At 39.8% G+C, this 72089-nt stretch overlaps 3 protein-coding genes and 1 long non-coding RNA gene across 5 annotated transcripts; 1 reads left to right on the forward strand and 3 right to left on the reverse strand.

The window, feature by feature from the left end:
* Positions 1–7100: 7100 nt before the first annotated feature.
* On the reverse strand, positions 7101–32564 carry vstm4b (V-set and transmembrane domain containing 4b). The gene is made up of 8 exons (XM_084740816.1): positions 32417–32564; positions 28379–28786; positions 11993–12046; positions 11643–11750; positions 11044–11077; positions 10811–10935; positions 9446–9510; positions 7101–7888 (listed from the first exon to the last, which is right to left on the reverse strand). Exons 1-8 carry the CDS (start codon positions 32466–32468, stop codon positions 7763–7765), a joined length of 972 nt encoding a protein of 323 aa, XP_084596942.1. The 5' UTR covers positions 32469–32564; the 3' UTR covers positions 7101–7762.
* Positions 32565–40307: 7743 nt separating this feature from the next.
* Positions 40308–48021, reverse strand: LOC146311651 (uncharacterized). The gene is made up of 3 exons (XR_014772187.1): positions 46926–48021; positions 42300–42353; positions 40308–40519 (listed from the first exon to the last, which is right to left on the reverse strand). It is a non-coding gene; the product is annotated as an uncharacterized LOC146311651 (long non-coding RNA).
* Positions 48022–53506: 5485 nt separating this feature from the next.
* On the forward strand, positions 53507–63004 carry LOC146311652 (uncharacterized). 2 transcript variants are annotated; one of them, XM_084741173.1, is made up of 3 exons: positions 53507–53733; positions 53820–53928; positions 55311–63004. In XM_084741173.1, exon 3 carries the CDS (start codon positions 55429–55431, stop codon positions 61762–61764), a length of 6336 nt encoding a protein of 2111 aa, XP_084597299.1. In that variant the 5' UTR covers positions 53507–53733; positions 53820–53928; positions 55311–55428; the 3' UTR covers positions 61765–63004. The 2 variants fall into 2 exon arrangements, with proteins under 2 accessions (XP_084597299.1, XP_084597300.1); XM_084741174.1 differs by having other exon boundaries at positions 53823–53928.
* Positions 63005–65070: 2066 nt separating this feature from the next.
* Positions 65071–69054, reverse strand: LOC146311653 (bone morphogenetic protein 2). Its single transcript, XM_084741079.1, has 5 exons — positions 68621–69054; positions 68212–68351; positions 67795–67911; positions 67477–67636; positions 65071–65885 (listed from the first exon to the last, which is right to left on the reverse strand). The coding sequence occupies exons 1-5, from the start codon at positions 68943–68945 to the stop codon at positions 65470–65472; spliced, it is 1158 nt and encodes a 385-aa protein (XP_084597205.1). The 5' UTR covers positions 68946–69054; the 3' UTR covers positions 65071–65469.
* Positions 69055–72089: the final 3035 nt, after the last annotated feature.

Raw genomic sequence — 72089 nt, forward strand, 5'->3', positions numbered from 1 at the left:
AAACTTCCTGGACCAAGCACCATCCAAGTACCTAGTACGTCACCCACCAGCTCCACACTCTTGTTAGTACTGTGCATGCTCTGGTTGCAAAAAAAACCCCAAGATGGCAACCACCATAATTCAAAACTCAAGGCTTCCAAACGGAAGTCCATAAACCAATGGGTGACGTCACAGTTGGGCCACACTTGGTTGTAATAAGCTTCTTGCACAGACAACCTATACAGTTGTTTTTCTGGTGAAAATGCCCCGGTTATTTCCCAGTCTTCTTCTAAGAAGTTGAAAAACAAGTTCTCTTCAAAATTTATGACCGGAACAACACAATGCATATTTTTAAACTCACTGGACTTTTTTGTGTTCTGTAAATAGTTGCACTTAGACAGCCACACGGTTTGTTTCTCAGCAGGAGTCCTACACTCTGCCTGTGTACTCGGTTGTGTTTTGAAGAAGCCCAAACAGCTGGAAACATCCGTTGGATTTAGAGGCCCGTGGGCAATGTCCAAGTGGGCCTGGTTGAAATCTGGTTTGTGTGGACATGACCTTAAGAGTAGCGCTGTACACTTAAGGGATCATCGAGGTCACTTGTCCACCATGTCCTGACCGTTCAACACTGGACACTGGATCCGAGCTGCTTACAGGACATCCAGTCCTGAGCCTTAATCTTATTCCTACTTCCTGCGATTTCCACTTGCTCAAGTCTTTCATTATAAGCTCCTTTTTGCCTCTGGGCCTGTGCAGCTATGCATTACTGTAACCACACAGGATATGTCGGTTGTAGACTGTGTTTACTATGCATTGTATTCCTACGGACTGAGATGGTGGCGTGCATGGGACAGAACGAGCGCAGACACACGCGAGGGATTGAGCTTTAACAATAGGTTGTGTTTGGCTGCTTCACTGGTGACATCAGTTGTTTCTTTTTAAGGGAGCGTCCGCAAAGCCTGCTGTTTTGTGCTCACACAGGAAGCTAGCATCAGTCTTTCCTACACCTCCAACTCCATCTTTTCCCTTACAATTTCTTCCACCTCTCTCTTTTGAATCCCTCCAATCCTCTTCATACCTCCTCCCCTTCACTTTTCAACAATCCCACCCACTTATACAACTTTATTTACCTTACTGATCATGTTTTACTGCTATTGAACCACTTCCCTTCAAACTAAGTCATTCACTGACCTGTCTTTTTTGTCAGCTCCGTATGTTTTCTTTGTGGGTGTGACATTTTTATAGGACCTCTGGGGTTCCTTTTGTCCCACGCACACAGCGAGCTTCCTCTCTTTTCCTTTCGAAAATAATTTGGAGGTTGCAAGTAAACTAAACCCAACATTTAAACCTCCCCCTCTCTCATTACAGCAGCGCCTCCACCACCACAAGAGGAGCTGACACCCATCCAGGCCGCTATAACGGCTGCACCCCTCTCATGTCTCCTCTTTATGTCAACATGGAGGTGAAATATAACTGGAGCGGGGGAGTCTGAGCTGTGATCATGGTATAGATACTGCTGATGACTAACAGTGAGTTCTTATTAATAGCATGCGAAAACTTGAAGATCACAGTTTAGTTGCTGTAGAGTTCAGTTCAGGGCAACATGCTTTAATGCAGCACATTAGATAAATTAAAATATTCCCAGTGGTTACAGGACCATACATCTTTCATGGAGTTAATAGGAAATCATACAAGCAGGACCAAGACCATCTAACTTTAAAAACAATCATAGTGTATATGCATATGAGAGCCAAGCTTCTGCTACAGGAGACAAACTTGATGTCAATTAAATTAAGGTTTTGAACATCTCTACAAAGAAAAATAGTTCCATGTTTGTCATGGTAAATCATTCCCATATAGAATGCTGATATAACCTGCAGGCTAAATATACAAATCCACCTGAGGTTATCATGTAAGGGTGTAAGACCTGAAATAAATACCTCAGGGAAGCTCAGCATTAAAATCAGAGAGGGGGAATTCCCCCCTGCAACTTACGCCTAGGTTAGCATGCTAATATTAGCAGATATTATGTTTACCATGATGTCAGGGATGCAAATACATGTACGGTGAAAAAAAGAGAGAGCTATGTGACAAAAACCTGTGCTCTATTCTTCTTATTTTCTGAATTTAAAAAGTAACATAACTGTTGTATTGGGGAGCAGTTACTAAATGTTGTTCAGTCTAAGCCATTATTTTTGTTTTTCAGTCTATTCACAAATTACTCCCCGGTCTGTTTTCAAAATGTTTTCCACTACCATTCCCAAATCCATCATTCCAAAAAAGGGTCAGCCAGTAATCTTAATCCTGCAACCTTTTCCCAATTTTCCATTAGATTCAGAGGACCTCATTGTTGGAACAGTTTGCCAAGTCATATTGGAAAATGCACTAGAAACACACTCCAACCACCCCCCATCCATTTTTTGTTGGTCCAATTAAGCATATTCATATTATTCATATTTTGAACAGTTTAGTAATTAAGTTTTGCCATGAAAGCCCAGATTTATTGGCCTCTGGCACAATCTAATGCTGACGTTATGTTAACGAGTTTGCTTAACAGATTTTAACATGCAGTAATTTCTTTTTATACCACCAGGTCTTGAACAGTTTCTTTAAAGTGACTAATTGCACCCTAATGTGTAATGTCATTTTCTTTCAGTGAAAATGGATTCGATATAGAAAGTATCCTTCAGGAACCAGTGTTGAGGCCAGTCTTTAATGGTACGGTAGTATTATTGTAATAGTACACACCCTGTTGCCCAAATTTATGTGAAAAAAGTGAGTTGTTTGCATCTCTGTGATGTTCAACATCTTAATTTAGCAGTTAATTAGAAGTTGGCAGTAGTTTTGCAGGTATTTGAAAGTTTGGGCAACATTAAAATAATAATTCTAGATGAGGAAAAGTCAAGGGATCATTGAAGACAGCTTCATCATATGGGGGCCATGAATGTCTCTACAAAGTGTTATATTATCCATCCAGTAGTTGTGAATATGTTTCAGTCAGGGCCAAAGTGGTGGACAGACAGACCAGAATCCAAAGAACAACGCGACTAGCATGGCTAAAAACATCTCACTGGCAGGAAACTGCTCACATCCACTTTTATATTTATTTCACTTACTGATACACAGTGTACAGATGAAATAAACTAGTAGAAGTAGAAATGGTGGAATGTTGATGAATGCAGAGGTCAGTCGTGGGCAGAAAGAGGGAAACGGAGAGAGCAGAGAGGCACAATTCACACATATGGTTCGAGTTAGTGGAGTCCCATTAAGGACAATGTGGTCTGGAGCAAACTTTACATTTCACAGTTTAAGGGCATTTTTAAGACACTTCTGCCCGCCACTGAAAGGTCACTTTCAGTCATTTCATATATGGATAATACACATTTAACTGCAACTGAAATATACATACAAAAGAGAACGACAATGGAAAATTGGAATGGTGACAAATGGAGGCTGATAGTGGTTTGAATTGTAACGTAATATACAAGCAGGGGAATGAAGAATGTCCACAACCACCAGCTTGATGTACAAATAGGTTATAAATCTGTGGTGATCACACAACTTGACTGTCTCAACATTTTCCAACCAGCAGAAGGAGAACTTCTGTCTTTTTGTCAGTGGAGACGGACTCTTTCATCACACCAATCCAATAAATGTCAGTAAATGCACATCAGCTGTTAGCTAGCTAACCATAGTTGCTACATAGCTTTTCAAAGTCATTACGTAACTAAAACTACAGCAAATACCACAAAAGTAAATTTAAACTTTACAGAAGAGGAGTTGCTAAATACAGATAACTAGTTAAATAATTTAACTAACTTGGACTTTAGCAGGCGTGCAGCGGAGAGTAAGACTTTGTGTTTGTGAAGGACACCATCTCTGTGGTGGAAGTACATTCCATTATAATTGAGAAAAGGCAGACATTTCTATGGCCAGTATCTCTAAAACATCGTAACTCTGACCAAAACAGTACAGGTTAGAGGGTAAATGTGTATATTTCATTTGGGGTGAACTTTTTTTTTAGAATTCTGACATACTTGTACTTTGAGTATTTCAATTTTCTGCGATTACAATTAACATCAGAGCTACACTTCATTGGGAATTATTGTACTTTTCACTCCACCGTATATATCTGATAATTACAGTTACTCTTTAACGGATTTTACATAAGATACACTTAATAAACTCACAAAGTACAACACATTATTAAAGAATACATCAGTGGTTTCCAAACCTTTGGTGATCCCTCAGAAAAAAAAATCAGATTATAATGAGGGCCTCTTGTTATGTTTCAGATTTGTTTCAGTTGGTAGCAGGTCTACAAAAGCAAGATATCTTTCTAAACTTGGTTCAGATGAAAATCTGGAGAACTTTTTGAGGCCTAAATAGGTCAAATTAAAAAAAGAAGATTTGTGTGTGAGAAAATTGTATTTGATTCTCTTCTCTCCTATTAATCATCACAGGACCCCTTGGATTTATTGGGTGACCCTTTGGAGGGCCCCAGCCCTTACATTGGAAATCAATGAATCAACCAAAGTAGCATTAACTGATAATATAATATATAATAATAAACACTCATGTGGACCTTTTTTTTCTGTTGAATGAGTCCTTTTAGTTTAAGACTGTAATTACATGAGCTGATAATATAATTTTATTTCAACAGGGTTTGGAATACAGGACTTTTATGTGTTATGAGGTACCTTAACATTGTTTGGTACTTTTGCTTATAGTAGAAATATGTATGAATCTAGCATTCAAAAATTAGTACTGCTGTCCAAATAGAGAATTAGAGCCATAAATGATATATTAAATTGGTTGAATCCCTATGGTTGAAGCAAGTTGTTTGTCCCCACCCTGTTGTCATGTGCAACACTATTTTGACAAGACTTGTCCTACACTGTAGGTTGATCAGTTGTTTTCTAACTAATTGCCTGTCAATGTAAATCTAAGCCCATTATCCTGAAAACAAAAGCCCACTGCTCGGGAAATACACACTCTAGAGTTTGAGTTCAGCGACTGCCTGCCAAACTCCATTATCATTTTGCTCAATTTAATCATTTTAAACAAATACTCCATTTTTGTACACCTCATAGACAGACACTTGCTCATTTGGCGAATATTTGGCATTAATTCTTAACTCTAATAAATGTGAAACTGGCAAACAAAAGCAGTTACTCCGACCCGGAATGGAAATATCAAAGGAGGCTCGAGTATTGAAGCCAGCAGTTCAATTTAGCACACTTTCTTAATCTCAGATGACATCGATGATGTTGTGTACATATTACATATTTCTCCTTTAAGTAAAAAAAATTGAGTCCTTCTTTCAGCACTGCTCTATCTTCATGGATAACTCCACATATGATAGTGGAAGTTTTTGGGGGAGGGGAGGGATCCGGTGCCTTTGTGTCTGGGTTTCAAGTTCACTTTTTTGAAAAACTCTCCTTTGCTTTTCCATGCATGAATCCAGAGGATCATTAAATGGAAAAAAGAGGCCTAAGCACTTTCACACTCAGTTGCATGGAAAGTGAGGAAGCAAGGAGATGTGGGCTGATATGAATTCTGGCTCTTATCTTATCCCAAAATGCAATCACCTGAAGATTTTCAGCAAATGTAAAATAATGTGAAATACTCCAAACACAGATCATAGTTTGTTTCCATTTGTAGATCTGCTGTCACAGTTTGGATTTGTAGTATGTGCCTTTGTATACTTAAGGGTGTTTAGTGTGCATGTAACTCCACCCTTGTATGTATGTATATGTGTCACTAACAGCCTGTGAAGTTGATGTTGGCGCCAGATGAAAGAGCTCACATACTTGCCCATGGGGTGAGGTCGGGGGGCTAATCGCTACTTTAATATCAACTCTGTGGGGCTGTGGTCATTGCAAAATGCAGCCTGACAAAAAAAAAACAAAAAACAAAAAAAAAACCTACTGAACACAGATGTTGTGAGGCAGATAATGCTGGGAACGCACTAGAGGTAAATCACATTTGAAAATGCATTCATTCACATCCAATAACAACGGATGTCTTTAATTTACTTTGTCTCGGCTTCATAAATCTGCTTACTCTTGATGGGGTTTCCCACAATTCACTGTGTGAGTGAGTTCAACTGGCTGATTTAAGAAATGCTGAAACACATAATGTTCTCACTGGAACCAGTGCTTATATCACATGACATTTTGTTGCCTTGTTGACTTAAATTTATTAAGACGTCAGCATCAAACTTTTAGGGCAATTGCCTTCACTGGATTTTTGAGTTCTGAATCAAACTCTTTTTGAGTTTAGTTTTGAACTAACTGGACAAAGTTTGCCTACATGTAATCTTTTGTTGAGATAACTTACTTTTCTTCTTTGGATAAATTTGGATAAATCTTCGAGTTTTAGAAACCCCTAAAAATTTGCATTTCAAAAATTTCATTCACAGTGTGCAGTGATTTGTCTTTATTTGAGTGTTTGAAATTAAATAGTTGCAACTGAAAGTATTAAATCATTAACCATTATTCACTTTCATTTTAATGAGTTTACTCAGTAATTTTTGAAATACAATATTTGGGGGGTTGAAAAACTCAGAGATTTAAGTTTATCTAAAGACGAAAAGTAAGTTATCTCAACAAAAGAGTTTGAGTTATCTCATCATAACATTAGTAGTTAGTAAAACTTTTTCAAAACTTAAGAACTTACACAGAATCTACTGAATTAAGTTAACTTGAAATTTTGAGTTTTCTCAACTTTTTCATTTTTACAGTGTAATGTGTATTAATGAATTTAAAGGTACTATCTGAAATCTTCGGAAAACCCTTGTTATTAAGGATACAGGTGGGACTTAACTGCAGTCAGTGTCATGTTGCTCACTATTGTAGTTTGCAAGTGTCCTAGGCAGGGGCCAGAAAAGTGACATGACATACACATAAATGAGTGAGACTGATTGGCATCATTTTGATAAATGAGGTAAGTAATGTAAGACTTATGTTGTGGTGGATGCTGGTCATTTGTTGACGTTTGTAGACTCTATTTCTAGGCTAATGCTAGCTAGTTAACACACTGTTGGCAAGCAGAAGAGCTGAAGCATGGCAAGGCACTTGGCAGCGCTTAAAAATGTCACATCGTTTGTATTTTCCCAAGAATTTTCCCAAGAAAATCAGTGAAGGTCTTTGCGTTACATTGCAATTTGTTCATGGCAAACAAAAACCAGTAGAGGTTTGTCAAGAAACAGTTAGCCATGTTAGCCAGCTAGCTAGCTAGAGCTAGACTAGCTGTTTTCCTATGCCTTTTCTCTTTATGCTAAGCTAAAGTAAGCTAGGCTAATCACCTTGTGTTTCTAGTTTTATACTTAACTCTCAATGGCTGCTGTAACCACACACCGCAGGACATTAACCTGCTTATACTGGATTGCAAATATTTTAAAAAATTAAACCTGTTTTTTTGATATTAGTGGACAGATTAGCCTGTTCAAACATCAAATCTCCCGTCCGATTGTCATGATCGACAAATCTGGTCTATACTGGCACCATAATCTTCTATTGTGTTCCCAGTTTAAGCACAGAATTCAAACATGGGCGCAAAAGAAAAAATCCATCAGAAATACTTCAGTATACAAAACATTTCCTTTTGCATCTTGGTCTCATAACAGGAAGTTATATCAAATAATATAAAAAAATCATATGTACAATAATTGCGAGACTTTACGCATTTTCCCTTCATAAATCATCAGAATAAAAAATAATACAGACTATAAATAGACAATACTTTTTACATAGACACAGTTACTAGTGGTGTGTTTCTCTCATAGCTGCTGCTCCCCAAACAGTATCTGAGCATACACAGTGCCGCTACTTGACGCCTTGGTTTCCGGAATTGGCTTCACCAGATCTAGCTCTGCGTAGGTCAGATTCTCCTCCACTATCTTCGGCTGGAGACGAGGAGATGGAGGAGAAAGAGGGAAGAGGAAAATAATGATGGAGGAGAGGGAGGTGGCAAGGGAGGGAAGTGGTATCGGTGGTTAGAAAATGAGCAGGGAGGTTGAGCAAGATTTTTATGTCAAACTCCATCATTAATCTTAAGCTTAAGTTTTCAGGTCAGTATATGAATACAGTCAAAAAATCTTCTAAACTGAGTTAAAACAGAACCCTAAACAGACGTTAGCACACTGTAAAAAGACGAAAAGCTGAGAAAACTTTAAAAAGTAAAGCAAGCAGCTGCAGAGCCTTTTTGAGTTTACTCAACTAAGAGTATTTGTTGTATCAATGCAGATTAACTTAACATTACTAATCAGATCTACTCACGTAGTTAAGAGAACTTAAATGATTATGATGATGATTGATCATTGATTTGATGAACTAAAAAGTGTGTTCTTTGACTTATTGTGCATTATAAGTCAAGAAACGCAAGCCAGTTATACCACTTGTATTTCAAAATATATCCAGTTGTCCTTGCAGTTAATGCCCTAAAATACAGATTTTTTTTGAAGTGCAGTGCTGTTGTATATGTGTATCCTTTCAGTCCATAATAACACATAGTTCCCAGTTCATCATAAAGTTTTCTTAACCAAAGTACATGAGTACATCTGAATAGTAATGTCAGGTTTGGCAAACTTAAGATCCCACTTTGCATGACCAATAATGACAAACTTAAGAAAGCATGTTGAGTGAGCTTAAGTTCATGCTTACATCTCAGTGCCAGTTCTAAACGTAGGATAGTACTTTGAGTCATACTGCATACAGGCAAAAATCTGAATAGTAATGTTAAGTTTGACAACCTTAAAATCACACTGTAAGTGAAATTCTTAACCTAAGTTGATGCAACAAATTAGCCCTTAGTTGAGTAAAGTAAAAACATTCTTTGCAGCTGTTTTTTTTTTTTTTTTTTAAGTTTTCTCAACTTATTTATTTCTTATTTTTTTTTATTATTATTATTTTTTTTTTACTGTGGCTTAATGTAGAGAATGCAATAGTTCCACAAGTGACACGTTTTCCTTGCATGTCTCCTTGGTGTCCCTCTGCTTTACAGCATTGGTCTGGTAAATGTGAGCGGGCTGTATGCAGACATCACCTCACAGGATCCATGGGTTGAAGATGCCAAAATGCAATTACCTCTTGCAGCATTCTGTGCCATTAAGATGCCAAGCTGCCACCGAGCCACTTCATTCCAGTGACAATTATACAATTAAACTTGGGTCATGTGGCACGTTTTATGACATTTTCTGGTAAGTTTGGTTACAGACATTCCTGTCACATGCTGGTTGCTCTTCATTGTACTTGGCACAGTAACAATAGTAGGCTGTAATTGTGAATGCCTTTTCGGCATGGTAAATTTTAGGCAAACCGTACCAGTGCATGTGTGTTGGTAGAAGCTGTTTCTATAAAGATGTTACACAGCTGAAATGATTACAAGGTAGATTCCTGATTATGAATTTTAAGGAATGCTAATTACAGTAAACAATGTACAAAAGGGCATGTACGGAACTCACCAACACTATTTTCCTTGGTTGTGGTTTTAAAAGTTTGGGTTTCCGTGTTTTGTCTCCAATGGGTGCTGCAAGGACAAAACAAATGTTAGTGGTTTTTGCAGAGATCTGTTATCTATGTTTATGTGCATAATAAGAACCAGACCTCTCCATCATAACCACAAGCTTGACATGTGCTTACCTTCAAATACTGTTTGGACAGACGGATCTGTTTACAGTTGGAAATGTTCAAGGCCCTTACTGGTTCTAATATTTAAAATCCAATCCCACATCTAAAGTGAAGGGTCTTCTGAGTGGGGCTCTGGATAATACACAATAATACGTCCCAAAACTTTAGTCTCTTCAGCATTTTTTCAGCTCAATGTTTTGTTTTTATGGCCCTCAATTGACAGGAACAGTTTGATGTTTTGGGAAGTCGATCACTTTCTTTCTGCAAGTTAGACAAGAAGATTGATACCACTCTCAAGCCTGTGCAGTGTACTATACGAGGCTAAAGCCATCATCCATTTAGCTTAGCTTAGCATGATGAGAACCAGCTAGCTGCTGATCAGCAACTCCAAAACAACTCAAGATGACTTGTTCTCTGCTGGTTGCCTGGCAACAATCTGGCACATAACCATCCATAAAACGGTGAATCAGTTGACACGTTTAGACAGATTTTTCTCCTGATTAGACAAACAAGATAAAACATGATAATTGGTGAGCTTTTAATGATAATGCATGCTAATGATGCTTGGCGCTCACTGTAGCTGTAATCAGGGAATTGTTTGCTAACACATTCCCCAAACTGATTTAAAATTTAACACCTGTTGTACAAAACAGCAACAAATAGCAAGATTGGCTCTAAAAAGCTTCAAAACACTCAAACAGCAGTATTTCCTTCTCAACACAGTTCCCACTCAAATATTTAAGCATCAGCCGTGGGAGGAAACATGGGGACTTGGGAGTTCTACCACATCATGATGATCATGAAGACTATACTGAACTCAAAATAATAATGAATAATAATATTTTTTGTGGCTCACTTGCGATTGGACAGTTTACATAAGAAACAAAAATGAAGCAAAGTCCATTTTTGTGCCTCTGCACTGGTGAGAGTTGGCTGGAGACATTATGTATTTGGGTTGTCGGTTGTTCCGTCCTTCCGATTCATGTGAACACGATATCTCAAGAGCGCCAGCAATGTCCACTATTAGATTTTGTCGGTCAAAAGTCACTGTGACCTCACCCAATGTGTTTTTGGCCATAACTGGAATCAAAAAGGAATCGATTTTTGGAGAAATACAGCCACAAGAGGGTAACTCTACTTTTTAAAACATGTTTTAGAGAGAACTGTAGATGTGAATGCAACCAGACACTCTTGTTTACCTTTTGCTGGTATCTCTGGTGGTATCTCCTCTTGGTAGTCTCTGCTCCTTTTCTTCCTGTACCTCCTCTCCTTCTTAGGCAGAGCAGGAGACACACTGACCACACTGGTGACTGTCTCCCCTGAGCTGTATTGAGACCAGATTTCCAGTGTTTCATTGCAGTTAAGAACATTTGATTGTATTTGTTAACTTTTTTGGCTGTATATGTGAGGCTGTGTGGCCCTAAATTCTTACCTGTTCTGGGGACTTTTGACCAAGTGGTAATTATCTGCAGAGATAGAAAGTTAGAAATGTAATTTGTATGCACTAATTCTATACAAAGTTGAGTTCATTTAGAAGGGAGTGTATCTAAGTACCAGTGTCCTAGGTTCCCAGGGTACTATGTTCCTAGGTCCTACATTTCCCAGGGTCCTATGTTCACAGGGTCCTAAGTTCCTAGGGTACTAAGTTTCCTTGGTCCTATGTTCCCTGGCCCCTTGGTTACAAGGGCCCTATGTCCTATGTTCCCAGGGTCCTACAATCATTGAATCCTAAGTTCTCTAAGTTCTATGTTCTCAGGATCCAATGTTCCTTGGGTCCTATGTTCTCAGGGTTTTAGGTTCACAGGTTCCTAAGTTCCCTAGATCCTATATTCCCTGGGCCCTACATTCTACGCTAACCTTACCTGCTATATAGATCTGGGGAACAAATGACCCAATGAACATAGGGATGACCCAGTTTAGAGTTTTTGGAAGAAACAAAAGGAACGAGATGGAGAACACAATAGAAACATGATAACGGAGGAAGGTCAAGGTCAAAGGTCGGTGGAGAGTTATCTTAGTGTTGAGACTAACCTTTTAACCTCTGCTTCCTCTGTATGTACTGGCAGGTTACCGTCACTGTGAACATGCACATACACAGCAGCCCCACTGAGCAGATCAACACTGCACACAGGTACACATCTGAAACACAACAACACACACATTATCCCAACAGTGCCTCATGCCTACTGTTTGACTCTGCACAAAAATCTGAAGGAAAAAAAGAAGTACATGTTTTGCTGAGTTATTTAAGGCGCTGTACTATATCCTTTGGGTTGGGCTATTTTTGTCTGCCAAGGACGATACAGTGCCAGTCCACCACACACACACACACACACACACACACACACACACTCAAACACACTAAAAATATGAGGACTTACCTTCAAACAAGCTCCACAGGCTTTCTTTGGCCTTGGTGGCCGGTAGAACATGAACTACATGAAGAGAGAGAGAAGAGAGCCATGTAAGTTCCATAGTCATCGCTGTGGCCTCCCTGCCGCCTGATTACACGCTGGCTGGGGTTTAAATAAAGCTAATTGTAGGAAGACAACGAGCCGAGGCTGGTCTCCTCCCTGCCTGTCCTGTCTCTGAATCACTGTCTCAACCTTAACCTTTACTGGATGAAAAGGACAAATAGCTTATGAACTTATACATTAATGTAAATAGTGGGTTTAGAGTTATGCATCATCATAAACTTTTACCTCATAATCGTCCATGCTCTGCTCTGTTAGCCTCTCTTTCACCTTCATAACAAACTGTTGTGGTAAAATAAGGCAACCTGGCTAATTTACTGCTTATTCAGAATTTTTTAGAGTACTTTTTTGCTTTTATTTTATTGTCATAGCATGGACAGAGCAAAAAACAAGGTCAGAGAGAGGTACAACATGCAATGAAAGTCCCTGGCCTGGAATCAAACTGTCAACATTGCGGTTAAAGGATGGATCCATTGTTTTGTTTTTTTATGTCCTTTTGCAGGTTCTCAGCAGTGTTGCTTTTTATTTTGGAAGTTCAAACTTAAAGAGAGGTAGCTCAAATTTCAGTTCACAGTCCTAAAAATGAATTGGTTCACATAAATTTCTTCCATTTTTTGACCTGCACTTGGATACTGAGGGAGACGAGGCAGTGGAGAAGAGTGACTATAACGTGGATCTGTGCTGAGTCCAGTCTGCAGTGTAGTTCATACACATCCTAATGCATGATCGTGCAATGAATGCAGCTCTTTAAGTGTGTTCATGTACAACACTGGTCCCACATGTACTCAAATCTGAACAATCAAACTGTGGTCGATGTACATATGTTTTAGTGTCAAAATGCTGTTTGCCTTCTAAAAATGTTTTCCCATGTCACCTGACGTAGATTTCTGCATGATGATGTTGCTACATATGTAAACACTCTAGGTTATGGGAGGGGAGGGTGTCATGGCTGAGTTTTCAAGTGAAAAATGGCGAAAAGAATACAGATGGAGCTGCTATTTAGGTTGTAACAATAGCTGCGAGCGAGAACAACTGTTTCCACTATCATACCAACAGCCCTGCAGTACTGCCCTAAAACCTGCTCATCATGTACCACCTCAGCGTCAACAGAAGCTCATGTTGAGCTATCATGTGATGTAAAGTCTGCAAGACAGCCAGGCACCGACGACCTACTGCAGAAGCTGTGAGGAAAAGGAACATAACGGAGCCTGAAGTGGCTCTTTGTTTGCAGACAGATCTCTATTTTTTTTGTTGCTGATGCGTTGGAACCCAAACACTGCTAGTTGTCCAACCATACATTTTAATATTTAATTGCATTATCATTTTGGCAGACACGTTGATTTGTCATTTGACAGCAGAGCGCTAATGTCCTTGTTTCACCAGTACTGTTGCTTGTTGTCCATTTTTCGTTTTTCCATTATTCTTCAGTGACATAGACACTCCGAGGCCAGAAGTGACAATGGAAGGAAAACTGTCTGTGCCATACACAAGCTTGTTCATGTTTGGCATGATAGTGGAAAGCGAAAATTTGAGTTTATGACTTAAGATAGAGGAAGACAAAAGGAGGTCTCTCATTTTCAGCTGGCGACCATTGACGTAGCCACTTTAGACGACCGACGTTGGCTGGAAACTCTTTTTAATGCATTAGCTGCCTCAAAAAAAAAAAAAACCCTCCAGAAGGTCATAAATATACATTAGGTGGTTGCATACATGATATTTCATAACCCAGTTGTTATGCTGCAGCAGACTTAAGCTAAAGCTTGCAGCAAAAAGTTTGCATCCTCATCAGTTAATGACTGCTGCATATGTCACGGGCATAGAGAGAGGATTGTTTTTGTACTTAAATTAAGTTAAATTAATTAGCCCAAGTATTATAGTATTATTAGAAAAAACTTAATTTCACATGCCATGCTTAATTATAGTTGTTAAGCTCTGATTAGACAATTGATGGGTAGGATTTAGTGAACACTCAGCTCAGACAAAACTTTAAAGTGCACATAATTATGAGAATGAAAAAGAGCTCATTAAAGTGGGTGTGACTTAAATAGTTTTTTAAGAAAATGAGGTGGTAGAAGTAAAACTTATATCTCCATAGAATAGAATAGAATAGAATAGAATATTAGTGTCACCATGTCTTAGATAAGTATTACTTACTGGACATTGCTCCATAGACATAAATAAATGTTACACCCCAAATAAAATGTGGAAGCAGCTTTAATCTGTGTGATGAGAATCCCAGCTATGTGCTGCCTGTGTCCAAAACAGCTGAGAAAATATGTTTCCCATACTCGACCTGAAATCTCGCCCCGCGCACTCACTCATTTCTCCACCCCATCTAACCACAGTATTCTTAACACCGCTGTTCTCTTGCTGAGCTGGTGGCAGGAAGCTCGTGAAGTGACACCCACCAGGGCATCTTGAAATACCCCAAACCGCCAGCAGCTGACGACAGGCGGGCTCGCCGCGCTGGCTGGAGACTTTCCCACAGCCAGACAGGCCGCGCTGCGTGCTGACTGCTGACTGGCTGACTCGCTATAAGCGTGCTTTAGACGGCTCCGGAACATATTATCTACACAGTAGGAGCTATAACATGAAGCCTTCCTGCATGCACTGATCCTGCATCAGACAAATGTGTCCCCCATTTTTGCGTGTTTTTTGATTTTTACTCTTAAATGTGGCTGGAAAAATATATTTTAAAAGATCAAACTCTTGGCTATTAAAGGGCATCTACATTCATTTTTGGATTTTTGTTTTTATGCATGATGCCATTAAACCTCAGAGACTGAAGGAGCAGCATCTAAAATATGTGTTGCCAGATGCAAAATTTAACAATACTGAAAATACATACAGGCTTAACATGGGAAGGGGCCAGGATACTACACCCAATGACAAAAGCCTGTCATGTGCACCATACAACATGGAGGTTCCCTCAACTGAACAACACAGCAACAGTTTATCACTTTACACAGAATCACTCACAGCTCACCACACAATCACTGCTTCTGTTCTTACAAAATAAAAGCCTTGCTCTATCAGCTGCTTGATCAGCACGGTGCTGATGTGTTTGGTTGCTGTCCAACAAGGTTTTGTTTTGGGTTTATGGAAATTTTAAAATGACAGTACAAATATGAGAGTCATTGTACATCTAGCAACACTGAGGGAGAGTATCAGCACCGTAACCCACAGCACTGCTTTTTGTAATGGCTGAGCAGGAATTTCCATCTGAAAAGCCCAGACAAGAACAGCGATGGAGTCGCTCTTTAAACCTCGTAAAGGGGCCAACCCCCTTGACAAAATGTTAGTTTTTTTTTTCATTTCACAGCATAGTCTTAGTGAGAACCATTTTATTTTTTAAAGTTGCTCAGACGTCTTTTAATGATAATCAAAATACACATTTCTCAACCATAATCCTCACTTAACTTTGATTTAGAAGAGCTACAGAGTTGACATGTTGTCGATTATACACATTTGACAACAAAAAATAGAAAGCTTTCCTGTGCGCTCTCAACTTTCATTTTGGGAAAAGTGAGATTAAATTCACAGCCTCTGTCATAAAGCTGTGTGGAACAGCCTAAATATGAATTAAACAGCCAGACATTGTGTAAAAAAAAGTGGATGTTTACTGCAAAGCCTGCACTTCTGAGAAGATTAAACCCTAGAGAAGACTTTCTACAAAATGCTGCATCATGCTAACGGTACAGTCAAACTACTCATTCTGTTACGACTAAATGTCACTACAAGGACAGCAATGAGAGGGCACCTTCAGGCAACAGCCGGCCACACACGTATTTCACCAGTTCACAGGACGCTGCGTGAAGCAGTGACATATCCCTGTTGACATCAACATCAGGAGAGGTAAATACTTTCCTTAAGACCGGTGGTTTAAAGGCTTTTATGGACCCGACAGTCCTCAGACTGTCCTCTGTGGGAAACATACCTTTGGATTTGGTCCCCATCTGTGAAACCACTAACCCTACACTGACCATATGTGACCTACATTCTGCTGTTTTGGAAACAGTGCCCTTAATCATTTTTAAAGGGAGGATAGACAGGGTTCGAAATATAGGGGAGCTGCAGGAGACATGAGCTCCTCAGAAAGCCTCATGTGAGAAATTTAGGAGGAGCTGTAAAATATCCAAAATTTTGGCGCCACCGCTGTTTCATCTGTATGAATTTATATTTTCCTGTACATTTAGGTTCCTGTAATAAATAACAGCCTATTAGTAAAGTATTTCAACATGTGTGATTGTTGTGTGTGCAAGCAGGTACTGGTGAACGTATGTGGTATGACGGTGTGCTTGCATTGCTCTGAGAGTTGCTGTGGAGTTCACTGCATCACCAATAAAGCCAAAAATCTCTGATTTATGCCGCTGCCATTTTCAAAAAAAACATCCCAACAGAGGAGCTTTACGGCTCCAAGCCATAAGATGGGAAGACGACAGGAAGGTATGGTCTGATCCCTCAGGTTTCAAATCATAGATCATTTGCAGCCATCCAGCCGAGAAAAATCTGCGCACTTCCAGGGATTTGTAATTTTTCATCTTGCTTGCCTTGCTGTGCAAATTTCTATATGATTGAAATAAAGGAAACACTTCGCTCATCTACTAGATAAGACATTGGAGAGTAGACTCCTGCGCACTTTCTAACTTGCACTATATCATTTATTTGCAATGTTTCAGTACTAGATGGGCGAGCTCATGCACGGCACAGGTCCAGTACTGAAACGCTGCAAATAAATGATATATTACAAGTTAGACAGTGTGCGGAAGGCCTTTTTGCAAGTTTTACGATAAAAATAAAATGGCAACATCACTTCACAACACAAGAAATTTCACATAGGCAGCACTAGAGGTGTCTGTCTTATAGAGAGAGGGACACAGTCATTCATATAATTCGGTTGGGGCTCAGGCTAGTCTTACATGCGAGCTAACATACCAACATTGCTAGATCAGTTGTCAGAACAAGGTGCTGTTGTTAGCTAGCATGCTATTTGTAGAGCAGGACTGAGAGGTACAATATTTTATTGGAGACCCAATAAGGTAAAAATAGAGTTTAAGTTAGGACGCCTCATAGTGCGTTCTGTGGCAGGCAGGTCGGACATTTATGTACTTGACATGGTGTCTTTGGGTCAGTAATTTATTTCTGCTGGTTTTCTATTTGTTTTGTTTCATGCTGCTGTTTTACATTAAAGTCTATGGTGAGTACAGTTTGTTTTCCCCCAGAAGGAGGCAGGGATCTGTTGAAAGCTGAAGTGACATATGTGCCAGTCTGATGCATCGTTGATACAGATATTTTTTTTATAAAGAATATCAAAGGATACTGGAGTAAAGTTTCTCTTTTGTATTAGATTCCAGCAGGGGTCTTCTTGTGTTATAACTTGTCAATGGTTGACATTGTGTAGTTCGGCTGTTAAGTTATTTGCAAAGCCTGTGTGAAAGGCATATTTTTATAGCCTATAATAACACTAGGGCTGTCCCTGTCTAAGATTTTCCTCAGTCAAATTAGATTATGAATGAATATCTGATGATTACCTTTTTTTTTTACAGTGCAGTGTGCCTCACTTAATTCCTGTATGAGCCTACATGATTATGTTTTATTTTATTTTATTTTTTATCATGAATTAAGGATTTATTTCAATCAAACCAGAGTTGGTGATTATTGGATTAGAGGAAAGACAACCCAAGCAAAAATTTTTGTAAAGTATGAATGAAGCTGACGACAATGCAGAAGGATTCTGGTGAGAGCGATTAAACGAAACATATCTTACTCCTTAAAATAAGGACACACACACCAACAGTAACAATCTGAGCCTGTCAGTGGCGAAAACAAGCACAAGCATCGTGCAAAGCAAGCGTCACCTGCTCTGTGCGCTCTGTGGATGCACCTGCAGCGCGTTATATGCTGCTCTGCATTTCTATCACTTTTCTCTTCTTCCATCACAGTCAGTTTTGTGGTTTGTGGTGATTCTGACACTCAATGACACAGACAAAAAAAACAGGATCTGAAACTTGTTTACCAACTACTTCTTTTACCATCTGTCATCAGTCATCCGACAAAGGGGAAGAAAACACAATTACTCAAAAAGAAGAATTTCAGTCGGCTCTGACTAATGATTCAACTCATCGACTCTCAGGAGGCAGCCCTGAATAACACCATGTTGTAATGTTCCCTTTGCCCTACAGAGTGCTGCAGGGATGACATAATTTTGTAGGCCAGCCTGGCAGTTAGTGTGAGTCTAGTTTGCTCCGCAACAAGACCATGGGATTTTTCCATTTGATTTTGGGTGATCGCAGAAAATAAGCTCTGTGGCGAACAAACGTTTCTGATATTGAAACATTTTGTTCAGCAAGATAATCTTCACTAACTCTATAAACTCACTTCAAAAAACTCAAGGCAACCAGAAGTGCTAATATGCTATACTAATTCATTTCCAGGTTTAGGACTCATTTCTTTAGCATGCTATTACCATCATTAAAGGAATAGTTCACCCAAAAATGAAAATCCAGGTATTATCTATTCACCCTCATGCCGACTGAAGGTCTGGTTTAGTTTTTTAGTCCACAGAACACTGCTGGAGTTTCACAGGAAAACAGCGCAGAATCTCCAAAACAATTTAATTGAAGAGTGACCAGTTTTCAAGTGGAAAAAACAACTGAAAGAAAAAAAAAAAAATAATAACATGCCCCCATATTGCTCATCTGTCTCTTAAAGCCCCGACATACTGTTGACTTGTGTGCGCACACCATCACACCACACACACAGAGTTAAGATGGTGCACAAATGTGAACGTGGCTCCAAGCTAAGGATCTACAGGGAATATTGACGTCTCTAAATGACGTCTTTCAAGTCAACTTGGCATGTAAACTTGACCTAGAATCGGCCTGAGGGTGAGTAGATAATGACTGAATTTTCAATTTTGGGTGAACTATCCCTTTAACCTTAAAATCACTAATGTTATAGACGTCAGTGTCAGCGAAAACTACGGCAAACAGGCCTACATCAGGACATGACACAATCACTGTCTCGCTGCAGGCTGCACAGTTCCTGGGTGAGACATCATTCAAAACAGACTTTTCCCCACTTGATAAAAATGGCAGATGATTTACTCGCTCCTTCCTTCACAGTAAATTATTCGCAGCGTAAATCACGATAACATCTGTGACGTTTATGTGGTGTTTGTGCCTCAGGTTCTGTGTAGCTCTGTCAGAGCGGCAGCTGTGCATGTTGGAATAATCAGAAACGGGATAAATCTGGCGTACTGTGTGCCATAAAACTGGCTTTTATCCTCATCTAGAAAATGTCTTCTTCTTTTTTTTTTTTTTACAGCAGCTTTTTGAATGGCTGACGACTGCATCTACAGGACTACAGTGGAAACATTCAGACAAACTACTTTTTGTTCATCCAAAGCCACAGAGTTGCATTCATTTGCGGACTGTATTTCAGATTTGTGGCTCTTTTTTTGTGCCCCAACAAACCCAACACTGTAAACATCAATACACAGACGTGGAGTGAATAATGATCCTCTGTGTCTTCACCATCTACTGAGTCAGTCCCTGCTCTAATTTACTGTATTCTAAAAGACTGGAGATGAATGTCAGGACACAGCGACGTTGTGTGTCTTAACAAAGCTTTGAATAATCCACCCTTTCACTTCCTGCGGGGTCTTTTCTTCTCAGAATTAGCATCTTTCTGTATATTTGGTCACTGTGTTCTTATTGTGGTGATAAACAGAGTTATTTTGTTGGCTCTTATTCATACTGTATGTCCCGTTTTTGTGTCTTCAGGGAAGAATGCAGTACAATGCAAGAACTGTGTTATTTCTGATTTTCATTTTTCATTGTAAAGCTGCCAATACTCCCGTTTTCTTACTATACTTAAACCCACGCCACATCCGGGTGCTGTGTACCCCTTGTTAACTCCCACACGTGTTACACTCTTAGGAATAAGGGTTCCTGAAGAGGTGGGGTTCTACCCAGAACCAGTTGTTTCTGAAGCACCCGTTTTTGGAGCAAGGTTTTGACAGGGGTTCTTTGGAAGACTAGGGGTTCCATTAAGAACGCTTTTTGGAAGAAAGAGTTCTTGTTGTTGTTGAAAACATTGGGCATTCAAAGATGTTTTCTCAGTGTAAACAGTGGAAATTATGACAGACTGGACAAGAGAACACAATGTGGTTCTTTGTAGAATGCTGAAAAGACAAGAGGGTTACAGGTGAAACTTTACCCATAAAAATGTATTTTTAATTTTTTTTTTGATGAAACCTTTGAAATATGAAATGGTTCTTGGTAGACACCCTGAATGAGTTTGAGATGAAACCATTGGAATATAAAAGGGTTCTTAGTAGAGCACCCTGGGTAGGGGCTAAATGAAAGCCATGGAGGGGCATTGGTAGAACATTCTGGGTGGGTTCTCGATGAAACCCTTGGAACAGACTTGGTAGAACTTCTACCCAGTTGTGGGTGGAACCATTTACAGATGGTATGACCCTTTATGTTGGGTTCAGGATTGAACTCGCTGAAAGGATTCCAGTCGAAACCTTTAAAAAAAGCCAAAAAATAGGTTTTCTTATGGGGACAAACTGAAGAACCCTTTATGTTTGTACATATCACTGTTTCTCAGAGTGTATGGACATACCTCAGAGTTGAGTTTGTTTATTCCAGGAGGAGGCTGTGTCCACACCGTGCTCTGCCCTCAGTTTTTTCTAGCGAACCCTCTGACCTCTCTGGATGTGTTTATTATAGCAGTAGTAAGTGGAGTAATGGGAGTCTTGTGAGCGAGACAGATTGTGGAAACACCTGGTCACCCAATGTTATCCAACCGCAGGAATTCCATCAGTTCGACATCACAAACGCACACATTCGTGAACATAAAGTCTCAGTCATCTGCTGTGTCTCATGTGAAGTGGGGACCAGGAGCACTGGTCCCAGAGGGGCTTGAACCCTTCACATGTGCAGCTGATGTTTATCAAAGCTGTCAACCGTTGATGTACATACTGGGAAGAAATACCACTGCCTGCTGGTCCACTGGGGCAGGAATGGGGCAGTTTTCCACTGGTGTCAGAGCTTTGGCCTGTCCATTACGATTAGCCAACCTGGACTGTGGACAGTGTATTTCAAAATGTTTTGTTTTAAAAACTCATTATTCAAAATTCAGTTGAGTAGTTTGCATTTGAGTTCATTTTGGTCACACTGATTTTTAAAGGCTGAAAGTCTATAACAACCTATGTGACAAACTGGGGGCATGATGTTTATAAGACGCAGGTGAGAAGGGTCTAATAAAGGATGCTTTTGAGTTGATTTGTGGAAAATATAGGAGTGAGCTAAACTCACACTCAGAACTAAGAGGCTAGGACTCTACCATGCAAAATGAAAACCATACATCAACAACATCCAGAAAGGCCGCAGACTTCTCTCATTCTCAGAGCTCATCTGAGATTGATTGACAGAGCGTGGGAAAGTGTCCTGTGGTCTGCATTTCAGATTGTTTTTGGAAATCACAGACTTGAGTCTTGGATAATCCAGGCTGTTACCGGCTCTAACTTTAAAAGCCAGCATCTGTGATGGTATGGGGTTGTGTTAGAGTCCATGGTACGTTTAACTGTCACATCTATGAACGTCCCATTAATGCTGAAAGGTACACACATATGCTGCCATCCAGACAAAGACCCGGGACTGTTGAACACATTAAATTGTATGTCAGGCACAAATGGGAATTGAACAATCTGTGTCCTCAGTTCCCAAACACTTATTGAGCCTTTGTTAATATAGCGTCCCAACTTTTTTGGAACTGGGGTTGTATATTTTTCAAACCTGGTAACTCCAGGGTGCCACGGGAAACTGGACATTTTTAGCAAGTAGGTGGTGTGCATCCCATCCGTCGACAAAAACATTCCAGATTCAAAATACATTTTTACAATTTTTTTTGTTTGTTTTTCTTAATAACATCTGAAAAAAACCTGTATAGTCTAACAAAGCAAGAGAGAATTAGTCTTAAAATTTGTTATGACTGGATTGAAATAAATAGAGTGGATTAACTGTGGAATAGGATTTTCAGAATCAGATTCTGGTTAGTCAGACTGGGAACTGGATTGACAAGCTTTGATCATTGTCATTCGTCATACATAACAGAAATTGTTACGTGCATATGAAGAAAAGACAGCATTTAATCAGATTTGCCGTTAAAAGCAGCAAAGTAGGGTTGCAAACAGAAATAAATCAAAATCTATATATAACCAGTAGAATTTCCAAATTGCAAGAGGCTGCAAAGTAAACAAGGGAAGTATTCATGTTATAATTGCAGTATCTGTCCAAAAGTGTCGCTGTAGGCTTTTTTTATTAATATCTCTGAAGCCACAATAGACTGGCGCTTCCTTGAATGAAAATAGCTCTCCACATCCTCGACCACAAAAGGTTCAGAGCCAGACACGAGCCAGCTGCCCACTCCACTGTCACTGCAGACAAACATTTGAACTTCACCTTCCTCGGCACAACTATCTCTTGTTCCATTTCTGCTGAGTCTCTCTGGACTTCGTCTGTTCTACTTTTGGGAGGGAAACTCCGTGTCAGGGCCAATGTCAACAGCTCTCGGGAGGGACTGTGTGTCTGCATGGCCCCAGACTTGGCTGTGGACACCCCGAAAGTCACAGCCTGCAGGAACGCTTCCATGGAAAATGTGGTGAGCAACGTCTACTGTTGTTGAACGCTGACACCGCTTCAGCAATGTGCTTGAATAAGATAAATTGTCTTCAGGCTGTTGCAAGGATTTTGATGCATTCATTCTGAAGATAAACTCTCAGGAGCAATTTCATAAAAATGCTTCTGCAACTGCTTTCTGCTGATTTTTGATGTAACGCCGTACTGACTAACCCTGCACCCATTTCATGAGAGCTTCTACATTCAATGATCTAAATGCTCAGTGTCTCATAACTCTTTCTCTGAGAAAAAGAAACACACAGAAAGGGACACACCTCCGGTCTGTTAGTGAATAAGAAAACTATAGTTAGCATTAGCATCACCATTAACAACAAACCAAACTTTTTTAACAAAATCAAACACAGAGGAGGTCATTTCAGTGCCACCTACTCCTGTTGGCTGGCAAACATTAAACCCCACCCGGGAATTCTGATTGTCCAATCATAACTTATCAACCGTAACAAGACATGCCTGGTCGATATTTGCATTTGAAGTGTTTCATGTGGTATATATTTTTCTTGCTTTTTGAAAAACCAAAAACACAAGCAGAAGTATGTCATGTCTTTATCTGCTCTAAATAAGCTGCAAATGTTAGCATGCCCGGCTAACTAGCTTCTACTCACAGTAACGACTGAGCTTACTTCCAAGGCTATCACATCCATTGTGCGCTGCTTCCCCATTTTTGGATGCTCTCAGGGTTTAAGTCATGTGCGCCAAACTCATCGGTTAAGGTGCTCACACGTCATCAGCTGTAAAGTTGCTCTTCACTGACTGTGCTTTAGGCCTGGGTGGTATTTATTTTGTCATACCTTTACACCTTTACACCATCTTTTCTTTTCTAACTCCAAATAATTATTCTGTTTGCTAAGTTCCCTGTGAGCAAAGAGCTAATTTCCCATCTGGCCAACCAGCTCACACGATACACATTTGAAAAGTGGTCAGCTGGAAACAATCTGCCAGCAACAATTATCAGTTCAGATGGCCAGTTGACATTTTTTTGGCTAAAAAAAGAGAAGCCTGCCCTTGTATACCTCTGGCTAAAACTGAGCAACCTTTTTGTGTATTTTGTGTGGACAGAAAGCTTGATAGGTGCAGCAACAGGAACCAAGAGGGGTAGCATCTAATGAACAGACAGTTAGAACCAAACTTTGAGATAAAAAACAAATATTAACAATCTCCTCATGTCTGTTGGTGAACATGAGGATTGCTTTCAAAGTCTGACAGGAATGAAAAGTTGGGAGGAAAAAATGACAAATCTTTTAAAGTGTGTTTGTGGTTTTATGAAAGTGAAGGGATTTCTGGGCAATATCTGGTACCAGCGGATTTGTCATCCATTCCGTTGTGTGAACGTCTCCTGCGCCAGCGGTGGCACCGAAACCTCACACTCTCTCTGCTCTTTCTCCAACATCTTCTACTCGGTCAAAGCCGCAACTTATTGCGACGGAGGATCCTTTTATCTCCAGACGTGCTCCTAACCGATGACGTTTCCCCTCCCCAAAATTAAAAGCAGGACAGTGCTTCTGCTCAGTGAATCCACTTCACCGCCTCCTCAGCCAGATGAATTACATCACCCAGCTGTGGTTTGTGAAAATGCTACTGCTGGAGACACAAAACTGCTCCCCCAGGACAAATGGTTTTTCTGCTACCTTCAGTCTACTGTTATCACAGTTTGAGTTTATTTGGGGCTCCTCTTTACGCCTGTATGCCCATGAACATCACTCCATTTGCTTTAAACCAACATTTGGAGGCATTTGACAGAATTACTCACAAAAATGTGGTGGCACAGTTATTCTTCTCCTCCCCTTCCCTTCAGATCCAGTCATACTTTTGAGGTCTAAATTACTGAGAAAGACTTAAGACGGCATCCGTGCTCTTTTTCCACGCTCAAACAGTTTCACGTGTTCACAGGTTTCTGCTGCTGGCCACGGAAGGTCTCTGCAGACAAACCTGGCATCTGCGTACAACTCTTTGCGGTCTTACTATTATCAAAACAGCATTTGACACGGCCTCTGTTGTGGCTGCAGAAATGCTTGTAAAGTCTCCGCCCTGCACCATCAAAAGCAGTGATGTCATTCTGTGAGAAACTGGGCTGCAGCTACTGGTTTCACCTACCAAGAATACACAGGAGCAGCCAAATGCACAGGTTCCACACCTTTTTTGGCTCAAACCCTCAATTTTAGTTCTGACAGTGTCTGTAACTCCAAGACATTTCTTTGCTAAAGTTAATTAGTTTTCAAATGACAGAATTTTAATGAAGACTTTCACAAGAACATTTTAGACAGCAATCATGACTGTGCTACTTTGGACTTGGAGTCCTTAAGCACAATAGGTTGACCTGAACTCGCCATGTCTGACCGACCCTTTCGTATTTTTTTTTTCCTGGTCTGCGCTGGGAAGCCAAGACTCAATTTAGTCTGTGCAGGAGAGCAAAAATAAAGGCATTTTAAAAGTGTACAGTACTTTTGTAGCTGCTAACTGAATCTCTGGTTTGAAGTTTAGTTCCTCTTTAGTTTCCGTTTCAGGAATCTGCTTTATTTTACTGTTTCACGTTCATGGATAGTGGATAGAAGTCTCTTCTCCACCCCTGATTCCTCTACATCTTCAATGAAAAACGCAGCAGAGCCTATTTGTAGCCGTTGCCAAGGTGACGGTGGAGCATTCAGATGCTGCTGAAGATTTTGCATTCATTTGAATTCAACTGCAATATAGTTACACATGTACGGTGGCCGACAAGTGCAAACGCGCTGCATATACAGACAGGCGCTACAAATACAGAAACGCGCTGCATATAAGAAAACAGATGCAAAAGGAAATCGCTGCAAATACAGAAACGCGCTGCATAAACAGAAACGTGCTGCAAATACAGAAACGCGCTGCATATAGGAAAACAGATGCAAAACGAAAACGCCGCAAATACAGAAACGCGCTGCAAATGAGAAAACAAATGCAAAACGAAAACGCCGCATATACAGTCACACAACGGAAGTGCTCCAGGCCTCTAGGGGCAGTGCTGAGCTTTCCCCCGAGAGACAGACAACGGACGAATCAACCTGCGGAGGAGAGGAATAGGCCTACGTGAAAATATTATGGCACATATTACTAGATAAAATCCTTACTGTCTGTTATGTATTATGCACTCCCTGTACTTTACTGTTGTTTTATGTATGAGTGTTGTCATGTTGCTTATATAATGTCATGTTTCCTTGTATGTCTTCAACATGACAATAAAGTTTGTTTAAAAAAAAATAAAATAAAATAAAAAAAAATCCCGAAAGGGGAAACGTAATTATGAAGAATAAACATCCCGTAACTGTTTTTTAAACTAAAAAAAAATGTGAGAAGTAGAAGGTTATTGGTGAGAGGAAAATTGGAGGTGGGAGAGGCTACATGAAAAAGTACGTATTCTTTTTTCTTTTTCTTTCTTTCTTTCTTTTTTCCACATGTGGCCCTCATCTTTTACTGTATTAAGAAAGTGCAGCTGATTTACATTTTTACATTTTTACATTTTTGTTTGTTTGTCGGATTTACGTTTTCTGATTTTTTGCCTCTCCCGCCTCCAATTTTCCTCTCACCAATAACTTTCTACTTCTCACGTAGGCCTATTCCTCTCCTCCGCAGGTTGATTCGTCCGTTGTCTGTCTCTCGGGGAAAGCTCAGCACTGCCCCTAGAGGCCTGGAGCACTTCCGTTGTGTGACTGTATATGCGGCGTTTTCGTTTTGCATCTGTTTTCCTATATGCAGCGCGTTTCTGTATTTGCAGCACGTTTCTGTTTATGCAGCGCGTTTCTGTATTTGCAGCGATTTCCTTTTGCATCTGTTTTCCTATATGCAGCGCGTTTCTGTATTTGCAGCACGTTTCTGTTTATGCAGCGCGTTTCTGTATTTGCAGCGATTTCCTTTTGCATCTGTTTTCTTATATGCAGCGCGTTTCTGTATTTGTAGCGCCTGTCTGTATATGCAGCGCGTTTGCACTTGTCGGCCACCGTACACATGACCTGCCACTAATGTGCAAAGAGAATGATGCATGCAGAGGCTCAGAAACAGGGAACTCCCACTGATTAAAGACAGAAAGTTGCCTAATAGTAATAACTGATAAGAACACCAAAATTACACCATTACATCACCATCATATTTTTCCTCTTGCACACCAAATTTTTGTGCCCAAGGTACACCGAAGAGCAAGACAAAATCTCAAAGCACACTTGTATTCATATCCATATAAAACAGCCTCTATGAGCAACCCAACCAATGAAGGCAACAAGTAGCCTATCAGCCAATCGGAATGGGTGGGAAAAAAATTAGGTATCAATCATTCAGGGTCTTTGTGCATCACATTCTAATGATCCCTACTCCTATCAGGCTATTGCATGAATGGCAAACGCTGGGGTTCGCTTTTTTAGGGTATAGCATATGCCTCTATATTGGAAATGAGTGCGTACAAAGTACTGATGTAGTGACTTAAAAATTTGTTGTATAGGCTATATGTTAATGAAGCAGTAGCCTCTGTACTGACTGAATTTTGAAGTAAACATTCCTGATTAACTCTGGAGCAGCTGCCAAACAGTACATACTAATACAGGACATCATTGTTATGTACATGTGTGTATACATTATTTACTATTTTTGTTTCCTCAAGTAAAGTGGTACGTGATACTAGTTTTTAATGTCCATTGTAGTTTGATTAGCTTAGTAATGAATCATATTTTTTGCCTAAATTTGGCTAGATGCACTTTTACACTGGTGCGTAGACGTGGCTGATTTATCCTATTCTTCCATCAGCCTGAACCACTCTGTCCAGGATTAGTCATTTGGCAAATTACTGTATGAGTGTTTGGAACATACTGAGCATATGTATGGACAGTGGAAAACAGGGTTTCTTTAAAGTCTGTGTAGCATAATAATAAATGTGTGTTCTGAATTTGTCATACCACAGAAACGTGTTATTAACCATCCAGCCAAATTTGAATGATTAAAAAAATTACTAAGTTTATAAAATTTTGGAAAAAGTGAGCAGTCTTCTCTGCTCTGAAACGCTGGAGGCGTGTCCACTCCGCTGTCCCAGTGTCAAACACCAATACAACCTTTACCCGACTTTTCCAGACATGTGTGAGCCATCAGAGCCAGAGGACGGTGACCTGTCAACTAATTGGAGAATCAATCTGCAACAGAATGGTATTTTTTTTTCTTCAGCATTGGGATGTTGGAACTGAAGTGAGCAGAAACTGCCAGCCGATTTGGATTAAGAGTCGCTGAAGGTTAGTTTGTAACTGACCATTCTTGAGTTGGCTCACAGGGCTTATACAGTTTTGGCTCTGTTGCCATAAATCTGGTCCACCCAAAAAATCCTGAACACAGAAACAGTTTACCAGTCTAACACCTGAATTCAGTACTACACGTTCCTCACATGTTCTCAGCAACTACCTCTTAACATGGGAAACGTGTTTAGAAGACAAACTCCACTGCTACTTGCCCAGCTTCTCCACTAAGGTGGTCTTTTCCTTAATGACTTATCTTCACCTCAACAAATGTGAAGCAGGGTGATGCTCAGAGCGTTTGCTTGGCAAATGGTCCACGTTAAGATTAAACATTTAACTCCAGCCCTCACCTCTGAGCTCAGTAGCGGCGGTGCAGTTCGACGAGGCCTTCCAGCGGTCCTGGTGCTTTTTAAACTCCTGCACCCGGCACATGTAGAGCCCCCGGTCGCCCTCGGACACGTTCAAGATCAGCAGGTCAAAGATCTTCCCCTGCTTCACCACCGTCAGCTTCAGCTTGGGCCACGGGAAGCTCTTCGTGTAGTTGCCATAGAAACGGGCCTTCCTCATGTTGACGCGGGCGATGAGGAGCTCGTCCTCTGGCCGGTCTGTGCCCGCCGGCAGGAAGGTCCATTTCACGACGGGCAGGGCAGCGTTGCGGCGCCGCTGGGACACAACACAGGAGAGTGTGATGTTTTGACCCTCTTGGGCCACCGTGAAGGGGGAAGGGGTGATAGTTACGTTGACGGCCAAACACAAATCTGGAGAAGAAAGATTTAAACAGCTTATTTTAGAATCTGTACTTGGAGCAGTATCTAGCATCAAAATGTCTGGATTTGTTATATAGTCCAGATCTGATCATTTGCAATCCTTGACAAGTTAAAAAAGACATTGGAGCCATGCTCCTCTCTTGTTTTGACTGCATGTTGGTTACAGCAGCCCTTTGATTTTGACAGAGTTGAGGCATCTGTCTAAGCAGATTCAGCTGTTTTCCTGACTTTCCATTGTTTTGTTCATGCCACAGATGGCTGGCTACACTGTAAAAAAAAAAAAAAAGCATCATTAAGTTCTGAAACTAGTACAGAATGCTTTATTTAGGCTACCTTATTCTGTTGTTCCAATGCAGAACCGAGGAAAGTTAAACAAATGTTTAGTCATCTTCAGACTAAACCATAAACCTGGAACTAATCTGCTGGCTATAAAAGTAAAGGTGACTGTTCTTTTGCTGTCCCTGCACCCTCTCTCTGGAACAATCTCCTGTCTCCTACTAGATCAAATGAGTCTGACAATTTTCAAACAACTAAAAATACACTTTTTTAGGTTGGCTTTCCAGTAGTTAAATATATAGATAGAACGTTTTACTCTCTCCCTGTTAGATGATGGCACAATTGCAAACCAAAGGAAGAAGGAAAGTTTTCCTATAGTTTTGTGTCTTATTATGTACATTTCAAAAATGACCTGAACACTAGTGATAATATTACTCTGGGATAATCATTTTTGTACATAAACAGAAAATATAGATTGATGCTCTAGTGTGCAGACAAAACATATGGATCATACTATGCTCAATTAATGAGAAATCTAAATACAATTCAACAGTTTCTTTACTATCTTCATTTGATGCATTCAGTGAACAATTACAAAAAGTACATTCATTTAGCTCATTATTGTATTATTTCAAGCCTCGAGAGTTGAGCACAAGGTAAGTTCTTACATTTTTTTATTATTAAATTTAAAAGGTTATGTTCTTAGTGCCATTTCTTTGTTTAGCTGTCTGTTTGTCTGACTTTCTGTCGGCAGGATTAAAATCTAGAGGCCAGATTTTCATGAAACGTGGTGGGAGGGTGCACCACAGGCCAAGGATTCAGTTTTGGAGTGGATCACAATCACGAGGCAGAAACGCAAATGATTTTTTTTACTTTCATTAACACTGCATGAGGCATTGTAAGGGCATTTGGCCTTAGTGGAGGTCTGCACTCTCTGAAGACCCTTCAAAATTAAATTGGCTTAACTTTTAAACTTCATCTAATTTAGTAAATAGCTAACTATAAAATATTAGTTGATTAAATAAAATTTGACTTAAATTTTACAGTGTAAGATGCCATGCTGTTTGAGTTAAATAATAGGCTTTAGTTTTAGTTTTCATGGCAATGCTGAAGTCACAGTTTGAGCAGATCAATGATTCTTGACCTTGGAAACAGCAACTGACCAAACAACCCCCCCCTCACTCACTCACTCACTCACTCACTCACTCACTCGCTCTGGAGTCTGTGACTGTATCACAGACTGTCTGCAGCAGCACATGATGTTAGCTCAGCTGTCACAGAACTGGAGGTGTCCACACTTGACTTTGTTCTCAGTGTCTCAGTTTTGTTGACAACTTTTTTCAAGGTCAAGACTGATGAGATCATCGCTCATTCAGATTTTTAGCCAACTTGGACTAGAAGCCCTAAAAGTGTTCTGAATTATGTCAAATCAAATGTAGGTCGTCCTGTCATGGGATTCGGTCTGGCTTTCATGCTTTTCAGATCATTTTAAAAGTTTCTGTATTGTGTCAAATCTCTGTCAAACGTGAGGCAGAAATGTAACTGACGCAGTCAAAGCTTCTCAGTGACAAATTACTAAACAACTAACAAAAATGTAAAGTTTCTTGTAACATTTCCCGCAGATGATTTGCGTGAAATATAGGGTGGAAACACTTTTCATTCCTCTTTAAAAGTCACAGTGAAAGATCTTTAGCCCTAATCGTCTAAAGATGAAATTACACTGTAAAAATAAACTATTAGTTTTAACTTAATAATGTTAATGTCCTGGCTGAATAAAATGTTTTAACTTAATTTGAAAAGACAAGTTAATTGTTTTTTGTTAATTGTAATTTTGCAATGATTCAAAACAAAAAAAAACCCTCTAGTCAAATAAACTTGATGAGTTGACAGTACGTTTATTTTAGGCATTATTTCAAGTCAAAAGACTTCAAATTAGAGGAACTCATTTTTATAATTTCTGCAAATAAATACTGGGCATTTACATTAAGTTAATGAAAGAAGATTAGTTCATTCCACTAAATTCCTGTCTGATTTTTGACAGTGTAATGCCTGCCTTACTGACTTGAAGCTGCACCATTTAAAAATAAACTATTTGTTTAAGCTTTAAAATGTGTCCGGACTGTTTTAAATTTTAAGGTGACTGAATTTGAACAGATAAACTGAGGTCATTTTGGGATGATTCAAAACAAAGAATTTTTCTAGTCAAATAAACTGTATATTAACTCAGCTGTACTTGAGAAAATATGCTCAATAACCTTAAGATATTTAGTTGAATCGACATCGCCTCAGTCTACTCTGACAAACACAACACACAAATTTAATGTGAATCTTCTCTGTTTGAAGAAAACATCTGGAAAGTGCAAATGTGCTGATCATATTTCTTTGAGTTAATTCAACTCATCATTTCAAGTCAAAAGAAGAACTCATATTTATAAGTTCTGTAGAGTTCGTAAAATAAATGATTATGATTTAATTAACCTTGAATGAATAAAACTTGTACTTTACATTAAGTCAACAAGAAAAGATAAGTTGATGCACAAATGAGAGCATATCTGTTATCCATACAGTCTACATCTCCAGGGTGTTTGATGTTGCTCAACCGCCTTTTTGCCTGACTGCTGCGTTATTTTTGGCAACGTGACAACATATGTTGGATGAATATTGAGGAACAAGCTTTACCGCTACATGTGACTTTTTATCACACATTTTTTTTCCAACTTTGAGCAATTTCATCATCTGCACTTTCCATGACACGCAAGCATTTTACTGTCACACAACTCAGATGCTTTCAGCTCAGGACGTGATTAAAATCAGGGTCATTTTTTACAGTTCTGTCTTTAATTTGCTTTTGACTGACAGAACAAAACAAAGCAAATAGAGGTGAGCGTCTGAAAAGTGTTGTTTTGGTGTTGTATGTTGATTCTGAGCTCTCTAACTGTAACTGTTGTGACATAGGTTCACTGAAATCACCATAAATTAATGTAAAAGTGAGACTGCAAGCTCTGTTTTCCTTTCAAACACTCTCAGGAAAACCACCAATTTTCACTTTGGGGTTCCCTCTCATCTCTGCAAACACATCCAACTCTGGTAAACTTGTGATTTTCTTGCCAACATACCATGCAATCTTATAGAACTACGTTTATTTCAGCAGAAACCTGAAGTTTTAGTTTACAGATCATCTTATCAACCAGAAAGATTTTTCTCCATCTCATCAACCATCACACCAACATCCTCCATTCTTCTTCTCCTCTAGTGTTTTCTGCAAAACTTCTCTGAAAAATAGCTGGAAACACTTTGTCTCCACCACATCCACTTTGGTACGAAGCGAAAATAAACTTTTCCTACCTCCAAGCAGCGCTCGAGTCAGGAGAGCGAAGACCACAGAGGAGATCTTCATTTTCCACGGCTGCAGCCTCCATAAACTCCCAGTTAAATGCCTCTGAAGAAAAGAAGCCCCAGGTTTCCTCCTCCTCTTCTTCTTCTTCTTCTCTTTTTTTTCCCCCAGCTGAGGAGTGTAATATGAAACATTGGCTGCTCTGTTTCTCCTCAGAACCTCCCTCTGCCCCTCCCCCCCCAACCCCACTCCTGCCCTCCTGTCACACACAGTGAAAACACATTTGGCAGGCTCACGTGCCCACACACAAACATATATGCACGTGCACGCGGAGCAGACACAGAAACAGACAGGTGAGGACACACATACACACACACACACACACTTCTGGCGAGTGAGTGGGAAATGTAATTTCCTGTGCAGGATGGAGGGGAGGGAGGGGGTGTGTTGTTGAGATTGACGCCGAGCAAATCACACTTCCAGCTGTGGTGGACAGCAGGCGCAGACCAAAGTCAGGGCTTTTATTTTGGAACACACATGCTGACAAAGAGGGAGGAGGGTGGGGATGGGTGGTGGTGGTGGGGGGGGGGGGTGTTAGGCTGCAGTCTGTGTTTGCGTGTGGGCATCTCTGTCGACGATGAAATGATGGAGAAGAACATTTAAAGTAGGTTAATTATCCCAAAGTTTAAGTGTTCAACCAGTGTGGTTGCTCGTCCTGCTTTCAAAATTGGCCCTCAAACCTCACATTACAACCGTGTAATGAAAAACAGAATGCGATGATTTGCAAAAGAACTTTCTGACTTATTTTCAGTTGAATATGGCACAAACACAAGAAAAGAAATGCTCAAACTGATTTTTATTTGAAAAATATTCACTCATTCTGAATTTGATGCCTACAGCATGTTCCAAAAAAGTCGGTCGCAACATCCATGATTTCTAAAAAACATTCAGATGTTGGATGTTGTTGATAGGGAGGCTTTTGCTTTGCATGGTAGAGTCTTAACTTGCATTTGTAAATGCTGCCACAAACTGTGTTTACAGACCAAAGTGTTCCCAAACCGGTGTAGTGTTGTTTATACAATTATGTGGGGGCCGCCTGACGGGTCGAATGTCACAGGTTGGCTTTCAGCCTTGTCCCTTATGTGCAGAGATTTCTTACGATTCTCTGAATCTTTCACTGATATTATGGATTGTACATGGTCCATCCATTGTCCATAAGCACTTATCCTTGACGGGTCGCGGGGGTGGCTGGAGTCAGTCCCAGCTGACACTGGACAAAAGGCGGGGTACGCCCTGGACAAGTCACCAGTTCATCTCAAGGACATAGAGAGTTATCAATTAACCTATTATGCTGCATGTCTTTGGACTGTGGGAGGAAGCCGGAGTACCCAGAGAGGCGACAGTGCTAACCACTGCACCACCGTGCCGCCTCGGATTGTAGATGGTGAAATCAGTAAATTCCTGCAGTTTTGTGCTGAGAAACTCTGTTCTTCAACAGTTGGACTATTCTCGCACACAGTTTTTCACAAAATGCTGAACTTCAACCCATCCATGCTTGTCAATGACTGTCAAAGCCTTTCCAGGATGCCCCTTTAATACCCAATCATAATCCTATCATGTGTTATCAATTCACGTTTACCTGTGGAATGTTCCAAACAGGAACAGGAACAGCAACAAATTCCACAACTTTTTGTTACTCCCATCCCAACTTTTTTGGAACATGTTGAAGGCATCAAATTCAGAATGAGTGAATATTTACAAAAAACAATAAAGTTTATCAGTTTGAACATTAAGTATCTTTTCATTGTACTGTATTCAACTCAACACCAGTTTTTGCAAATAACTGCATTCTGTTTTATTTATGTTTTACACAGCGCCCCCACTTTTATGATATTCTGGTTGTAGTCACATTGTTGCGTCTGTGTTGGTCTATCTCCCCTCATCTCTCGTCTCATGTAACAGGATCTCACAGTGAATCTTTGTGCAGAAGTCTGTCAGCTTGGGACACTTTCCCGGCTTTTATCAAACCTCAGAGAGCAGCGCTGTGAAGATCTGGGACACTTTTGATTTACAGATAATGGAGGAGACGGCCCGCAGGGCCTCCTAAGTGCGTCGAGTCTGGCGACAGTTTGACAAACGTGGCTGTTTCTTCGACAAAGAAGTCTACACTTTACCCATGCTATATCACCTTCAGCATTCAGTGCAAAATGTGGCTTGGGATTCACTAAATCAGAGCTCAAAACACAGTGGAAATGTCCTTGTGCATAAATTTTTCCTCCTTATTATCAATTCTTCAGACAGCTCCTTCTTTAAAGATCACATCCAGCTCTCAAAATGTGATTTTCTTACATTAATGTCCCCTAAAACATCTCACCTTGACTATATTTGTATCTGTGTAAAATTTGTCACTAGAAAGGTGTTTTCACTTTCCTCTACTGAAGGCAGTTATCCCTAAAATCTGAGGTTCAAACCTTCAAGGTAGGCTAGACTTGGTATGTAATAAATCACAAAACTGACTGTTGTAATGTAGACACAGAAACCCGAAACCTCTGGTGTAAAGCTAACATCAGTACAGAGTTAGCATTAGCTCTATCAATTACTTCCAGTTATAAGCTAACAGGCTAAACATAACATACATAATGAATATGAATCAAAGATGCTAACCACATTTTACTGTTATGATTTGTCTCTGATCAGAGTCTGGGTCTGATTGAGGCTTCAACATGCATGGCTGATGTTTCTTTTAATGCTATGCTAGCCATGCTAATGGCACGGTTCTTTCACCAGGCAAGCTAGCACAAGCAGTGTTGGTAAGCAGGGCACCAGAATTTCCCAAAAAAGAGAAAGAATAGATGTGCTTCCACCTGCTTTTAAAATATTCTTGTTTTACTTTTTATGTGGCAAAACCACGCTAAACAAAATATTAGTCATGGCAGAGTATTTTGACATACTTTGAAACATGTCTGGAGCGACATGGCTAGTCCACACCTGGGACAGGTCAGGAAAAACAGTCACCAGGAGCGGGAATCATAATAACGAAAGGTCAGTTTTTTAAACCATAAAAACGTGTGACGGGAACGGGATGGGACAGGAATCATTTTTCTCGGATTGGGACGGGACAGGGTTTTTTTTTCTTTTATGGGATTGAGATGGGACAGGAACAAAAATGCACTCCGCTTTCACCCTTTACTCTGTAGCTGCTAAATTTTCCGCTATGTTCACCAGCTAGTCGCTAACTTTGTCTGCTGTTTGGTGCTGGTAGCGGACAGTGCAGCTGGAAACTGCCGGCCATGAAACTGAATGAAAACAGTAAAAATGGGGGGCAGTAAAACCAAAACCAAAAGCTAAAAGACGCTACAATGCAATGTTAATATAAAAATATTTATTATAGAAGCTTTTCACAATTTGAAACTTCTGCCAGTAGGGTTCTCTCTCTCACATGATGCTGTGAAGTAATGTGGGATTATGGTAGTTGTAGTCTTCAATGTTAAACAACCTATTGGCAGAAATCATGTTCATGGACGAGGTAATCTATCAAAGTTATATTCATGTTACGTTTACTTGCGTTTGCCAACTTCCTTCCTAACTCCTTCCTCACGTACACATTTCTCTGAGTTTGACCATTGTTGAAAACATCTGGGATAATCTAAGCACACAACTCAAAATGTATAACATATGTTTAGCGTTTTAATGCAAAAATGTTACATATTGTTGCTTTAACTTTTTTTTTTGAGAATGGAGACAAATTTTAACATTAGCTTAGCAGGAAGGATGCAAATAAGACTTAGTCAGCTTCTTCAGTACAGTACAGTGATGAGGTGGAGTAACAGCTAGAGTCAGTCATGCTATTACAACATTTTCTACAATTAGATTATTCGATAGTTTTCATCTGGAGCAAAGTGCCGCAGTAGTTCATCAATAGTGCAGTAAACAATGAGACTTCAACAATGGCTCCATCTGTTAGTTATTATTCTCTGTTTGCATATAAGGTTACCAGGATATTAAGGAGGACTTTTTTTTTACGGTTTGTCTTCATCCATCTCTGGAGGAGGCAGTCTCACAAACTTGGCAGTGGACTCAGACTCCTAATCAGGATGATATAGATCATATGGTGGAAGGTGTGCCAAAACACTTTATCTATAGCCTGAGCACGAAATGTGTTGGCTGTACAGTAACTCTGACAGTACAATGATTTTCAAAGTCTAAATGTTAAATACAAGACACCAACTTATGACACATTTTTGCTAATAAAAAAGTATAAAGAAATATATATTTATATTAATACATATTTATATTAAATGTTGGTTTCCAAAAGTTGAATCACAGCTTTTAAAGAAACATGAACCATCAACATATTTTATACACATTTTGGAGCTTATTAGAATTATTTCTGGAAAAAAGCTCACTTTTAAGCTCACTTGAGATGCCTTTTTCTAAATTAATGTGAAACACTTTTTCTGAATAAGTTCTAATGTGGCAAAATGCCCGATCAGCTATTTCTGCTCCTCATCTCTCCCATAACTCTAAAATACATCAGTGATTACTCTGGATCTGATGTAACCTTCCTAGCATTTTCTATGTTCTTTTTTCACCATTTGAAGTTTGACTAGCACTTTTTCAGCTCTGTCACCTAGTTGCGCCTTCTTCTTCTGCAGCTCCAATAAATCATATAATGGTAGTGAATGGAAACGAGCAGTCATTTGCATTTTCTTATACTAATTTACTCAACATTTGAATAAAATTTGCAATACATTTGAATGAAAACATGGCTACAAGAAGACAAACTACAAAACTGAGGAAACTCCATCTGCTAGTGAAGCTCATGTGATATGACTGAAAGCTCCAGAACAGCCAAGAAAACGATCTTGTTTCCTTAATTGTTCATATCATGTTTTATATTAACAAATTACTTTGACCCATTTCAAAATGAGGTGTTTTGGGTATGAAGTGAGTTTTTTATCTCCACCAGCAAAGTTAGCATGTTAGCATACATAGTCTACATCTCAAAAAATAAGCAGAAAATGCTAAAATGCTAAAAGTTTAATAAATGGATAGTCCTTGGTAGACTGCTGCACAGTTCATTTGATATTTTATTAGTAAAACAAACTTGGAAGAGAAATGAGTGTCAGGATTCTTCAGCTTCTACTTTTTCATCACAGAACAAACAAACCTAAAGCTGATTATAATATCTAGTTTTTTTATTAATTATATCATAGTGTGATGTTGTGTTATGCTTGTCTGGGCTGACAGGACTTCCTTCTGTACTGTATGTATCTATGAAATGCCTGAACATGTTTCCTAATGAAAGGAAACTGAGACACAGTGTCATTACCTAGACGTGATTAAAGGTACATTCACTTATTTTGGTTCATGTTCTGACGTAAACACAACTAATGAAAGTACAAAGAACTGTTTTATAAGGCTGCTCTGGGGCTCAGATGTGAAACTGGACTTCAGTTAGTCTGAGGTTGTTGTTTTTTCTTCTTCGAGGTAAATATCGCCCCCTTGTGTAAATTTTGTGAAGTGCTTATTAGTCCAGATGCTCTCTGCTGAGCGGTGCTAATGTGCAGAATGTGTGTCAGTGGAACAGTTGGATTTTAAAGAGGAGTGAAACAAAACACAAACACAACCACGGTCAGGCTCTTAAAAGGCCGAAACCTGGATTCAAGTGACACAAACAGCCAAATGACACTGCATTATTACAAATTCTCTTCATATGTTTATTATGAAAATGATTATGATACATCTTATTGAGGAAAAATTACATGAGGTAAAAAAAGATCTGTATGTAGATATTTGTGCTTCAAAACAGGGACAGCGGCCTGCCTGGCTGACTCAGATGCCACTTTTGAAGGGTTCACGTCATCCTGCAGATAACTCTCCCCGACCTTTAACACTGCTTGTCATTGGACACCACCGGCACGGGATGTTCTGATTGGCTGGGACGGCTCAAAGCGAGCAACTAAAACTGTGGCTGAGAGTAAATAAAGGTTATTGGAACCTGCACCTTTTCGTACAAACAGGTCCATTTAATTAACAAAATACAAGAAAGCTGGAAATCATATTTTTGTTTGTCTTTACAAAATGCAACTCCAATTAAAAAAAAAGTTGGGATACTGTGTAAAACATAAATAAAAACAGAATGAAATGTTTTGCAAAAGCGTTTCAACCTATATTCAATTTGATACAGCACAAATTAAAGATGTTTCATGTTCAAACTGATAAACTTTATTGTTTTCTGTAAATATACACTCATTCTGAATTTGATGCCAACAACACGTTCCAAAAAAGTTGGGACAGGAGCATGTTTACCACTGCGATACATCAGCTTTTTCACTCAGGAAGCATTTAGGAACTGAGGACACTAATTGCTGAAGTTTTGAAGGTTCAATTCTCACATGAAGTTCTTAGTTATTCTTGCTTGTGTACGACTTCAAGTGCCCCACAGTCTGGAGTCCCTTTTGTTGTATTTTGCACTTCCTTCTTAGGCCAGTCTCAATGGCAGCATCAGTGGTGCCTTCACAGATTAACAGTTACCCATTATGCCACACCCCCATACCATCACAGATGCTGGATTTTGAAGTTGGTGCTGGTAACAATCTGGATGGTCCTCCCCCTCTTTAACCGGGAGGTCACGACGCCTGTGATTTCCGAAAACAAAATCTGAATCTGTGGACTCGGCAGACCACGGCACACTTTTCCCAGAGAAGGCGGCTGCATTTCTGGATGCTGATATATGACTTTTGCTTCGCACAGTGAAATCATATCTTGCATTTGCAGACGCAGCGACAAACTGTGTTTACTCACAACCTTTTCCAGAGCATTCCCGAGCACAAGTAGCATCCTTTATACCAGAGGTTTCCAACATTTTTCAAGTCATGGACCCCTTATCTAAAGGAGACATGGAGCAGTGACTCCTTACTATGTATATTGAGCATTTTTTGGGTATTCTCTCATTTGCGCTTACCTTTATTTAGTCAGCAGCTCTTGTTGCAGGGCTGATGTTAGGTGTGTTAGCATCACCCTCTCTACTTTCACTGTTGGAGTCTGTGGCTCATGATGTTACAAAGACAATGCACTGTGACTCACAAGAGTGTCATTACACTTGGAATAATAATGCAGCTAATTGGCTTCAATAATGCAAAACTGAACAGTTTGCCATAATGGACAGGCGCCACATACTGATTTAGTAAGTTAGCTAGCTCACATGATTGCATAAGGATTCTTTTATCAATGTTGTGTACATTATTATGTGAGTTTTTAATGCAGTGCAACCTGAGGGGTCAAAGGTCACAAGTATTCAGTGTTGCTTTTTCAGCCTTGCCCCTGAAGTGTACAGATTTCTCTGGATTCTCTGAATCTTTGCAGTTTTGTGTTGAGAAATATTATTCTTTACCTGCTGGACTACTGCCATGTAGCCTGGTGAACCTCACCCCACTGACGCTGGTCAACAACTGAGCATTTCAAGGACGCCTCTTTGATACCCAGTAATGATGCTGTCACCTGTTACCAACTGGAAATGTTCCAAACAGGTGTTTTTTTTTTTGATTCCACAACTTTCAGTCTTTTATTGTCTCAGCACCAACTTTTTTGGAAGTTGTTACAGGCATCAAATTCAGAACAAGTGTATATTTACAAAAAAAACAATAAAGTTGATAAGTTTGAAGATTAAATATCTTCGATTCAATTAAATACAAGTCAAAAAAGTATTTGTAAATTTCGTTTTTATTTCTGTTTTCTGCTTTTTTGGAATTGGAGTTGTATTGAGTGTCCATCTTCATGTCTTCCATGATGAAAATATACAAAAAACAAAAAGATGAATTAGCTTCATGTTTAGTTTGTTGTTATTATTGTCATCTTTATTATCAGGGTTTGTAACATCGTACCTCTGAAGGTCTACCATCTGTGGAGAAGAAAAAATAGAAATTCAGAGGAATCTGAAAAGGCACATTTAAGAGGAATAATGTAGAAAAATATTGTAACACACTCACAGTCCATCCCCTTACCTGGGGTGTTGTCACGGATCTGCTTCCTGATGATGCAGACCTTGATGATAATGAATCCAGCAACCAAGAACAGGCCGATCCCACCTCCGATCAAAACATACTTAAAATCTGGAGGGGGAAACCACCAGCACACATCGTACAGCCATTAACAAACAAGACGCAATGTAACATCTGTGACACAACAGAACATGAGTTTGGGAAATGCCAGCTCATGTTCAGCCCTCCTGACACGCCGGACAGTGTGTGTACGAATGTAGAGGAGAGGAAGACGAGAAGACGTTTGATTTCACAACGTGTTTACCCTGCGGAAGATGAAAGGCTCAGTCATGGTATCACGCTCCTTTCCACAAAATTAATTGCGTCACCAGTGTTTGCAATTTGAATCCTGCACGTCTGGGAATCATTGAGGAAGGTTACTGCAGGTCAGTGCAAACCAACGCAAGGGTTTGACTTCTTTGGGAAAAAACTTCCAGTCAATTATACAAATCCTCAGAAGTCCTGCTCGTGAAGTGTTTTCACTCTAAGAATAAGAATGATTGGAAAATTCAGTTGTCCAGCTGTTTAAAGCTGAAAGGGTTCAAGGAATCCAGGTCAGGTTTAACAATAAGTCTAGCAAAGTAAGAAGTCACAGCGTGATATTACGGCAATTACAAACTACAAATCCCATCCCAACTGTCATTTTGAACCCAACTGGACCCCTTAAAACAACGCAGGGTCTATTTAACCATTTCAACCAAAGACAGATTTTTTTTTATTGCGGTAAAACATTTTTGCCAGACATATCGTTGCCAAGTGGCAGAAACCTTGAATGTCCAAAAATGTTACTTTGCAGGAAATTAAAAAAAAACTCAGTTTGTAAAACCTGCAGACAGACATAAACGTTGACCAGTAGCATTGATTTATGAAAAAAGTCAAAATATAGAGACACAAGGTTTACACCCAGCAGTGACAGTATTTTATTAATTTTTTTTAGTTGATGTTTTTCTTCTTTTATTGTTAATATTGTGGTTGTTATCACATAACTCGTATGAATGACACCTCAGAGCATTGCTGTAGGGCCGTTTGGAGGGCTACATGTCCACTCCCCCTCCATCCCTGAAAGACACGGGACACACTACCCTTCGCGGTCATGCACAAAATAGAGGGGTAGGGCCAAGTGGTAGGGCCAAAGGGGGTATTGGGACTGGCCCTAAAGCTCAGTCAATTTACCCTGAATAAACAATGGTTGATGAATAATTCTTAAAATCCCAAAAAAGTAAAATTAAAAGGACCAGTGTGTGGGATTAAGCGGCAACTACTGGCTGGATTGCAGATTGCAAACACCTTGTCTCGCTCTCCCCTTCCAAGCATGTAGGAGAACCTCTGGTGGCTGTGAAGTTTACATAAAACGCAAAAGGCCGTATAGAGAGGGTGTTAAATCTGGGCTACTGTAGAATCATGGTGGTGCAACATGGTGGCTTCCGTAGAAGATCCACTCTCTTTGGAGATATAAACATCTCATTCTAACGTAACAAAAAACCCAACAATTCTTATTTTCAGGTGATTATACGTGCATGAAAACAAATTTATGAATATTATATTCCATTTCCGTGATATTCTGCCAGTAAATGCCACAAAATGTTACACATATGACCTTCAATGCCAACAATTTTACTTATGTAGTTTGGTTGGTTGCTCTAAAATGTAAAAAGAAAACTTTACATAACTTTAAATAACACATTTAAATGAATTTACTGTTGCATCATTTAAGTATTGCTGATTGAAAGTTTTAACAGGAGCTTTTACAAGAGGGTCATGTTGTCAGTGTGACAGCATGGCCAACACTCACTGAGTCAGTGGAAATGACCTTTTAAAACTGTTGTCAGCTCAGTGCAACCTGTTGACCTACCTAGTTTCTCTCCAGAATCGGCTCCATCTCCTCTCACACTCGTCAGAAGGCATTCTGAAACACAATGTTTTCAGTCAATTATTTTCATGTCACAAAAACAGGTCATTCAGTGAAACAGGAAGGACGTATCGCCACAGCGTTGTTATGTATCAGATAAGGCTGAGTGTGCTCTGCAGTGCAAAAACAATTGTGCAATACTCTGAGATCATGAAGTGCTTTCATGCATCTGCAGTGTTCTGCAGTACTTTGTAGACGTTGCTAGAGCAGTAGCATACTGTATGAACTGTGTGCTGTTAGAGGCTTTAAAGGGAGAGTTCAGCCCAAAATCAAAAATACATATTTTAGTCTGGCCTGTAGAGCCATTTGTCCAGAGGATAATCATGATTGTTGTAATCAGTATCATGTAGGAACTATTTATTTTATTTTTTTTATGATAGACTCTACTGGAACTATTGTCTTTGCATTAGAGAAAAAGTAGTTCTTGCATAAAACTGATCTCAACAGAGTCTGTGGATTATCTTAAGCAACGGGGTCATGATTTCTGGACAGAGACATTGCTTTTTTTGTATTTTTTGGACATTTGAGCACCACAAGCCATCATCATAAATAGCACTGCAGGTAAAAAGAAAAAATATGTTTGTCTTTTTTTTATTTTGGGGTGAATTGTCCTTTTAAACTAGTGCAAACCGTAGCATAGAATTAATTTAACAAAAATTTACACCAGTACATAAAGAGATAAATAAAAATTCATCAGGTCTTTGGGCACATAAAGTACACACATAAACACCCACTAACAGGAACACACATGCAGTTCACATGCTTATTTTAGACCAAGCTGTACATGTGCTGCTGTTAGGCATGTTGACGGCATACTTAACCTTTTATAAAACAAAATGCAACAGAAAAGAACAGGGAGGAAAGACAAGTTTCGATTACTATAAAGACAAAATTATTAACAGTCAAAAATCACAAGCCAAATTGTCAGCTGAAGAGCGTAAATTCCAATCCCAGCTGCAAAATTATTAATTTTTATTTAATTCTTTTTTTTCTTGTTGTTTCATACCAATTTTAACTGCCCTCAATTAAATGAAGTGAAATAAAAATATAACTCTTAAAAACATGTATTGTACGAAGGGTTGGGAGGTTATACTTCAAAAGTGTATTCTGGTACAATTCCTAATTACCTGTTAAAACCTGATTACTTTGCATTACTCTTGGATTACCTCAATACTAAATATGGTGAATTTGTTTAGCCTCATGTAATATTTTATGTTCGCTGTAAGTTTATTAATTGTTTGTCCAGCTGTCCCTTCTTTTGTCATGTGCGAATGCATATTTAGATTAACAGCTGTTTTTTTTAACCTTTATTTACTCAGGGTAGGTACACTGAGAGCGATGCTCTCTTTTGTAGGAACGCCCTGATCACATTCACACAGTTACACATTCACATGTGGAAGCTGCCCAGTACAACCACAGTCTTATCCGCCGGCCACTGAGCAGCTGTTGGGGTTAAGGGCCTTGCTTAAGGGCACCTCAGTGGTGGTACTGAGGGAGAGGCAAGTGCTGTCTTTCACTTTCCCCACCTAGATTCATCCTGCCGGGCAGGGGATTGAACCAGCGACCTTCCAGTCATGAGCTTGCTTCTCTAACCTTTAGGCCACGACCTCTAATGTTAGCAGTTGGTCTGTGCAGCTAGTGCTAGAAGTTTGCTGATATTCTGTGTCCAGAAAAGAAGAGCTTGGTCAACAATATTTCTCTATCAGCAAACAAAGTGGCAGAGCAGATTATCAAGTTATCATGATAAGTTACGTGGCAAAACTAGACTTTTCACTACATACTCTGGCATTTGACATAAGCACAAACAAATCCGACAATGCTCAGCTTGCTATTGTTGTCGGGGGTTTTATTGACCAATTCGAAGTGACAGAAGAGTTGCTCAGTTTGTGTCCAGTACCGGCCAACTAATGTATATAAAAATGTATAGAAACTGCTGTTTGCACTGTGAAAAAAATATGTTGGTAATGGGAACAAAAAAGTAAATTTTCAGTTAGCAAGTGTGGTAGTCATGTATTTAAAGTCAAGCTTCTCAGGTTGGTGCACACAAGCTTCATACGATGATGGTCAGACCTTGATAGTGAACTTTTATGGATATTTTGCAGCTGAAATTTGATCAGATTAAAGTGGGGTTTTAAGTTAAAGACATGCAAGGGAAAATACTGGGGAGAAACTTCCAGGAAACCCTTGAACCAGGTGCTCGGTGTTTATCTCCTGTTCAGAGGGCAAAAGACAGATGCAGTGGTCCTGTGGGTGGTGAGGTATGACTGTTACTGAGAGAGCGGAGCAGGGTGTTGCTGAAACAGAGCATACATGCTCGGCAAGTGGCTATCTTACACTTTACAACCACCGGTCACATTCCTGTGGCAGCTCTGGCACCTGGCCTGCTGTTACTGTATACGTGAGATCCTAAATGAGAGCTACAGTAAACGCAGCTTCAGCGAAAATCAGCTTATCAATAAACAAGGAAACCGACTAACCTGTTATCTTTCCACTGCTCTGTTGTTAGTCAGCATATTGTCGGATTTTATCTTATTTACCTCTTCTTTTAGGTGCAGAAACAGATTAAGTACTTTGTTTAAGGTCACAAGGTGAAAGTGTTGGCTGCTGCAGGGACTGACCACATGACTTGCCATGGGTTGGTCTATGTGTTATGTATCACTCTTGTTAATTTCATCTTAATGTGTCTTGAGTGCTGGGAGAGATAAAGTTTCCAGTGGCCAGGGAGTGACCTCTTACATAATGTGTTATGTCCAGCAAACAGATCATGGAGAGTCTGATAACTCAATGTGGCTTTGACTTCAGCTCAAGTCAGCATGCAAATAATCCAAATAAAGTCTTGCAGACACATTTAACACCTGAAACTGACAGCATAATAATAATAAAAAATAATAATGCAGTAATGCAATGCATTTGTTGAACTAAAAAACAGAGAGCACTGACTTCAGATGCAGTGACATTAAGAGAAAAAGGATTTAAGTTTGGCCTGTAAGCTGTGCAGCAGACAGAAAGCTTGTAGCTAATGCCTTCATATTACTGTCTGCCTTTTAGACTGATTATTTTACCTCCAAATGCAAAACTGCACTCTACCTTTGTCTCTTTAGGGAAATATTCAGGGGAAGGGGAAAATGCAGTATAATATAAAAATGTTTTCTTTCACTTTTTGCCACATAGATACTACATACTAAGAAAATAAATTTGATTTGCTCACAGGACTTAAATGTAGCCTATCTCTGTTTTGTTGTGTGTTGGTCTGTTCTTCTGCTGCTACCATGTATGTTGCTATCAACATAATAAGTTTGTTTACAATGTGAACTAGAGCTATGACAATTAATTAATTAATTAACAATAAATGTTAGGATTACATTTACATGTGGCTTTAGCTAAGGCACTAGCTTGCAAGTTCTAGCTGCTGCAGTTATGTGAAGTGCAAGATTTTTGTTTGCCAACTGCAAGTTGTATGCTGTCTTTTTTTAAAATACAAATTTCTTTCGAATACACATTTTAATTCAGTAAAACAGATATGTTAGAATCAGATTTTGATCTTGAATAAAAGAAAATATTCATATAGGCTAGTTACTACGTTTTGTCTTCATTTGGCAGTTTACTTTATTAGTAACAACTGTCATGGTGAAAAAGTTGAAACATTGGTATTTGTAAGAATAAAGGGCACTTTGTTGTCACAATTTTAGAGCTTTAACACAAAAATTCAGTGAGTTATAGGTGCTGAGACAGAAAGTGTTACAACTATCCCTGGTCTCCCATACTTCATTTTTAATTGAGAGTAATTAATTATTTGTATTTTACAGGCAGGAAATTGGAAATCGAGACCACTTGTGAAGTTTTATTGACAGAGACCATGATAGTTGCTAAGCAACCGAGATGCATCTTCGACTATGCAAAAAGTAACAGTATAACAGTGGCAGTTTTCACACGGTCAATAGGACAACCTATGGCCGAAATAAGTAAAAATTATAATATTTTCTTAGCTTTTTCTGTAATTCATATATATAAAAAAATAATTTTAAATAAAAATACAGACACTTTTAGGAAAAGTCAGGTACCAGCAGCATTAGTTATTGCACATATGCATTTGAAAATAGTCAAAATGACCATCTTAGCTGTTCTAGGGTTAACAGTGTTGTTTTAGCTGCAGCATTAAGTGCTAGATTAGCCTACTACTTAGCCAGACTGTAGTTACTGAAGTTTGCTTTTTATTTTTTAGCTCTGTTTTGTAGCCAACTGAAAATTGTATGCTTTTCTTTATTTCAATACATATTTCTTTTAAATAAACATGTTGATACCGTAAAACAGATCAAAGTCATATTTTGGTCTTGACTAAAAGAAAATCTTTATGTTGGCAGGTTACTATGTTTTGGCTTCTTTTGGCTGTTTACTTTATTAATAACAGTTGAACTGTGTGCTCCTTTGCAAACAATCAAAAAGCTCACAGCTCATTTTGGATTCCTGCTTATACAGCAACACTACACAACATGTTGTTCCAATTCATCACATCTGTATAAGGTTGACAAATACTGTTTACCATTTGATACAGATATCGATTGTACTCACCAGTGATGAGGACAGCCCTGATAACAGCTGACAAACACCCACACATCTGAAACGCTCTCATCTCTCTGGTTTCTGGACAGTTCACTGTCTTCCTCTAAGTGCTGTGAGTCTTTTCTCATGTTGTAACGTGATGAGCAATTTCCTGAGCTTGTGGGTTTCAAAGTCTTGTTGATTGAAAGATTATGTCCTTTCTTTAATGTCCTTTGAGCTGCTCTAATGCAAGACCCCCTCATGTTTCTTGGGCTGAGAATGAATGCATTGGTTTGTGACATTTTCCAGATGAATACAGTTTTGCTTTGGCTGATTTTATTGGTTAGTAATCTAATTACAACAGCTGTTTGCCCATATCCTCCTCATGAAATCTTTTACTTTTCTTGTTTGTTTGCTTGTGGTGTGTTTCATGGTCCTTTAACTAACTTAAAATGTCATAAACATGAAAATTTGTTCCACAAATTTAACAAACTGCAATAAGTTTTAAAATGTATCCCTCTTTTGTATTTGATTTGTATCTCTTCTATATTTTTAATCATATCACTTCTAAAATCTAAAATAATGTAGTGGTACATTCCAGAGCCGACCCTGAACAAATTAGTGCCCTGGGCAAGATTTTAACTGGTACCTGTTGCACTGCAGCCAATTGAACCTACCTAAGCCCCGCCTCTTTTTGCTCTATGCTCCAATAACAGTTCTGCAAGCTGAACCGTGGTCATCTTTCTCCTTTCCTGTTTGCTGGACTTAAATAGGCCATGAACTGGTCTCGTCTATGTTGAAAAGATAGATAAACCAAGTCAAACCTGGCATATTTAAGTTAAATGAAAAAGTTTACCAAGATTCCAAAAGGGGCGGGACTTAGGAAAGGTCAATTGCCATTACACACCGATCATTACGTCAACTCACAGACATCTTTAGTGTGACCCTGACTACGCTGCCTTTTGTGAGACGTCTGATACAAAAAATGTTGGAAAACTGGTTTTCACCTTAAATGGCATGTTGGATTTTGTTTGTTACATTACCTATAAAAAATTAACTACAAACAAACGCTTATCTTATGAATATTGTTGAGTATAAAGTTACCTTTATACCTTCCTCTGAAATACAGTAGAAATATAAAGTAGCATGACAGAGATACTCAAGTAAAGTTCCTCTAAATTGTACAGTATCCGAGTAAATCACCACTGATTTTAAACCATAAAATTATAAAAACAAACAGGAAGAATAATTACACATGAGATTCATGCCATGTATTCAATGACCACTTCTTTCACATCATGAGACTTATTAAGCAGGGCTAACATTTGCTAGCTTGACTAAGCTGTCACTAAAAATGTTTGCCTGGTTTCTTGAGGCAGACAATGGATGGTTCATGCATCAAACCTTGAAGAATATATGCTTTTTTCTATATTATTTTGTATATTTTTCCCCAAAACACCTGAAGAGTCTTTCCAGCATTCTCCAATGAATTTAAGGTGGGAGTAACTGATGTTAAATCAAACTATTTATTAAATTAGTGAACGTTTCCAAGTAACCTAGCAACCCTCTCTAGTAACTATCATGCAAGTCATTACAGTACCTGTGTCTGTTATCTGGTTTTCCTCCTCTTCTCTTCTTCTCTTTCTTTCCTTTAGTCATTTTCACATCATATTTTGCTGATGTTGACATTTTAAGGTCAGTCTCCAGATCAGATAACTCTACCTCTAGCCTGCTGCAGCGCTGTCTGCATGAGAGAATGCATGCAGTGCTGCGCAATGAAGGTGGACACTGGATAAGGTGAGGGAGCGCTGGCAGCGAGAAAACCTGTGAATCAGAGAAATAAAACATTATTTTCTGGTCAGCACAAATAAGCACCGCTGCACACACCCCCACACCGCAACGAAAAAAATAGAAGCCTTTCAAAATAATGTTAGTAAAAAACAGTAAAAATTAATTTGTAGCAGCTTGCACCTCCTGACTGTTGAGCAGCAGTGTGTTTGCCACTGACACTTGTTGGATGCAGGTTACTGATATTGTTTTAGTGGAAAGATTTAAGGGCCAGATGTTTCCACGGCAGCCATGATGCCCCTCAGATTAATCACTGCCGATAAAATATCAGAGTTCAAGGTCTCCGCTCAAAGTAGACTGGATCCAACCCAGTGGGCTCAGACTTGGTGCATATCATGAAGTCAATAGCGTGTTTGGCAGTAGGTTTTCATCCATGTTTAACATCTTGACTTCTTCATGCAATGATGATGTAACTGCTTTTGCAGAATGTTAATGCTCTCCTCTGATTGGACGACTGCCTGCCGTGTCAGCCCTCAAGGGTATCAGTTATTGCAGTCCTGTCATCACTCCCCTCACACAAGGCAAATAACGGCTAGCTGTGTGATAAAGTTATATTTCATTGGAGCTGCAGGATGCAGTCTTGGCTGTATTTAGTTTTTATATCTACAAAATGTATCCAGACAGATAAAACCACATTCACCACCTGTGCGTCATTGCTGAAAATAAAAATAAATAGGACAACTTTTGCTTTTGTGTGACTAGACTGCCCACTGACCAGGATGCACAGACACAAACGCATAATTTTATAGAAAGAAGATTTGCGTGTTAAGTTACAATGTTTTTCTGTCACTAGAGCTTTATTTTTCTACATTATATGATCTGTCTCAGCTGTCCTAGAGTTACCAGACCTGGATTTACTAGCATGTCAGTCCTGAAGGCCAGTTATCCCCATCTGCCTGCCTGTCCCAGTTCTCCACAGGCATGAAGGAGCATGAGCCAGGCTGCTTTGCTAGCTCTCTGTGGTTTCACAGCCAACAAGAGCACATGTGGGTGTCAGTCATAAGGGCATCAACAAAGACTGAATCCTGACCCTGGTGGACTAGACTTCATTCTTGGTTGTCTGTTGTCCCACTTGCGTTTGTGTTGGCTCTTTTAAAGCAGGTTTTTGTTCTCTAGGTACCACGATTATAAATGAGCCAACACAATCAAAAGTGTTGGTCAAATGCTGTATGAATGTGACTATAAAATATACTCTACATTGTTTATATTCACTGTGAGTGTATTTTAGATGCTATAAGCCCTCTTTAAAATAGGCCATGTTTGCACCTGACATTAACATGCTTCTTGGGTGTGTTGGGTGATCTAATCACAAATGGACTGTTTTAAATACAGATGCGAATGTACCCAAGACGCATTGAGGACCAGTCAAACACACTGTGCCTCTCTTCTTACCCTGATACTCCCATCACTCTGGAACAGAGTAAATGTGGACTCATCAAACCAGATGACCTTTTTCCATTGTTCAGAGTCCAATCTTTATGCTCCCTAGTAAACTGAAGCCTTTTTTTCCCCCCCGATTAGCCTCACTGATAAATGGTTTTCTTAAGGCCACACAGCTGTTTAGTCCCAGTCCCTTCAGTTCTCTTCACATTGTGTGGAAATGCTTTTACTTTCACTATTAAACATAGCTGTGAGTTCTACTGTTGATTTGATGCACTGGATTTTTTATATATTATCCTGTGTATTATTGACATGATGCGTATCAATATTTCTTTTTTTAAATGTCACATTTATTGTTAAAACCAAAATCCCTTTTTAAAATTTGTTATGAATTTGTTATGAAACAGTCTCAATTTATGACAGATACTTTTATATGACATACATAAGTTCCTTGTAGTAGCTTTAAGTTTACAGTTTTACAGTTGTAAAACAGTATAATGTTTCATCATTAACAGATTTTTGCCTTAATGTAACTAACTCCCATTATAGAACAGAATAGCTTTTTGGGTAAGACATATAACAAGCTAGCTCACACTAGTTCTTACTTGCTGTTGAAAGGTTGAGGGCAAACATAGAAAGCTAAGAGATAGTCTAGAGGAGGAGGTTTAACGTGAGATGGGAAGAAGGGGGTCGGCCCATGTGAGGCCTTATTCTGGGCAAGACCTGAGTGCAGACAGTAACAGGGAAATGCTGTCAACATACTCACAACATGATATTCCCACACTGCTCAGCAAGAAAGTCTATCTCTCCAAAACAATGCAGGGATTTTCCCTGTTAAAAATGAGCACACCACAAGTGCAATAATTACATGCTGTGGAATACAGGAAACCTGCTGAAATATGATTTGTATTGATTAGAACTGTATTAATGTTTATATCCAACTGACCTTTGTAATCCAGTTCATGCACTTTGAAAGAGACATTGTGCAGGTTTCCATTATTTGTGCATTCAACATACATTTGTGCAAGGTGAAGACCATGTTTGCAGAAAATAGCACGTGTTACTACCTAAAGCTAGTGAAATAACACATGCAAGTTTAGTGTTTGACTCATTAGGTGCGGTGTGGAAGGTGCAGTCAGCAGAGAGGCAGGCTGTTACCTTATGAAATACAACATGACAGAAATAGACTGGCTTATATATGGCACCTTGATGGAGTCCTGTGGATACTGGGGCCATGGGGTTGTTGTTGGAGCCAAGGAAAGCTCAACAAATATAGCAGTTTTTTTGCTTTCTGGCCTTACTTGACTGAAGCAGATGCAACAGATGATAATGATGCTGCTGGCATATGAATATGGTGTAATGCAAAAAAGTTGGGCTGTTATTTAAAACATAAATAAAAACAGAATACAATGATTTGCAACAACATTTTGACCTTTTGAGAGTACAAAGACAAGACATTTCACATTCAAACGATTAACTTTATCGTTTTTTGTAGATATACACTCATTTATTATAAATGTGATGCCTGCAACATCATCCAAAAAGGTGGGCATGTTTACCACTTTGATACATCACCTTTTATTTTAACACTCAGAAAGTGTTTGGGAATTGAGGTCACTAACTGTTGAAGTTTTAAAAGTTAAGTTCTTTCACATTCTTGCTTGATATACAACTTAAATATATCTTGTGCTTCACAATGCACTACATACTTTTAATAGAAGACACAGTGTAACACACGCACAATGTGTCTTGGCAATGTTTTGCTGTAATAAGCAGGAGTGTCCCTGAAAGAGACGTTGTCTGGATGGAAGCATATGTTGCTCCAAAGGCTGCATGTACCTTTCACCATCAATGGGGCATTCACAGATGTGACAATTAGCCATGTCATGGGCACTAACACACCCCCATACCACTTCAAGTTAGCACTGGTAATAATCTGGATGGTCCTTGTCTTTTGTCAGGAGGACCTGACATGATTTCCAAAAATAATCTGAAATGCAGATTCATCAAACCACACCACATTTTTCCACTTTCCATCAGTCTGTCTCAGATGAGCTCAGGCCCCAGAGAAGTTGGCAGAGTTTCTGGATATTGTTGAACGTTCTGTACGTTTCCGAGCCCATATAGTATCCTTTATGCAAGTATCTGGTTTTAATGCAGTGCTACCTGTGGGGTTAAAGGTCACTGGCATTCATTGTTGGTTTTCAGCCTTGCCCCTTATGTGAAGAGATGACTCTAGATTCTCTTAATCTGTTAATATTTCGTTAATGATATTGTGGATGGTAAGATCCTTAAATTCCTTGCAATTGTGCTGAGAGCATTCCGCAAAATTCCCATTTTTTGCTGCCCCCTTTTTGAAACATGTTGCCGGTATCAAATTCAGAATGAGTGTATATTTACAAAAAAACAAAAAACTTTATCGGTTTGAACATTAAATATCTTGTCTTTGTGCTGTATTCAATAAAATACAAGTCGAAAAACATTTGAATTTCCAATCTGTATTTTGTCTATCTTGTCTTATTTGGACTTGGGGTTTGTAATAAAAAGACAGATGAACAACAAATCCTAGCATTCAGTGTAAGTATACTGGCAGTAGGTTCTGCATGTTGTTATGTTGTGATATGAAACAATAATAGCCACAAAGTACTTCTTCATACAGTGAGGTTGACTTACGGTCAACTTTATTGTGGCATATTCAGCCATACAAAGTACAATTATACAGTCAGATTCAGTCTCTGCATTTAACCCATCCTAGTATTAGGGCACTGGGCAGCCACTAAGCAGCACCTGGGAACCAACTCCAATTTTAAGCCAGCACCTTGGGTTCTAAGCCAGCACCTCCACTTTCTCCATTTAGGGAATGCACAGGGTCAGCCTTCACATGTGACCTCATCCATTGACTTCCTCTGACTCACAAAGGCTAACAAGTCAACAAAATACCTCATCCGCTTCAGCTTAATCTCACAGCAACAACAGCTGCATTGCTCCTAAAATGAGGCTACCCAGTCACACAACTTCATGTCCACAACACGGCCTTGTAAACAGAGCCTGGACAACAAGAATTGCCACAGTCGTGTCAGTCAGCAGACATATGCCCCCAGCCACCAAACTCCACTGGGACTATCATGCTAATCTGGAGTTGTGTGATGCAATGGGCTATATCAGAAAGCTAGTTTCCCTTGGTAACAGAGGCAAAATGAGTCAGAAGCTAAATGTTAGCCAGCGGTGCTGGCAACCAGGTAAGTGCACCTCACCTGTCTGTATTGTCTCCAACAAGACTGAAACAACTAATGCCTCTTCATTGACACTGTCATCCTTTCAAAGGTGCCTAACAGCAAAGAGAGGGTCCATGTGGGAGCCTATCGGCCCTCTCTGCTTAGTTACAAAAATAACCAATGACAGTGTCCATTTCATCCTGCTGGCCTGTCTTGCCCTGCCACTCGACACCCACTGGTTATTCCAACGTGAGCTAGCTAGTGGCGTTCTGTGTTGCTGCTCAGTTTGGCCACACAGACTTGTGCGTCTATTTTGGTGATCTTCTGAGCTCGCTGTCAGGACCCCGGCTACACCACTGCAGTTGAACATGGATCTGAGGGCTTGACTCACTTTGGTGAGTTTTCTTTGTTTCTTCAACTTTAAAAGAAAAAAAAGTTTGTTTACCATGAATGACATTTACTTATTAGAATTTACTCCCAGCAGGTGACTTTTGATTTCTGGATTTTTTGGATTCTACTTTGAGGATTTCTGTTTGATACCGCTGTCTAGATTGGACGGTTGCACTCAGCATGAAAGACCCATCACCAAGGTGAGGAGCAGTGTGATCATAAGGATGTTTACATGATATGAAACATATTGAAGGCTAGTGAACAGCATATAAAAGAGTTAAAGTTTTAGATTTCGTCTAAATATTAGTGACCACAAAGATAAACAGGATCATTTCAGTATTTCGATGCTATAAAATCATTACACAAACATACTTTCATATAATTTAAACTAATATCTACACTTCTATGAGGAAATTATAAAATTATATTCCAATGGGTGTGCCTTCATACAGTATAGTTAACCAGCCCACCTCATTCTTTGGGTATAAATACACAAGCAGATGCTGGGAAAGTACCGCAGTTGCTAACTGATCTCTGGCTATGAAAGCTTGAAGGCTGTTGGCAGCCAAAGTCTCCTGGAAAGCCAAAACATTCTTTAAGTCCAGACTTAAGATACAGTAAAGTCACTCAGTTCTAGCAGTTTACCTGGTTGTTAGGTTCTAGTGACAATAACATTAATAATGATAATGACAATGACAGTTTGTCTTATTGATTGTTGAAAACTCACCTACCTTTAATCAAATCATCCTAGAGTGTGAACATGATCTCGTGAAAGAAGAGACTGCTTTCTAACTATGTAGTTTTAACATACAGTTGCAGGCAAACACAACATCAGATCATCATCATTGGATGTCTGTGTATATTTGTCTAAATGATCCTCATCTGCTTATAAGGAGAGTCATGGTTTTGCAAATTGTTGAAGAGTTATCTGCTCGTGGCTATGCTCCCAGGTCAGGACATATAAATGGGTTAATGAGCTATTCTAAGACTTCACCCAGATAGCTAAAGTAAGCTACAGTAGAGCAGCTGCTGCTGAGGCGCTCTGTGACCAGTGTGATGATTTACATGAATTTCCTGCGCTCTGTGGTGTAAACCCACTGGCACGAATATTGTTCTAGAGCTTTGCAGAGGAGCTGCCTCTGTATCAAGCAAATTAATTCATTAATAGGGAAAAGATAAGGGTGCATTTGGGAGAGAAAAATGTGAAGTGTGGGTGTTTCTTTTGAAATGCACACATGAACAATGAAACAATGGAAATGTTTATCTTTACAAATAACATTGCTTTAAATGGAGTAGGAGCTGTTCTCATACCCAGCGACACTATGCTGAGTGCTCACAGGTTAAGGGACCATACAGTGCTTAAAATAGCCAAGCGCATGGTATGAAGTGTTTGTCTACTGCCTGCATAGTGACAGCATGGCTGAAGTCGGCACATGTCATGTACATAAAGGTCATCAGTCCAACTACAGAGTTCACAACCTTTTATAGTCATTAGACAAAATTTGTCTGTTGAAATGCACAAATGGTGAAATTTAAACTGCTTGTGAGGCTTGATGACACTGATTTCACTGTCTTTTTATAGGAGGTTTGCACATCCCACCATCTAAACTGGAAGAAATCCAAAGGATCTGCAGAGCTGCAACAACTGTAGCCGAGGCAAACCAGGTGATGCACGAGACAGAAAGAAAGCTGTTGACATCATGAGCTGCGTGGAAAAGCGACACATGAGCCATCGGATGGGAAGCATGCTCCACCACCGCTTCCCCAACGGCTTCACGGACTTGTTCATGGATGAGACCGATCGCGAGGTCAGCACTCTCACCGATCGAGCCTTCCGAAGTCTCTGCGTCGGAGATGACGCGGTTTACAATGACGAGTTCTTGTGCGGATACTCACCTTTCAGCTGCCACAAGCCACTGGCAGGGGAGCCTGTTAAAAAGACTAATCATAAGGAATCTAAAAAGCAAGGGCAAAGCAAAAATGACAAAAATTATGCTCAGCCATGGAAACAACAGCAACAGAAGAGTATATCCCACATGTCGTCTTTCCTCAAGGCATTAAGTGCCACAGAGGAAAGCTGTGAGGGCATGTTAATCAAAAATGGAGGTATGATAGACTGTAAGGGGGAATCTTGGGACAAGTCAGCACTTCGCAGCATCCAAAGAGAGCTATCGGAATTCTCCTCGGATTATCACACCAATCTCACAGATGAACGTTGCAAGAACCATCATCGACATCACCCTGGTGATGGTTCATCAAACAAAACGGGCAAAAACGTTCCCTCAGGAAAATCCTCAAAGATGAAAAATGGGAAAACAACTGTCAAACTAAGGAAACTTAACATCAAAAACTTTTTCCTCCACAGTGAGTTCAGCCCTTTCCAAACATGGAGAGATTTTAATCGGTTCCCATTTGGCCAAGAGGACACAGTTCTCCCCACAGATAATATCCCTAAATGGTACGACTTGCCTTTTTACAAGGAGCTGACAGAGGCACACAGAAAAGAGACTCTGCATACAGAGGAGACGCAAGCATGCCAGAAAGTGGCAGTTGAGCCCCCTCCTCTCCCTGCTCCTAAACCCATCCCTCCCCCTCCTCCGCCAAAGGTACTGCCCAAGCCCTCAGCTACTCCGGCTGAGAAGAGGTGCTCATCAGAAGGAGGGGATGGGAGTGCTGCCCCCTGGAGGCGCAACAGGTCCAGGGCAAAAAGTGTGATTCCACTAAATCAGGCTGGGACACAACCTCAGGAAAACAGTTCAAAAACAGCGGATGAAAGTCTATTTTTGGTCAAAAAGGATGTCAGATCTGTGGAGGTGAAAGCGATTGAGGAGGTCAGCTCTGTGGCATCTACTCCGTTCAGCATCTGCCAGCTGATGACTCCCCTCATTCCCTCAAGGCAACCGACAGAAACATCAGAAATCCTCCAAGGTGTCCTTTCACCCTCTGCCCTTGACCTTCCACTGAGACCACACTCTGAGGCCAAAGTGACCCCTGAACCTCCGGTCAAGCGGGACAACTACAAATCACTTGCCTCTAGCATCCTCTTCAACCTCAAAGACAACAGGAAAAGGGTGAAAAGCCGCTACAGCCCGCCTAAATTCAAGACTTTAGAGGTGCCTGAGAATGGCTCTCAATCTCCACAATCAGATTATGTCAAACATCCACAAGCTGGCTCTGAGGGTAATGCATCTGGCTTAAGCACTCCAGCCGTTTTAAAAGATGGACAGACAGTTTGCAGTCCTGTTTTGGAATCTAACAGCAGCCCAATCGTTGAGCTTACTAAGATTGATGCTGATCAACCTCTTTCAGATGATTATTTGTTATCAAATCTACTGCATACTAAAACAGGGCTTGGTGAGGAGAATCCCATCTCTCCCTTTATACAATCGAAAAAGACTAAGGATCCCATGGCTAAAAAGCAAAACTACCCTTCGCTGAATTTGTACAAGAAAGCCAGCCCTGTTGACAGTGATATGAAATATCTTCAAGTCCCTCTGAGCACTGGTGCTCCTGTACACATAGACCAACCAGCTGAAACATATACACTTTCGCCACTCATGCTAAACAAAGATCTGTCTCCAAATGCACTGCCAACAAACACAGGGCTCTCACCAGACACTTTAAATATCAACAAAGATTGGTCACCCATAATTTCACCCCACGCACTTGAGAAAGAAGAGTTGTCATCAACTGTGGCAGTGGGGAAAAGACCACCAAATGTACCAGACAAACCCAAACAACCTCCAAAAGATGTAAAAGAAAAATACTTTGGAGCACAGCCAGTCAGTTCTAAAGAAAAAGATACTAGTGGCCAACCAATGAGTACAAAGGATGTGATCAGAGCAGCAAGGGAAGCAATTAATGCAGCCAAAAATAAAGCTCTGTCTGCAGCTCAGTCAGATAACATCAATAAGCCCATTTCCGACATAGAAGAAACGAGGGAGAAAGAAATGGACAAAATGGTTGCCTGTTCAAAAGAAAGCAGCAGGAGGGAAAGTTCAGTCCCAGAAAACAACAACATTTCATCTCAAGGTAGAAATGAAGCAACACTGGTCAGCACAAAAATTAATGTCAAGAAAGAGCCCCCGCCAGTTCCAAAGAGAAATTTTGTTAAATCTGATATTCAACTTGCTCTTGACCAACATCAAACGAATAATGTTGACAAACTCGCCAACGGTGATTCGACGGATGCAAAACTAGATTTACCAACAAATGAAAATGAATCTGTGCAGAAACAAGGCAAACCAAAACGTATCTTCTCAGCCAGACAGAACAATTATATAAAATGTCAGAGATATTCAGCGACAGATGATGAACATGGAGAGGACTTTGAGGAAGGCGATCTGAAAGTGAACACAAGGATGGAGACTGGAGAGGAGATGAGAGAAATAAGAGACAGCGAGCATATAATTAGTGATTTGCATGCTTTAAAAGAACTGGAGAGAGCAAGACTCGGTGATCGTTTTCTCGATAACGCGAAGAATAAATTAAGTGTCATTAATATAGATGAGGAGACAAGGGCTAAGAATGATTTGATCTCAAGAGAGCTAAGGAATATTAAGAAGGGTTTTCTGTCTATGAGAGGGAACACATTGGCCAAGAGGGAACTATTTGCAAATAAAGAGAAGGAGCAGAACAAGCATGAGGTTTTTACAAAGATAGACAGTAACGTCATAGTAAACAAAACACTTCTCAATGACAATTACGACAAAGCCAAGATGGCGCTTGAAGAGATTATCTCAGAAAGGGAAAAGAGAAAGAATAAAGTCACCGAGAAGGATGCAAATACAATGTTTGACCAGAAAGCCAGCGATGAAAGTTGTGTAACAAGGGTACAGGAACGTAAAAATTCTATAAAAGATTCTGTGATGGAGGCCAAGAAAACACTAAAAGACAATGATTTAAAAGAGAGGTTAGGTGATTTGAGAGATCACAATCAAATGAGACAGATCCTGTCGCAAACTGAACCTGGGCTTGGCGAGACTCACATATCAGGTGGTAGGATGGCGCTACCTGGCATGGACAAGACTGGCCTAAACACAGTCCTACAAATTAAATCTAACCATGATAAACTAATTGATAATCCTAGCTATGAATCAGAGGAGGTAAATTCGAGACTTATAGTGAGACAGATTTCTGAGGAGAGCGGAGAAAGTCTAATAAACCAAACTGAAGGCAAAAGGGGAGATATTCCTCCTGTTCCTCCAAGGAGCAAAAAGAGTGGCAACAGAAGAGATGGAAGCATGACTAGTTTGAAAGACGTAGGTCTAGCCGAAGAGGATATCTTTAACAAAGACGGAAAACATGAAAATGGTGAGGAACAGTTAGAAGAGATAAGGCGTACAGCGACCAAGAAACAAGAAGTTGAAACTGACTCGTCCATAAAAGAATCTGTCCTCAGTCAAAGTGAACCCCGCGCTGATAAAGAGAGATGGGATGCAGTAAATAATGCTAATTCAAAAGTCATTACTGCAACTGATTCAGTTACATTTGAGCCAATTTCACCTTCAACATGCCCACAATTTGAAAATAGATTGTTTTTATCACCAGAGTTTAGAGGGAATGAAAAGAAGGCAAATAACTTGCAAGCAGATATGAGCCCCATTACAGAAGCCACATTTGAAAACAGTAATGACAGGTCAAAGGAAATACATAAGGTAAAGCGGAGGGCTCCTTTAAAACCAGACCACTTAAGCACATTAGACAATGTAACTAACAATTTAGTGGCAGAAGAACCTGACAAAATAAATAGAACTAGTGAGGAATTAAATGTTGATGCAGAGGCGTCTGAAATCCCCAGGAATATAATATCACCCTTACTATTGGTAAATGGTGTCAGCATCAATCAGAGCCCACCTGATCAGGCCAGCTTGTCTTCAAAATCATCCTACTTCTCAGTGGAAAGTGCACTGCACAGAAACACTGAGAGTGAGACAAATATTTACCACTCTCTGGAGAATTTGATTGGAGAGGTGGACGAGGTTGATGAGGTGATAAGGAATATTTCACAGAACACAAAACCGGATTCAGACAGGACAGAAGTGGAATATTATTCTTTAAGTGATCACGAAAGCGAACCGGAGGTTCTGAAGCGGCCGATAATATCTCCTCAAAAAGAGCCAGAAGTACCATCAAAGGACAGCAAAGAAAGAGGAAATACCACTACAGATCAGAGGTCAACTCATGATGAAAATAATCAGACACCAATCTCACCCAGCAACACTTTCTCACCACCTTTGGGGATCCCTGCCTTATTTAAGGTCAAGGACAACACTTTCAGCAATAAGTTGAAGAGGACTGTCCAGCCCTGGTCACCGAGAGGGAGTCTGAGTGGTTCAGAGAGGGGAGAGGAGGAGTCACATCCAGTAAAGGAAAATTCAGAGCTCCCTCCAGCCAATGAGCCTGTAACCCGTGATAGCACACCAGTCCCAGATGAAATCTACAAACCTAAAGAGATTCCATTGAACAGTTCACCTCCCCCACTGCTGTCTCCTTCAAATGTGCAAAATGAAACCCCAAAGAAACCACAATTTGGAGAGTTCCTCACTGTCCCACAGGAGGAGGACAGATTTTCTGGGGTGAGTCCATCATCTGAAGGCGTGGAGAGCTTAACAACCAGTACAGTCGACACAGCTGATGAATCAGGAGTGAACGCTGGAGAACGTGAAGTGTTAAAGGTTCCCAGTGAACGGTCTGGGTCCACCTGCAGCGGTAATGAGAGCCAAACAGGTCTACCCAAACCACCGGCTGTCTTGCCAAAATCTGAAAAGGCTGTTCTCAAAGCCATGAAGCTGACAAACAGAAGGATGAAGAAGGAGGAGGCCCAGAAGTCCCCCCACAAGTCAAGTTCACAAAGCAGCAGCAAACATAGAACAAACATAGATAGACACAAGAGTGACAAGTCTGAGCACAAAAGAACCACCAGCAGCAGCAGACATAGCAAAAGCAGTGAGAGAAAACACAGAGAAAAGACTGAAGATGATCACGGTCACAGTGAAACCCATAGTAAAAACGCTGATGATCGGAGTGAACGAGTACTTCATGAAAGAGGAGGCAACAACAGTGAAAACCACCATCGCAACAGAACAGACATCGGTAGCAAGACCCGGCGACAGAGCCATGAGTCGGTGGAAAGCAACAACCAGAACAGTGAAGCACCACCCAGCGTTGCAACAGAGAGGCCAGGTCGCAGCAGCAACAGAAGCATTCGAGAGAAACCAGATCAAAGACCCTACAGTAGTGATCGGATTATCAGTAATGTACCTGTGTACAAAGCTCACATCAGTGAGAGATCCCCATTGGACAGGCCATTCAACCGATCACAAAGCATTGACAGGTACTTAGGAGAGAAAGTGGAGCGCAGGCTCAGCGCTGACATGTCAGTCAGTGAGAAGCTCGATCCAAGAACCCAGCGCATTGAGAAATCCATCATGGATGAGCTTCAGCAGAGAGGCCGAGCCAAAGAGAAGGCGAGCAGGGACAACCCGTTGAGAAGGAGTCACAGTATTGACACTTACAGCACCGAAGCACCTCACCCTTCAACCCTGTCCCGCCAGTCAAGCCACACCAGCCAGCTTTCTCGCCAGTCCAGCATCGAGCACGCCATTGTTACACAATCCTTTCCCATGACCCAACGCAAGCTCCTCCAGGATCCAGACTCTGGGCAGTACTTCTTTGTAGACATGCCCGTACAAGTCAAGACGAAGACTTTCTTTGATCCTGAAACAAGAAGTTATGTGCAGCTGCCAGTCCAGCCGCCAGAGGGTGCAGTTCCGCAGGCATCCCCCTTGGAGGTCTTGACCCCACCTCTGGTTGTTTACCACAGCTTTGTCCCTGTGCCTTTGTCTCCAATGGCTCAGAAAGCTACCATCCAAGCCCCTCACATAGCACCGGAGGAGTTTGAGCAGAGACAACTAGAGAGGTCAGGGCAAATGCACTGTAAGGAGAGACATCCATATTTAGAGCCTGTCTACGGTCAACACGACCACATGATAGGAGAGTTTCTGGGCACTGAGGAGCTGGACTGTCCGAGCTGATAGGCCCTTTGAAAGGAAAAATCCCCCTTCGCTTATGCGGTTTTGTATTGTGGTGTTCAATGCATTCCAGGGATTATTTTGTGTTCTTGTGTTGTTCACGTTTTTGTTTGGGTGTTCCCACCTTCACAGCACCTAGTCTACTATTACTCTAGGATTACACAAGGATTTCAAGCAAGAAACATTTCATTGATGATTTTCTCTGTATTTGATTGCTGAATGCTGGTACAACATGGCAACTCCAGAAGCAAGTCATCAAAATATCTTCTGCTGTTGATGAAGCTGTGATGGACTTATTTCAACAGGATGTTTGCCCTGTTAAATACAGAAAAAGAAAAACACCATGAGCAACAAAATGGACCCAGAAATGCAAGGTGCACTGCAAATACCAGTTTAATTTTGAACAGTGTTGAAGTGTTTCAGGGTGGATTTTTTCCTTCAAGGCTTTTCCTTCAAGGTTTTTTTTCCTTGTATTGCTTTACTTGCCTTAACTTAAGTAAGTAAGTAACAGAAGCTGTGCGGGCTTTGTGAAGCTACTGAGGCCTCGATCAGTTTTGTGAAGGGGTTTGACTCGAGGAGATAATTAATTCTTTGAATGAATGATAGTCGTCACATGCTGGGTTGACAGATTTGTGTGAGATAATGTGCAATTTGTGAGAAAGATGAAAGGGACATGGATGATCCATGTACATACTGTATTTAAGTGTAAACAGAAGAGGGTCAGATTGAATGTAAATGTTGAATATTTATTGTAAATGCTGGGAGTTTGTTATATACATCTACAGTGGTATCGGGGTCTCCACTGCTTTTAATGTATTTTGCCTTTTTGTTTTATTACCTGCAAAGTTTATTGCCTTGAGATTTCTTTTTTCACCTGACAGTTTGAAGTCACTTAAGTTATAATTAGAGATACTTGAAACAAATAGAATTCATTCAAAAATGTCTTTGATTTGTATGTTATTGATTTCAACTGAGTCCACGCAACTAAATTTTCGGAACATTTTGCATGCTGACATTGAAATTGCAGTTGAACGTGTTTGTGTTTATACAACACAAATTTCATTTATACCGTCTAAGAGCTTGAACTGGCATCATTGCAATGAATGTTTTTTGATATGTGGAGGATGTGAATGAGAATTGGTTTCGCAAGTTTGTTGTATTCGGATTTTTCTAAACTAGAATAAAGCAGGGCTGTATCGTGTCTGTGATCCATTCCAATAAAAAAAAGAACTGTTGTTACAGACTTTCATTGCACTAGAGTTATTAATATCACTGCAGCGTCATTCCTCACGTCTAATCAAATGATATTCCAAACAACTAAACCTGTCTTAAAAAATATAATGATTAGGACTGTTAAAAGTAGTGATTGCTTTTTGTATAATGCTCCCAGCAAGCAATGAAACTCTTCATGTTCACCATCATTTATTACCAGTGGGCATTAAACTCCCTGATTAATGAAAAATTATCAATTCAAATGATTGAACAATTATTCTACAAGGATGCTTTTATTTAGAAAAGTGGTTAAAGTGGTTTTATAATCACCCTCATTTAAGATTTGTGTTTTTTAGTCAGTTTTTCCAAAATATAATCACCGTCTGATCCACATACAGCAGAGTAACATGATGGAGTGGCTTCAACTATAACTCAATCTCGCCATCTGGTGGTCAGTTACTGTACTGCAGGAGTGAACGAGATAAACAGCCTGTTTCTTTTATATACTAGTCAGCACAATTATACCAATAAGAAGTTGAAGACAAAATGCAGAATGAGTCAAGATGAAACTTTTAATTTTCTTAATAACTGTTTTGAATTATAGGCCCTCGAGGGACATTTCTTATTCACCATCCAGCTACGTAGTGTTTGGTGTAAATGTGTTAAAAATATTTTATTGAGATTATGACTGAAGGTGGTGCTGCACTTGATTACATTATATTTAGAGGTGTTTCTGCTTTTTTCCAAACATGAGGCAGAATATTAAACATGCTTGAAAATAATAAAGGGCAGTACGACCTCAGTGCTAATTTCATTAATAACATAATTTCATTAATGACTCAATAACAATACCAACAAAAAATGAATCTCATAACCATTATAAAACTTTATGACCAAACACTTGTATTGGATTCCAGTAAGTTATACATGTGAATCTAATAAAGTAGCCACTGAGTGTATGTTACAAATATAGGCTGTGAATTTGTTTATATTCTGTTTCCATCTTATTTTATTTCATGCCTTTTCGGTTTTACATTTCACCACCTTTTTGACTTGTGGTATAATAACTAATCTGTGCCCCTGTGTTTTAAAATTGTAACCATATTCAGATGTGATCAAGAGGGACTGGATTACCCAATCCAAATTCCTGTTTGGAGGGTGTAAACAACAGTCTAAATATAACACTCAGATGTAATCAAATCCAAGTTTTGCCATCCAAACAAGTTAAAAACTTTGTCAGAGAAAAGACATGACCATAGGTTTTTTAGGTTTTTATAACACCTTACCATGGGCTGGTAAGGTGGTACCGTCACCTTCAGAAGACCTTAAGGTGAGTCCACAGGGTCCCAGTAAAATAAAATTCAGCTTAAGTTAAAACTTAGTCTTTGAAAAGTCTGAAAACAACTAGACCTATGTTATGTGTTTTGCTGAATTGTGTATCAGAATGATAAGGTCCTGGGAAATCTGTAATTTTTTAGTTCCAATAGAGAGGCAAAGTCCCTCCCAGTCCCATGTTACCTGGTACCTTACTCCTGAAAAGACGTACAGATGTTTTTCAATTTTAAGGAGAATTTTAATAAAGATAGTCATAGGTTTGTCATCCTACCCTTAGTGTTTTATCCAGAAACTCCTGGTCCTTTTATCAGCCAGGCAAAGAAAGACAAAGTAAGACCGGTTGTTGTGTGATTACATCCCAGGATGAATTAAGGTCCGACGGTTGCCCACTGGAAGGGGAGGGCCTTGATATACATAGAGAATGGTTGAGAAATAAATGCTATAGTGGTTTTGATGCAGAATAAAAATGCAACACCCTGTTTACATGTGTTTGTTCACATGTCAGTCTTGACCTGACGAAAATGGTGGCGATGTCAAGACCAGTGCAGTGTCTGCATACACGTGTCTACGGGAAACACCAGAGGATACATCAAACAGTTGAGGAGGGACGCCAATGAACATGACTAACTATAACATGAATAAAACTTTAATACATTAACTCGTCCGTGAGCAGAATTTCAAACTAGATTTTCATCTGCAAAGATGGTTGTTTCACAATGCAGATTCCCATGATTCCATGCTACTTCACGTCATCAAAGTCCATTGTTTGTTATTGTTTTTATTGAGAGACCCCTAGTGGTAGAAATTACATACTGAATGTTTTAAGTAACTTCCCTACTAACCTGCAGCAAATAGAGCATTATTAACGCATGACTAAAAACAAAAATCTTAACTAAGGATATTTTAAAACGCTATGTTTTTAACTCTGGTATTCAGATCTGTTGTGAATCTTTTTGGGCATCGTTTGAAAAGTAAAAAGATTTGGAATCCCAAGACTTAACTAGACAAAGGATCACTGATTAATAGTTGAGAAATAAATATTTTATTTCTCAAAATAATACAATATTTAAATATATGAATGAAAATACAGTGTTTTATTCAAGCAAACCATCATCTCCCTCATTGTCCCAGTGTTGTAAAGTGCAGGGAGCGCACAGCCAGTCAGTGACAGCCGCAGCTCAACGCCACCATGTCGTCATACTGCTTCAAAACCACGTTCTCCTCATCGTCAAAATATAACAAACTGATGGACTGGAGTCTGTCAGGAACGCAGCAGGGCGCACCCACTTCATCACTGGAGAGCTTGAGTGCGTTCATGATGGAGCGCACCGTGGCGTGGTTGGTCGCTCTGAGGTTCCCACCGAGGGGGAACGGGCAGGAGCCTTTGCAGTGGTAGGCGTTGTATCCCCGCGGAGAGATGATCCAGCCAGACCAGCCGATCTCCTCAAAGTCAACGAAGAGGGGGACTCGCTGGCAGGACTGGGAGCGGCTATGGGGCGAGAAATCTGGAGATGCACGTCGTTTCCTGCTGCTGTGGTTGTTGAGCTCAGGAGCTGCAGCTGCAGGCTGGGATTGTCCTATGGAAAGAGGAATATGATAATATTTAACATTTCATCATTCATAAAACTATTTCATTTTTGAGCAGTTTAATTGTTTGAATTCAAACAAAATGTTAAGTTTCAGAGCAGTGATCAAAACTTAAAAGTCTTAAGTTGATTAAACTGTTAGAGGAACAAGATAAGTGACATGTGACTGAGTCATGTAATATAAAGATAATGGATAATGATGGAGTGAAAAAAGATTCACATAAGTTCAGTAGAATCAACAGGTTTAATTCAATCTCAACAGCACAGCATATAATTGATTGCAAAGATTCCTTAATCTTCTTCAAGTCCCCCTATTTAGCATTTATAAACACTGTATATGAATAAAGGGTTTATAACGCACTTTAATGTAAGAATCTAATAACATTTAAGTATAATGTAATTCAAGTGCGCTTTGCCTTGGCTCTGTTATTAAGCTTTAGGAAATCTAGCCAGCGACGGGAGATTCGGTTTCACTTTAAAGGTACAGTAAGTGATTCTGAAGAAAGATGATTGATTGTTGAGCCTCATTCCCAAATCTAAGTATCTGACAACCAGGGAAAAAGACTCAACAATCAACGATCTTTCTCCAGAACTGGTTGCAGCACCTCCAAAGTGATACCGATACCAGTGGAGTACTTCAGTCATATACTTCACGCCACAGGTGTGTAGTATAGCTGTACTTTGTAGAATTTTGTTGACATGATGAGCTGCCAACCCTATCAAATACACCACACTCAGCTTCACCACGCCACAGACTGAATCTGAGTACAAACAGGATCGAATGCCAGAAGAAGTTTGGATATGACTTGGTGTTGGGCTATTTTGGTCGATAACTTACAGATGTGGCAAGCAAATCTGAAGAAAGGTAGTTGATTGAGTCTCATTCTCAGGTCGTCAAATTCTGACGTTTTGCAAATGAGACTCTATAATCAAATATCTTAGCGACCTGTGACAGGCTAGATTTTCTATAGCCTAAAAACAGAGCCAAAAAGAGGAGCAGACATCTAGTTTTCACTCAGACAATTTAATATATTACATTTGAAGGTTATTATGGAACTTTCCCTGGTGACGAGGCAAAAATAAACTGCCTACCCCAGTTTTAAAGGTATCGAGTACCAATACCCAGCCCTCATATAGTAACACACAGTTGTTAAACATTAAACATTTTATTGCTATATTCCATTATACTGTTATAAATGCTGGTATATTGTTTATAATTGCTAAATCAGGGGACTTATACTGTTAAAGTGTATTGATAAGCAGCAGCCTCTATAGTTAGTTGATTAAGAATAACGTAAGCATTGTTATTGCTCTAGCTAACAGAAGAAGAAAGTTGGGTTGGGGGTGATCCTGATATTCATGTAAAGTGACATTAAATAAAAAATGTCATGATTAAAAAAAGCATTATGGAATATAACTTGGCATGATGTGTTACTGGGAAAAATGTCATAGAATAAAACACATTTTTGAAACTAGAACTCTGCTGCTGAAATGCAAAGTTAATGCTGATAAATTACCCTCTCTTGGCCCTGCTCAGTTTCTGCCACTATGTAACACACTCAGACCACAACCATGGCCTTACCCAGGAATGATTCGTTTGCTGCTCCTGTCCTCTCGTCGTCTGAGAATATGACCAGGTAGGCGTTCATGTCTGTCACTGACTCCATCCAGTCACCAGAGGGAAGTGTGGTCACTACAAGGATGCCATTATTCTCCTGGCTGTTGAGGATCCACTTTGACACCTGACATCCAGAACATGATCGAACAGGTTAAACACATCAACAACTTCATTATATATAATTACTGAATACAAAATACAAATATTTGTGGATAAATGACCAGTTTTTTTATAATAAGACAAAAATCACAACAAATTAAAGTACAATAGGGGGTTTGTTACCGTTTGAGTGACATTGAAGACTTCCCACCCCTGTGTGTAAAGGGGCACCAGTCTGGAGGTGATGAGGTTTCCTCTCCATGGCTTCACTCTGCTATCCAGCACTTCATATAGATCCACCTGGACAGTCACGACAGAAAGCTGATAGTTGACTAAACTGTGTCCATAACTGCAGTTTCTATCAGCACTTGCTAACTTGAGTTAAAAGTATACACCTACATTTCTGCAGACACTAAAGCAAGATGACTTTTGATTTGGTCAGTGTGGCAAATTACGCAGTGTTGCAAATACGCCCCAAAATACTATTCGGAATAATAGAGTTATCTCTGGTGATGTTTGCACTTTGCACGAGTTAAGGAATACACAATTAAACACCTCAATGAGAACAGATTATAAGAAGTCACACAAAGGGTATTTTACCTTATAGAAATGAGGCCCAAATGACTTTCCGAGGTAAAACTTTTGTTTCCTTCTGAACCAGCGGAACTCCGCTTTGATCATTCTCTCGTCTCTGCCGAAAGACGACAGATTGAAGAAGTGAAACCTCTCCCCAGTATGACCTGTCAACGGAAACATATCGAACACATCTTTAAAATAATCTTCTGAAAAACACACGTCACAAAAACTTTAATACAATCTGTTTAACTGGAACGCTAACCGCGCGTGATCGTGCGTAATCGCACGCCTGGATACAAATTACGCACACTAATCCTTAAGATTTAGTGTTGTTGTTTGGTCAAACGTTAACTTAAATCAGGTAAATATATTTTCCAAAACATATTCTCACAAAACATTTGTGGCAGATGTAAGTTTGGTAGATTTTACTCACCTTTATCCTCGAAGCTCCGCACTATATTTCCTTCCAAAATCTCCTTCTGGCTTTTTGGAGTGCCATCGGACACTGACACCGCGTTAAAAAGATCCAACATAAACTGAGGCGCCTTCTTGTGAGGAGCCACCGCTGGACCCCGAGGTAAATCCTTCAGACGGACTAACGCGTCCAGTTTCTCCTTCACCCTCTCCGTCGCATCCAAACCGTCCTGCTGCCGCCCCGCCGTCCCTCTGTCCAGCGGGATAGCGAGCGGGCTGACGCATCTCAGCTGGAAGGCGAGGACGAGCCAGAGGCGCAGCAGCCGAAGATCTCCTGCTGTCATGTTAGAGAGGTTGGACTGAGCTGCTATACCTGTGGGACGGCGGGTGATAAGGGCGACCCGCAGCCTTTGATGACAGGCTGTCCCCCTGTATTCAGCTAACACCAGGAGATGATTGGGCCGTGATTGATGGTGGTGGAAAAAACACACAAAGGAAAGGTGCAAATGACCCGAGAGTCAGCTATAAAGATAAAAAAACAAATAAATGACTAATTTCCCTTAATTTGTATGTTCAGGTTACAGTAGGTTAGAGGCCATTTGGCGCATCTGACCCGTTCAACCAAGTGGAATTTTATCCAGAAGCAGAGACATGTTTGCAGAGCTGTGGGAGGTTTTTAAGTCTTAAAGATCATCTAAACAGCGATAAATCTTTCTAATAAGAATAACTATAAAAACTGCTATCTTACAAAATCGTGTGAGAAATAACCCCTTTGACCTAATAAAGTCCTTTTCGGGGAGACTGGGAGCCATTGAAACATTTTTTTAACATATTCCTTCATAACTCACAGACTACTTAAAGCTACTACAAGTAATTTTTAACTGGTTATGAAACAGTATCAATTTAATATTGTAACTTCTACAAGACCGACATGAGTTAATGAGACTATCAGCAATAAGATTGGCTTTTTCTATAATTATCATTATTAATGTCTGCCATTGGGTGGGAGACATGGATGAAACAATGTGTTTACATTTTTCCAGGCAAAGTTACAGTGAGTAGAATGATAGCCAGTTAAAAGGAAGTGGAGGCAATTTTTTATTTACATAATTTTATATTTTGTGGATACTGCAAAGAAAACACTACTGCTTTTGTCCACAGGGGCCTCCAAAATCAACAAAATATGGAAGCTCCATGTGGTAGCTTTAATACATTTTTGATATAAGAAACATATAGGCTAATTAATACTACAACCAATGTATTTTCACCAATAAAGACAAAAATATATTAAATTTAATGCAATATGTCAGAGTGTTACAATCTCTGCCTGGGCCACTGTAGTTACTTAAGTAACCACTATTACTATTATGAATTGCTATTACTTAGTAATATTTCTATAAGAATGGGCAACTGTTCTAGTGGTAACTGAATTTTAATTATTTGAATTGAAGGTAATTTTACATTTAAGTTTAGTGAAATATGTTTATTTTCTGACAGAAACGTATTTCAACAAATACAAACAAGGTGCTGACACTGGGCCACGTGTCCACAGTGTTCCAGGTGCAGCCATGTCATATGCTAGCTAGCAGCACCTATATTAGCACAATTTGTTCATGTTAACTTACAACCAATAACCTAGGCGTAAAATTGACACAAGTTTAAATTTGCAGTCAGCTAATCTTTAGACAGCAGAAGAATACTGTACATCCAAATAGCAACTCTTATATCTCAAAATGTTTTTTTTTTTTTTTTTTTTGTTGCTGAAAACATCTATCTGCTGAAGCAAAATGATCCTGCTCCTGTTACACAGGCAGAGAGAGAATCCTACTGAGCATGTACAGAATGAGTGGCATAATTCCAGCTTGTTTCTGGTTGGAGTAACTGACTGTGTTACACTAGGCCCCATGTAACAACTGCTCCTGGTCTCCCCTAATACTGAATATGGATTGAATAGATAAAAAATGGAAATAGTGAATAAATACATATCAAAATGTTGTATACAAATATGTGTCAATAGAATAGGTTGTGATAAATAAATCTAACATTATTTATGAATTATTCAGTTAATAGTATGAGGGATTATGGATTGGGAGCAGGTTTTTTTTTCCACACTGCATAATTACAGTTGTTTTATAATAGGGAGCAATTTGCGGGCCAACCAAATAAAGTTACCCCATTATGATGTTTTGTCGCCGGTGATCCACATCATGTGTTTCTCGGCCCAGTTTTCTGTTATCAGCATGAGTCCAGTTGCAAGAGAGCAAACGAACAGCCGAGCCGTGACGCAAATGAAGCGCGTTTTCTAAAGCTGCTTGTTAATGCGCACATTTCCACTAAACGCAGCCGGTCATCGTGTACCCCCCCCCCCCCCCCCCCCCAATCCTCCGTTACTGTTTGGCCAGTGACTCAGAGTTAACACCGAAATTAGCATGACATGTTTATTGCTCTGTTAAGATGTATCCCAGATGATCTCCTAATCAATCAGGTCGAACAAAAGGGATCAAATTCCCAAGATCATCATGCTGATCAATAAGCCGCCCCCCCCTCCCCCATTGTTAATCAAATTCATGGTGATTACACAGGAATGATGATCCCCTCATTTAGGGGCCATTACTCACGTTTTAAGGCCCCCAAAGCCTGATCTCTCCTGTATCACCCAGGAGCCACGCTGTCAGATAACCCTCAGGATAGATTATAGCTATAAACACTGTAAACAGAAAGACAGCAGGAGATCAAATGATGATTGGATTTGCTAAAATAGAACTTGACTTTCTCTGCATTTCATGCTTCTTTGTTGTTAAAGGTCAAGACCACACTTTTAACTTCCTTATCTGGAAGAAAAAGTTGGAGAAAGTATATGCGGTGACTTAAATGCTAATGACAAACCTCAGGGTTTATATCAAAAAGAGAAACTAAACTAATGTCATGCGATACAGAGGAAGCCACTACTAAAGGACATGTGTGATCATGTTCCTCTGCACATGTGTGTGACATCTGGCACGTGAACGTATAGGCTGTGACACAGCTGCTGAGTGTGGGATGTCCTCAAATGTTTACACTGACCGTGTGCTGATCACAGATAGACTTAAAGGGAAGCCCTCTGACGTAGATGCAGAGCTTCGCCTAACAGCCGAGGACAGACAGATGACAGCGGCCTGTGCATATGGCTGAATTTACAGATATACAGTAATCTCCAAAATGGTGCTGGGAGCTGTAGATAGGAGTTCCTGTTGAGGATTTATGCAGAAAAATACACAGTAGGGGAGAGCGGGGAGTGTTGGAACACCGGGTTAGTCATAACACTGTAACTGAACAAACACAGTATATTCTTGCAATGTTGCGATTGTCACATATCAGCTGTGATGCACCATTTGTGTCACGGCAACATTGAAGTTACAACTTTACCATTAGTTAAATTGCTGCTACATTGTTGAAGCATTACAATATAACAAGTTTTCTGTGGTATTATTGCAATGTCTGTGAAATCC

The sequence above is a fragment of the Lutjanus erythropterus genome, chromosome 17, assembly GCF_056507025.1.
Source record: "Lutjanus erythropterus isolate fLutEry1 chromosome 17, fLutEry1.hap2, whole genome shotgun sequence".
Lineage (NCBI taxonomy): Eukaryota > Metazoa > Chordata > Actinopteri > Lutjaniformes > Lutjanidae > Lutjanus > Lutjanus erythropterus.

What these genes read in the sequence shown, in the direction of transcription:
- LOC146311652 (XM_084741173.1), top strand. Translation starts at nt 55,429, where the DNA reads ATGAGCTGCGTGGAAAAGCGACACATGAGCCATCGGATGGGAAGCATG.
- vstm4b (XM_084740816.1), bottom strand. Translation starts at nt 32,468, where the DNA reads ATGAAGATCTCCTCTGTGGTCTTCGCTCTCCTGACTCGAGCGCTGCTT. An exon ending in CGCCGCTACTGAGCTCAGAG is followed by an intron (nt 12,047 to 28,378) that starts GTGAGGGCTGGA and finishes CTCTTCATGTAG; the next exon opens with TTCATGTTCTACCGGCCACC. An exon ending in CCTGTGGAGCTTGTTTGAAG is followed by an intron (nt 11,751 to 11,992) that starts GTAAGTCCTCAT and finishes GTTGTGTTTCAG; the next exon opens with ATGTGTACCTGTGTGCAGTG.
- LOC146311653 (XM_084741079.1), bottom strand. Translation starts at nt 68,945, where the DNA reads ATGACAGCAGGAGATCTTCGGCTGCTGCGCCTCTGGCTCGTCCTCGCC. An exon ending in GCGGAGCTTCGAGGATAAAG is followed by an intron (nt 68,352 to 68,620) that starts GTGAGTAAAATC and finishes TTCCGTTGACAG; the next exon opens with GTCATACTGGGGAGAGGTTT. An exon ending in TTGGGCCTCATTTCTATAAG is followed by an intron (nt 67,912 to 68,211) that starts GTAAAATACCCT and finishes GTGACTGTCCAG; the next exon opens with GTGGATCTATATGAAGTGCT.